General features: G+C 38.3%; 2 protein-coding genes across 2 annotated transcripts; one reads left to right on the forward strand and one right to left on the reverse strand.

Annotated features, from left to right (window-relative positions):
• Window positions 1-6: 6 nt before the first annotated feature.
• On the reverse strand, window positions 7-2497 carry LOC119773593 (transmembrane protein 138-like). The gene is made up of 3 exons (XM_038270643.1): window positions 1970-2497; window positions 1632-1803; window positions 7-1210 (listed from the first exon to the last, which is right to left on the reverse strand). The coding sequence occupies exons 1-3, from the start codon at window positions 2095-2097 to the stop codon at window positions 1103-1105; spliced, it is 408 nt and encodes a 135-aa protein (XP_038126571.1). The 5' UTR covers window positions 2098-2497; the 3' UTR covers window positions 7-1102.
• A 4240-nt stretch (window positions 2498-6737) lies between these two features.
• Window positions 6738-32551, forward strand: cd151l (CD151 antigen, like). Its single transcript, XM_038270635.1, has 8 exons — window positions 6738-6920; window positions 11159-11243; window positions 14924-15115; window positions 26493-26567; window positions 30731-30838; window positions 31951-32109; window positions 32309-32395; window positions 32473-32551. The coding sequence occupies exons 2-8, from the start codon at window positions 11160-11162 to the stop codon at window positions 32530-32532; spliced, it is 765 nt and encodes a 254-aa protein (XP_038126563.1). The 5' UTR covers window positions 6738-6920; window position 11159; the 3' UTR covers window positions 32533-32551.
• Window positions 32552-69582: the final 37031 nt, after the last annotated feature.

Here is a 69582-nt window from a genome sequence, read left to right on the forward strand (position 1 = left end):
GTGTATTTTGGGGAGGATATAAAATAAAAGCTGAAAAGCAACATATAATGTTGAAGTTTAAACAATTCTTAAAAAGTAAAGTGTGGTGTACAGTTGGCTGCCTGGGTTAGATCATTGTCTACTGATAGTGCCTGGTTTCATCTTCATCTTCCTGGTTGATGACAGCAGATTTTATCGATAATTTCTTAGTATATTTTTCAAATCATCTGTCCCTCAATGAGCCTTCAAACCGCATACCATGATGGTTTCCCCTCTGAATGTCTGTGTTGGTATGGTGTTTTTGCGCTTTTTTCAAAACCCAGACTGGGTTGTCTAAGCACTTTGGTGTGCCAAAATGTTGTAATCAGGCTTCAACAATTTTTTTTCTACAGAGAGTGTCTTGCAGGCTTTGAGCACAATCAGGAAATGCAGGTAAGCACATCATTTTCAGAGACATGTCTGATGTCACGGCTCTTAGATCCTCTGGGAAACATCTAGTCCTGTAGATTTATGGCTTCAATGGTTTTAGAAAATTATCCTTTTTGGTTTTGCCCATCATGTCATTGTCTCTTGTGTGACACCTTGATTATGACTAAAATTTCTCTGGGCCTTTCAATACAGTTTTTCAGTCTGAATTGCAGATTAGTGTTTGAAGTACTGATGGATTTGAACTGATTTCACCTCTTACAGTACCTCTCTGAACCTGTGATGTGTTCAGTGATTCTGCCTCCTCTACTTCTATTTTATGAAACATATTTTTTAATTAATGAACTTCTACGACTTGTCCTATATGCATTTGTAGAGTTAATGGTCCAGCTGTCTAATATTTATTTTACCAGGCACAATTAGTGACTTTGGCACCATCTGGTTGCATTTGATGCTATCTAGAGGTTTTACACCTGAGGAACTTTTTAAATGTCTAATTTTAAATGAAATTAAAGATTTAATTTCTTCTTTTCTACCCTATTCATAGATATTATTTTGTCTTGGTCTACCACATGAAATATTAATAAAATACTTTAAATATGACAAAATTTCAAAAGCTTCATGCAGCACAAGTACTTTTTATTGGGACAGCATTACTCTTGTAATGCTGTCCCAATAAATGGATAAAATCTATACTCTACAGAAGGTTAAATGAAATTGGCATCTCACCAGATCTTTGAAACACAAACAGCACCTGGAGACCATCTGTCCAAATGAATCTTTTTGTGTTTAGCCAGCGCTGATTCTGAAAATAATGTGGGAAAAAAAAGTTTATTACTGAAAAAAGCTGATTGTTGGAAAAACTTTAAATCATGTCACAATCTCTGCATCAAACTGTCCATATCAATGCATTTTTTTGCACCATGTTTTTTTTCTCTCCCAATGTTTACATTTGATCACTGCTGCACTTTAAGAAATGCAATTGTCATTAGAGCTGTACAAAACGAAAATTCTTTTTTTTACAATAAAGTTTTGTCTAAGTCTAGGTCTAAGTCTTATTAATAATAATAACAATAATAATAATACTTTCAGGTTAAGCTTTCAAGCTCATCTTTTAGTTTCCATCTCTTTAAATCAAAGATAATGTTTCTGCTAATTTGTTTTTCATTCCAAAGAGTCCCTACTAAAAGGTCCCTTTTGTTGTTTCCATTCATTTATGTGTTTACCATAAGCCAGGAATGAAGTATGATACTGAAGGTCAAGTAGAGAGTAGAGAGCAATAGCAGGGCTCTGAACCGCTCCAGCAGGATAGCGACCAGGCCAACCTGGAACACGTACGTGTTGAACAGCATCAACAGAATGATGATCATGTTAAACAGGATACAAATGTCCTGCATGCTGTGGAAGAAAAAATATACAACGAGCAGACATGAAGAAAACAAGGACAGATAACTACCCCAGTGCCATTAAAAGCATGCTATTTAAATTATTATTATTTTTTTCACCTCATATTAGTTTCACCCCTACTGCTACTCGGCTAAATCCCAGAGAAAGTTTGACTCACATAAAAAGCACCAACTGGACAGCCGGTTCAGTTCTCAGCAGTTCGCTGAAGGAGTTGACAAATAGGTCAAAAGAGAGCAGACTAAGCTGAATCAACAACACAAGGGAGTAGTTGCTGGCATGAAGCATCTCCGACCCATAGGCAGGGTGCCCACGCGGATTGTGGTTCCACTGCGGATCCAATACTGCAGCACTCTTTCAATCCCACTACAGAGAAACATCCACCTGGACTCTGCAGATGTGACTGTCTGGATGCCTCAGGGAGACCTTCGGGTTGTCCTGCTCTGTAGAATGCAGATAAAGTCTGTTTTATGTGACATTAGTGCTTCATTCCATGATTCTTTAATCAGCTCAGTTTACTTTGGAAGAACTGAAGCACTCTCAGAGAGGAAGGCAAGCCTTGGTTTGGAAATGAGCAACATGTTAGTTTTGATCACTGTAGATCCTGCAGATGCAGCTGAGAGCAACTTGTAGACTTGCATATCAGAACTGGCCAGACATCAGATTCCTGAGGAGTAAATTGCTGATATCCTGTGGAGGGAAACAAAACGTTAATAATCTACTGCAAGTAGAGATTTAATGTTGGCATTTCTTTATATAGAAAGTTCTTTTTTTATTTCCTATGACTTTAAATAGAACAAATGTGAATTGGCTGTAGTTTGTTATTTTGACTTCATACAGTAGAAAGAAAGTAGAGAAAAAATATTGACATTTAAATTACTCAGATATATATTTAGCATTTAAAACTCCAAAAAATAAACTTTAACAGTTACTGCCAGATCTCTAAATATTTATTTTCCTGCTAAAATATTTAGCAGGAAGCTGTCCTTTGGAGAACGTATTTCTTCCAGGAGTAGAAAGAATAAAGATTTCTTGATGCAGAAGAAAATGGAAACATTTTTTCTGCAATTTTCCTTTCCTATGAAGGTGCTTTCAAGCCGGATCTGTAACACTGACACCTGGTGGATCCTCTCCCTAATGATCCCAGTATTTATAGCTCAGTACAAGCAAGACAGGTGTGAGAAAGATTAGGGCTGCTTCCAAACACTCAGCCACAGAAGTGAAGGCTAATTACTCTTGAAAGCTGGCCCAGTCAGATATTAGGTTAGTGGCTTATTTGCATTCAAAACTGCACATAAAACATGCATCCAAATAAAGGCATCCAATGTTTCTGACCACTATTACTGCTTTTAGAGATTTCTTTTAAAAAGGAGATGTTATCTCACGCTTTAATTTGCCTAAACCTTTTAATAGAAAAACAAAAAAACTGTTCTGACAATAAATTCCATCTGAAAAACACTTGTGTAACTTTGTAGTCCATTGCTGTTGTCATTGCGTTTTCTGCCTACAGTTTTAAGAACTGTTCTTCCACATCTTCCATAAATGTTAATTTTCTTATTCCATTGCATACACAGATAATGTAATACTTTACAGCTAAAAATTATACTCACCTGTTTTCCCTAAAGCAAAAAAAAACAAAACAAACAAACAAACAAACAAACCTGTGATTGAAGATTAAATTGTGCTGCTGAAGGCTTCTGTCTCGCTGAGGGATGCATGTGTGCAGAAACAGCAAAGTGTGCTGCAGACTGACAGCTTGTGTCCTTGTAGCAGCTTTTATCCCTTCACCCCTCTAATAAACACGCAGGAGATTTGTGCCACGATGTGCTCCAGAGCACTGTTTGTAACAACAAATGATGTTGAAATGGTATTTATTTTATGCTCACAATTAAAAAAAAATGTTGAATTAGTTTTAGTTCTCATTAGATGATAGAGAGAAGTGTAACAACCCTCTAAAGTCTCATGCATGGTTGGATATCCTACTTGTGCCTTTTGTGAGTCATTACTGTTATAGCTGTTGTTTCAATGTTTCCAAAAACTTGTGATTCATTTTTGTTAATTTCCATTTATTTGTGTTACACAGACATCATTCCCAAACCTAACTGTTGCTTTACACCCAGCACTATGCTCTGCAGCATGCAGCTTATCTAAACATAGGGTTAAACATCTTTCAGAACATATCAATCACATTTCTCTTCAAGATTATGGTAATGATTCCAAGAAAGTGGAGACAGGCTTCAAAGCAACTGCTGCCATCTAGTGGTAAATTGTTATTACTACACATAAAGTTAATAAAATGTACAGTGTGTAATAATTACAGGGATATACAGTCAGAAATTTAATATATTATACATAACTATGTTATTTTATCATCATCTACGAGCTCAGCCTCTTAACCTTAATATTTGCGTTCCCTTAGAATTCGTTATTTATAATTACATAGGAGCGGGTCTCGCAGCCATGGAGGCAGACATCTTTGCGCTACGGCAGCGCAGAGCCAACAAACTAGCGATTGCGAGATCGCCAAAACGTCACAACGATGTAGAAAAAATAACGGGCATATTTATTATCCTAAGTCTACATGAAATCTATACCCTACACAGACTAATGAAATACTATCTGTAAAATTATCTATGTAAACAAACCTCATCACTTGAGAAGGTAGGTGATGCGGACGTCGTGGAAGACATTTTGTCCCGTAACGCTCGCCGTACTGTTGGGGGGAGAAGCGGTGGGGGGGAGATGTTCATGTTGCTGCAGTCTGCAGTCTGACCGCTAGATGTCGCTAAAAGTTACACACTGTAGCTTTAAAGCTTTCTTTTCCCCATGGTTTAGTTCTTTATTAATTGTTATAAAAGTACTTTTGTCTGCTCACTTAATTGTTGTTTTGGTTAATTTGAAAGATTTTCAACAGTATCTGTGAAACTGAGCAGAACTTGTATGTATTTAGAAGAATTCAGCTTAAAAGTTTCACTGCAGTTAGATAATGTGTACAGCTGCATGTTGTCAGCACTGAAACTGTTTATGAAATCTCCTAGTATGATAACATAGACACTAAAACCCCTGCAGATTGTTTTGATTGAAGATGGTAAACATTTTTCAACCAGGGATAACTAGTAGGAACTAGGAAATGTGATTGCAGGCACCAGGCTGTGGCATCTGTCTGAATACGAAATAGATTAAATAAACTCGTTTCTTTTTTTAGTCTTAAACAAAATGTATGGCAATCTAAATTTGGTTAGCTTTTTCCAGTCCTAAAGAAATTTAAGGCATTAAATTAAAAATGTTTTAGTTTTTCCTAGAGAGGAAATCACTGTGACCATTGCTTGAAAAATTGCCTGGAGATAAAATATTAAATTCTACTAAAAGTCTTGATCTGGATACTTCTCTGATATAATTATAAAATAAAAATAAAAACCAAAACAATAACAAAAAGATCACCATTTCCCAAACTTAGATTTGTCAAAAACATTGATACTTTGAAAAGTAACCATACTGACACGCTGTATCCAGATGCAGTACTAATTTGCAGCAGTATCAATATCAAAGACAAATGTTGTTTGGACATTTTTGCTGTTGCTATTTGTTTTATTTCTAGGCTATTTCCACAGAATATTACCTCAAACAACCTTAAAATATTGTGAAATATTTTATATTTTGGTAAATGTATTTGCGCAATTATTCCAAGAATAGAATCTGATTAATCTTATGTTGAGAAGCATGTTCCATTTTCATATTGATAAAGTTAAGCTTTTCATGGTACTTTCAGTCACTTTTTTGCCAATGTAAGTAATCTTAATTTTTTAAGCCAAAAAGCAAACTTTCAATAGGAACCACACAAAATTTAAACTAAAAATGAAATGTCATTTCATTCTGTGGCTCTTTGGTTCAGATGCTCTCTTGATTTATTTTAAATGATAAAATATTACCCTGATCTCTGTTTCATTCTTCTCTGTGTCCTCATGAAATCACCATTTTTTTTACCTGACAATGTGAGTGAGATGAGAATTTGATTATAAAACAGTTTTTATAGTATCCTTTTAGTCATTTGCAGATGTTACAGCAACTTCATTTTTGCTGAACTGAGCCTGAGAACCACAAACGTAGACTGGAAAACTGTGAATCTGGCTCTGCCATCCTAAAAAAAAATTGCAGCTCTGACTTAAAATATATACTTCTATTGCTAACAAGAAATGTAACTATGTTTGCCCAACTTTGTTTAAGTTTTCAATTTATAACTTAATAAATTAAGTTGGTCCAACTCGATTCAATCCCTTATTACCAATTTAACCAATTAATTTAAGGTGGGGCTTCATTTTCTATATAAAGTGTATCCCAAACCAAGTAGGAATAGGAAGGAAGGAATAGGAATTTATTCAATTTTCAGACAATTTCACAAACAACAATAAATGAATCAACCAAATACAGACTAGTTAAGATCAACCAAACATGGACACCGATTTCCAAACTAAATTCATCTGAACGTAAATACAAAACAAAACCCTCCATCACTGAAAAAAAAACAAAAAAGCAGAAAAATGTTTTTTATTTTTTTTATTTTATTTCAGTTTAATATGGGGGAAAAGTCAGAATTCTGAGAAAAAAGTAAGTATTCTGAGAAAAAAGTCTGAATTCTGAGAGAATTCTGACTTTTTTCTCATATTATACTGAAATAAAATCTAAAAGTCAGTTAACTTGTTTTTTTTTTGTTTTTTTTCCATTGGCCCTGACATCAATTAAAGTAAATTGTCTGTAAAGGAGCATAAACTTCTGTTTTTTTTTATGAGTGGGCATCCTTTAAATACGTTTCTGTACTTTTAATCGCTCTCATGCAGCATTTTTTCTTATTTAATGGATTGTATTCAACTGTAAAGCATGATAAAGTAAACGTCTCCTCAGGACATAAAAACCAAGAATCCAGGTGGCATGAAGGGGGAGGAGCCTCCTGAAGCCTTCCTCAGCTTGGATTTCTCTCTCCTGTTATGCATGAGCCTTGTCCCCTGCACGTCGTGTCTTCCGCTAGCTAAACATAGAATGGTAACCGTCACCATTTAGTTCCAATAACTTTATATCCATCTCTCTGTATCAGCAGAAACCAGAAGAAGCAGCAGGTGAGTGAAACCAGGAAGTAGTCGGTGACCACCGTTAGCTCTGACCTTGGTTTGGCAGCTGAAACGTTTCGCAGCTTAGCACAAATACCCTTTTTATTAATTTTTTCGGAGATTTTTTTTAATTAATTTTCGTTCACTTAAAACGGAGTTTTTTTTTGTTTTTCTACAAGTTAATGGCTTTTAGCGTTAGCTTTGTTCCCAGACAGGGATTGGTTTTAACAGCGCAGGGAAAAAAAAAAATCCAACATCTTTTTCTTTGAGTACCGTCATAAATTAAAGCATGGGAGACATATAACTATTACATTATTACTGTCGTAGACACTCCATGGGTTTTAAGTATATTGAGCGACTAGAACTTTCTGTTCCATCCAGTGGTTTTCCAGGTTAGCTGCTGGTTTATTAAAGAAAGTTGCTAATGGAGCGGGTTAAGCAGTGGGCCTTATTGACTCATTCCTGAATGCACTGCCTGTCCTTTATTTGTATTTTGGAAAAGTAAAATGCATTGTGTTTGAGTATTGTATAAAACAATTATTTATTAACCATGAAAGTTTCATGTATTTGTAGTTAAGGCAGTTTTAATTGCGTTATTACTGCATATAACTCAGCTATAACCTCTTATTGTTAAACTTATAACAAAAAGCACTGCTTCCATTTAGCATTTTTATCAATTAATATTTATTAACATAAAAAATTATAGTAAAACACAAATTGTAAGAGCATAAACTAACTTTACTGTGACTGTTACATATTTTACAGCTCTTCATCTAATACATGGGCAAGTATGAGGCTTCAAAAATGTGTTACTTCAATAAGAGTGAGAGCCAGTGTTGGTTTAATTAAGACTTGTTGTTTTTCTCATATCTCCTTCCTAACAGCTTCATTGTTTTTTCTCTTAGTTTGGTGTGATAGAAACAGTCTGGTTTTAGCCAGCTGACTGGCAGTGTGGGCAAAAAGTGGGGGTGGGGTTGTGTTGCATTCCTAGAATGTTTGATACAGCTAGAGAAATGTAAAGATGCATGTTTGCTCTGATGCGACGGCTGACTGAATTTCAACCGACTGAATCAAACATGTTTGATTTTTTTCCCGACCTTACGATTCCTGTTGAGGAGGTGGGGAGAGGCTGATCGCCCCTCATTACCCCCCTTTACACTACACTAAATTCTCGCACGACTGGAGAATGGGCCCGAAAAAGGAAAAAAAAAATCGTAAAGTGTATTCCCAGCAATGCTTAGGATTAGGTGATGATAAAACCATGTCCATACTTAGAAATAACTTTGAATCTGTAAACATTTAAATTCGTCATCAGTGACTGCTGGAGATGGGTGTTGCTTGTTCTGGATTTTGAAACATTATAGCAAATTCAGCTTTTAATATTCAATTTCAAAGAACTGATATCACATAAAATGGCAGTAAAGTTGTTAGTTAATATGTTTGACCTTTTGGGTTAACTTTGACTGACCATAACCTAGCCTTCAGCTTGGTTTTTAGTGGCTGAGAAAAAAAAAAGTGTTAGAGAAATTGCAGTAAAATGAGAAAATAAAAAACGTGATTAATTAGGGGTGTGCAAAATAATCGTCATGACGATGCATCGTGATTCTAATTTTCGTGATCTACTGCATCGATTCTTGACGCCAAGTATCGATTATTCATTTAAGAAAATTAAGAAATAAAATTGCATGATTGTTTTTAGAACATCAGCCAAAAAAAAGTGTAATACAACTTCCAGTCCAGTAGATGTCGTTGCGGATGTGTTGACGCACGCTGCCTTGTGTCACAAGCATTTCTGGCTGAGGGATATTGCGCCGAGTCATTCAAAAACAAGACATGGAGGAGATTGAGAAACTTTCGTCCGGCTCCATCACATTTCAAATCCAATGTTTGGAAGCATTTTGGTTTTAAAAACAAAGGTAAAAATGAAGTTGATATGATGCGCACAATTTGCAAACACTGCTACACCAGAATTAAATACTGTGGGAATACAAATATTGCAATGCATCACAATAATTCAAGTATCGTGATGCATCATGATAGAATCGCATCGTGGCCTGTGAATCGTGATTCGAATCGAATCGTGACTTCTTTGGCAATACCCACCCCTATGATTAATCATAATCCACCTTATTGTGATCATTTGTAGAAATTACACATATTCTTTCTGTTAGGGAACCTTAGAGTTATGAAAGCGAGATAAAAATAAGTACAAAAACCCTGAATTTCTCTTTCCCACATCAAATCCGTGATTGTCTGGTGACATTGAGGTAAAGACTGAGATTAAATTAAGTGCATCTATGTGAAAGCAAACTAATCATGCACTAAATGGTGTCAAAAATCCGTATATATTTTGACCTCATCCATTGTATGCCTTATTGACAAAAAATAAGGCTAGAATGTCAGAAGAATGACAAAAACCTCTTTGGGCTAAATCAGTGATACATTTAACAACTTATTTCAACAAAATTGACATCATTGTTTGGCTTTTTAACTAGGCTTTATCAGTTTAAAAAAAATGATATTCTTAACTAGGACTTCAAAAAAGCTGCCTAATGCATTTTTTATGCATTTAGTTTAATTTGTTTTTTTGTTTGTTTTTTTGTTTAATATTATATATTTCAGGGTTAGCCATATATCATGAGTTAGATATATCCATGGCATTTTACTGTTACAGCCTAAAACAAACAAATTCAGTTTTACAGAATGGCTCAGAGTTGAAATGATTGGTCAGTTTGTGTTATTATTGGATTAATTAATTTGATGAAGGACAAGTTTTGTTGTGAAAAAAAAAGCTTGTCCAAGGTTGTCCTAAGCATTTTAAGACCTAAAATAATACCTGAGAGCTGACATGACTACTCTTGTTACAGCTCTGTCTGTCAGACAGACGACACACATTGACTTAATTTACCAGAGAAAATTCTTGCCTAACATTTATCTGAGTGAAGGAAAAAAACCAAAACATTATTAGATCCAAAAGCCATCCAGATTAATTTAAGAATGACGCTCACAGGCCTTCAAACAGATAGCCGTACTCAGCGTTTTGGTGTTGTGGACTGGAAAGCAAAAAGACAACGCTGGCAGTTATGTCTTGTTTGAATTTAATTAACAGGAGCATACTAAAAGGGCCCACTGTACCAGATGGAGAGCAGACAGGGAGCAGCCGCTCTCCCTCACTCTTGACACACAGGAGACACTGCACTGTAAACGTGGGGGTGGGGAGGGAGCCGGGATGAGACGATGAAGTATGGAAAGGCAGCGCGAGTTTGGGCTTGACTGGGAAATTATCCAAGAAAACTGTGGGATTGAAAAGGGAAAAAAAAGTGGGTGTGAAGAGCAGAGTTACCATAAAGGTAGCTGGTGTCATTATTATACATTTTGTTTTTCATTATTCATCCCCTTTTGGCAAAAGTGTGAAACTAAGCCATTCAGGTTAGTTATGCTTTAAAACTTTCCATTAATTTATTTATGTAAGCGCTTTGAAATATTCATGTAAGGCTGAAGGTGGCACTAAGCAATTAAACAACTTCAATCATTTATAGAAACATAAAATGTCAGTAAAGATGACAAAAGTGGCACATCGCCCAAAAGGCGCTACCTAGGTTCACAGTTATCTAAGTGTTTCTATAGGTGGGAGAAGAGATTAGAGTCATTAGAGTGAACTGCATTTGCAGTACTGTCTGAAAACATTTACGGTTTTAACAATTTCAAAAATTTTAAACAGTTTCAAAATTATATCTAAGTTGTTGTTAATTTCATGTGACATATAACATTGAATCGGATACCATGGGCGTTACCCTTTACCATCTTCGATCTTTAACTTGATGATTAGTAAAACCATTCAAATAAATAAAATCAAAACTGATTTTACTCATAACACCCAGATCCAACTAAATAGTTTGTTTTTTGTCCAGGGAAACCTTGGTGGCCAATGGCTGAGAAGGAGCTGATTGTTCATTTCTTCCAGCCTGCGCCAACCTTTAGCTCTTACTCACCTCTTAGTCACAGTCCTGTCTACATTCAGATGTAATAACTCAGTTAACTTTCTTTGCCCACGCCTCTAACTAGTGCTTTTTACTCCACTGTTTTATTTAGCACCGTCACAAACTGTTCACCTAAAGGAGTGCACATTAACTGTAAAGGCTGTTGTCAAATCAAGGCAAAAGTGTTTTATTCTGTTAAAAACCAAATCACAAATTTCTTTCAAGGTTTATGTTGATCGCAGTTGTCTGTCTGCTCTTTCTCTCCAGCATGGGGGCCGTTGAGGAGAAACAGGAAAAATGTGGGACTGTCTGCCTGAAATACCTGCTGTTTACTTTCAACTTTCTTTTTTGGGTAAGTTTTCATTTGGGTACACAGAGCCCAAGTCAGTAGTTCCCAACCCACCCTGAACTAATAATAGCAGTAAAAGGCCAGGTTTAAACTACAAAACTGTCACCTTTGAAGTGTAATTATTGAAGACGAACTGATTATTTTACTGTGTAACAGAATTAAACTTTGCCTTCAAAATTTACAAAAAACAGAACAAAGACCAAAAGAATCCTGCATCTCCCCCATGACGTTCCGGCTTTTCAGGGGGTTTGCGTCTATCTACCAGTACGGTAACAATGCTGATTTTTATTGGGTAGAAAAACAAAACACGGACCAGCTGATTGGGAATCCTTCTCAACCTGAACCCTCAACCCCTGCCTACAAAGGTTACTCTATCCGTCGGACAAGACAACAGCTAATGAATCTGAATAACTTCGTATGAAGCTCATGAATGGTCTATGTTTCCAGAGCGCTGACTTGAGGTCCTCAAACAGAAAGGTTTCTTATTTATATGTAAAAACAATGTGGTAAATGACTTTCCATTGCAGCCTAATTGGAGCATAATTCTAACGGCTTTCAGCATAACCAGTTGTTACACTAGAATGGGCCGGGCAGAACCCTGGGAACGGGAGCCCATGGGTCAGTTAAAGAATTGATCGTGACAAACTTCCGCCTGCTGCACTAAAATAGCACTAGCAAGAACCCTAACTTGAAAGCAATTGGCAAGACTGCACCGTCGTAAAAATGAAAGTCTCCCATGTTTTGTAAGTTGATAGCAGACCACTTTAAACGGGTGTAGAGTCCATGTATAGACATGGCCACATTCACCCTGCTAGATTAAATCCTTCATCAGAGAACCAAATGTCTCTGGTCAGTTAAGGGTCATCTCTGTTTTGTTGGCCAACAACAACTGCAGCTTAGTTAGCTGTGGTGTTTAGTTGGAGCTCAGATTGCTGTAGGGCATCACTTTGGGTCACATGACTCATTCAGTGACGGCTCCAACCATCTAAAATTACATAACATAGAGGAATAGCCCACTCAGAGTATTGAAATATGTTAACCTGAAAATAATTTAAATATCTCAAATTAGGCTATAACTTGGGTCAAAAGTTAAAGTGGTTCTTTAACAAGTGGGAACATTTTCTATAAGCTTTGTATTTCATTGAAATAGCTTTTTGTAAAGCAGGCGTCCTGTAGCTCGACAGCCATAAGTGGCTCTCTCGACACTCAACAATGGCTCTCAGAATTTTGGCTAGAAATGATAAACAGACAGCTATTTTTTTTAAATAATTTTTATTTCATTGCATAAAATTTCCAATGAATTTCATTTTAAAAACTCAGATTGACATAAAATGATGGTTATTTATAATGCACAGATCTACCGTGGTAAAAATAAAAAAACAAAACAAAAAAAACAAACCATGCAGTGTTAGTGGCTCTAAACAAGATTTTTTTCAACCCCTGATTTAAAGTGATGATGATAAATCTAAAATCCCATTTGTTTCGCCAATGAGGCAGTCAGCATTAGAAACACATTTTTCTGTTTTTGCCTCGTTTTAAGTGTGAATCAACACTCTCTGCTCTGCACATATGTGATAATGAATCAGTTGGCTTCTCTACTGGAAACAGAGCTGTAAATATTAGCTGCAGTAGCATGACCAGAGATGTCTGGAATCCTTTTTTGACCAAATTCTATTCAAAAAGTGACTTAACAGATTTAACAGGAAAAGTGTGAATCAGTGTATATGTCTCATCCACCTTTTTCTTTCTTTGACACCTTCTTCTTCTCCTTTGACTATTTAAGCTGATGCAACGAGTACATTTCTCCACTGTGAGATCAATACAGTCAATCAATCATAGGGGTGTGGAAAAAAATCGTTTTGGTAATATATTGTGATTTTTGGCTGCCTGATATAATATCTTTTAGTTCGTAGTATCCATGTTTTTTTACCTATAACTGAGGGAAAATGGGCTACCTTTGTAACGCCACTCTGGCAGATAGTGCTGTGGAGACCTTTTGCTGTGCAGCGCAGTGCTATACCTGTAGTTTAGGCGGTCACAATGGAAGACATGGACTGACTCAAACCCCAAGCAACATGGAAACAAAAATTACTGAACGATCATTATCATCTGATGAAGATATACAGAGGTTGCTTTTTATCTATGCATTCAATTTTGATAGCAGGAAAAATATCGAAATATATGGTGATATTGCAATATAGTGATAACAGCGTGTCAGGACCCAAGTATTGTGACACATATCGCATCGTGACACTCATGCTAATTCTCACCCCTAATCAATCAATTAATAAAATTGTTAGAAATAAAAAAATTTTTTTGCAGGAACCGCATTTATATTTACGCTGCTAGTGTGCATGACGACACTGAACAGAAATCTAAATTGGCTGCATATCATTTTTGTTTTTTTTGTTTTTACCAGTACCTTGGATTTACTAACCTATTTTTATGAATAGACACATTTTCCCCTCAATCCCAGCAGATCCTAAGAAATTCTACTTGCTACCACTTGGTGTCGCCAAAGTTTAAGCTTCAGATGATTGAGGATCTGAAATCATTTATTTGCTATATTTTAGAGTGTGTAAGCATTAGAGGAAAAGATTAGTTGAATTGCTTTCATTCTGTTCCTTTTTACTTCTGTTTTAGTTTTGGTAAATTCAGGTGGATGTAACACACCTATTATAGGGTGAATAATCTACTGTTCTAATCTTTTTTTAAATTACTGTGTGGGATTATAACTCTCATGTATATAATGAAACCGCTTTAAGTTGAATTAATACGACTTTCCTTATTTATTATTATTTTCAAATCTTATATGCTCCAAATCTTTTAAACCACCTTTATGGTCGTAAGAGTTGTGGCAATTTACAGGACTACAGCTAAAGATTTAGATGAGCTTTTCTCTCTGAAGAAAGGATAAATTATGATGAAAAGCATTGTGTTTTATTGCTAACTTTACCTCAGAATGAATTAAAACCAAACTTTGGAAAGTACTTTAAACTGGCTTAAATACACTTTGTATATATTTTTTAACGCAGTTCTGAAAAGTATTGATAGATGAGTAACTTCTGGGAATGTAAATGTAAGTCCCTTTATTGTACCACAATGGGGAAATTTGCTCTCTGCATTTAACTCATCCCCTAACAATAACAAACAATAATAATAAACTTTATTTGAAACACCACTCAGAATGGATAACAATTCAAAGAGAAAACCTGGAGATAAGCATGGTGATAGGTAGGGGATGTGTAATCAGTTAATTTCACCCCTTATTATCAGTCAGGGTTGGCAGTAGATCAAGATCCTACATTTCATAGTGTTTTCTTTTTTGCAGTTTATCTTTTTGCCTGAAAGGTATTTTCTGGAAAACTTTACTCTGGTGAACTTGTCATGTTTCACACGTTGAACTAGATATGCACAGTTTTGATCCTGTTACTTGCTGCAAGAGAGGACAACAGTCAAGTATGTGATGCTCTGCTATGCTCAAACGTTTTTTGTTTTTTTTCCAATTATTAATATTGGAAAAAAATGTTTGACAAACCTATTTGGAATCAGAGTTCAGTCAGGGATATTCCTGACTACAGAAGAGTGGTTGAATACATAAATTCCAATATATGCAAATCACACAAACCGTTGCGGTCCATCAGGTGACAGTTACCATAATCCCATCCGTTCCTCTTTTCCAGCTGGCAGGAGGAGTTGTGATGGCAGTGGGTGTTTGGACCCTGGTGGAAAAGAGCGACTACATAAGCCTTCTCCCCTCCAAGACCTACGCTGCCTCTGCCTACATACTGGTCCTAGCTGGAGCCATCGTCATGGTAACAGGTGTTCTGGGATGCTGCGCCACTTTCAAGGAGCAGAAGAAGCTGCTGTTAGTGGTAAGAGATCACACCAAGGTAGAAATATAATGGAAGATGCCTGCAACTTCAGTGCTGTGAAGCCATTACAATGTGTGAAAAAGAATAGACAATTCTGGTGCACAGCATCAACAAAAAGACAAAACAGAAGAGCATGTGAGCTAAGGCCTGTATCACGAAAAGAGTTCAACGTAGCGGATTTACTCTCAGCCTTTCCAGTTTAAACAATCCACACCAACGGCAATCAGGTTCAGCAGTACCACGAAGCTGGTTATCAACTTGGTAACTCTATCCATTTGAACTGATCACAAATCTGTGAACATGCATGTGTAAAGGGGTGGGTTCAAGGTAGCAGACCAATCAGAATCATAAAGGGATTTAGAAAGAAGAGTACAGCATTTCTCCTGTGAGGATTGAAAGGTCAAACATGGCGGCTGACCGCGTAAATGCGCAGGTTAGACATCAGTAACATTTAACACACCCTTCATCCCAATCACTGTACTGCATATTCATCACGTGCCCCTCCAGAGTGAAGAGGACTTGGGAGCAGATCAAGATAAAAGACAAAAACATAATTTTATCTGGTTAGTTGGAATTTTTAACTCAATTATAATTGGGCTACAATAAAGCTGGGAGCTGATGCCACTACTCCTTGCATCGTATTAATACAAGAAGTGATCAGTCTGAGTGAAATCATCCTGCTTTCTGTGCTGAGTCAGAACTCAGCAGGACAATTGTTAAAAATCTGCTCTGCTTTTAAAATGGTAAAGAGATGCATTGGAGGACCAATGCATCTCTAAATGTGCAGAAATACCTTTATGTCTTGAGAGAGAGAGGAAATTAGACATAAGAAATTAAAAGGAGGAAAAATAAATTAATAAAGTTAACACTTCAATTTCTCAAGAACATATTTTGTTGTTGTGATGTTGTTTTAAGGTCTTTCTCCCTCTGAATTAAATCAGTGCTTCGCTCAAATGGCGTGTCATTATTTCCCGAACAGCTGATTGGCTGCTGGGTGAACCGTTTTCTAAGATCCAGATCAATCCTGAAAGCTAGCCTGACCTGAAGCGGGTTTGCTACTCAGAGTATGTTACCATGGTGACTAGCCTCGCTAAAAATGAATCCAACTTCATGGTACCGGTCTAGGTACCATGAAGTTGGTGCATGCCAGTGACGTCACGCTACATGATTGGCTGAACATTGCCACATGATGTAAACCTATACTTGCTTTAGGCATCCAAAAAAAGTAAATGAAGAAGTGCCGAGGTAGGGATACCATTGTGCTGTAACATTATCAGATCTAAGCTTACAACAACAGTATCTAAACATTATGTTACCCAGCGAGAAACCTGCGAAAAACCTCACAAAACAGTTTTCTTATACAGACATTTAGTAGTCACAGTAGTGATTTCATTCAGACGGTTGCAGACAGTGAGGTTAACCCTGTGGCCCTGCAGTAAGAGGTTCCTATGCTCTCTCTAAATGTAGTTTGCATTTTGTGAGAAATATGCATAAACTGCTTTCTCCCTGCAATCCAAAAACATAACCCTTAGATTAGGTCTCTCTGTATTTCCAATAAACATCCTGCAAATTATGATTTGGGATTGCTGATTACTAAATGATCTTCTCGGTTTGTGATATCTCCGTCCAGCAAAGTGCATGATTGCTGATTGTTGTATGCCCTGTTATGGGTATGCGTATGGATTACTATCTCATACCGGTATAAATACTCTCCATTTATTTAAATTAGGAGTGAATTACTGGTGATTTGAGGTTATGTGTTCATTTTTCCCTCCTTACAGTAACTTTTATCCTTTTTTTCCCTGGCTATTATAATACATTTGTTTTTGCTAAACACGCCCTTAAATCGAAATAATCATGTTTTTGTGACAATATATCCATCTGTATACTAACAATAAAAAATCCTGATTAATCTATTTAAATTCTATCTCAACAATTATTTACCATGTGACCTCTTCTTTTATGTTGTGATTTAAAATGCTTGATGCATCCCAAAGAGTTGCGATTACATCAATGAATCACTGTGAGAGAATGCACTTGCCAGCAAGGAGAGATGCTATCTGGATTGTTAATAGAAGTTGAACATAAGGACAGAAAGGAGGGGGAGAGTGGGGAGATAAGTGTGTTGTGTGGGTATGTCGGGCGTTCTTACCTGTTTCTTTATTATAGTACACAGACCCACACACATGCACACTCTGATTGGCACCTTTTTTGTGTAACCTGAAGGTCACAAGTTCTGATGTCTTTTCACTTCACAGTTTCACTGCAGTATATTACTGCTTTAAGACTTAAATAAACCAGCTGCTGTTGCCTTTTCTTAAAGCAAAAGACTTTTGGGAAGGATATGGATAATGCTTACAATACACAAAGTATGAAGGAGGTCAGAAGGAGCAAAAATCTAAAGAGCAATGAGCAAAGGAGGTGTGGTGAATTTTTGTAAATGCACACCTCATTTGTATTTATACTGGAAAAGAAACAATAGGGAGAGGATAACAACACAGTTTAATGGAGATCAGTTCTTTCTGTGGGTGAATCCTGCTGTAGAAAATGACAGCATGCAGTCTAACTTCTTTTTTTTTATATCTAGGTTACCCTGCTTTGGATGCAGTGAAAGAGAAAAGCACTTTTAGCAGATAACAGGAAGATTAGCTGAGTTAGGTTAGGTTGGTCTATTCCATTCTTTCAAACTTTAACTTAGTCTATCATTGATCATGCTGTATCTGAAGTGTTGGCATTAGGCCTGATTGATTTAAACCAAAAAATGATTTGCGATTAATTTTAACCAAAATTAATTGTGATTTTATTTTGATTTTTCTTTGCATGAACAGAGCTTGTATATGTTGCACCCCAGGTTTTCAGGTTTTAAAGGCATGCTTGCCCAGAGTCCATTGATGCAGGACTTAACTGTAATCTTTACGTAAAAAAATGCTAACTTGTACTTGTAAGCATTTATCTGCTTGCTAGCTACAACTCTCTTTACCTTTCTGTGTGATGACCAGCTCAATTTAAGGATTTTAACGCCACTTCTTTCTTTAGCCACTTAAAGGCCTGAATATGATCTCATAAAAATTTGATAATTTATAACATTCACATGGTTAGATTTTCAGGATACTAAATTTCATTGAGAATTTCAGGCTATTTCATCCAGACTTAAGTCCGGTTTTCCAGTTATTTCATATCATGTAAACTTTTATGATTATTTCCCTTAAAATAATCAGAACGGATAAAAACTGGAATCAAAACAAGGAATCGGGATCAGAACTGGAATCATTCAAACTCAAACAAAGCCCAATCCTAGTGAAGAGCAAGGTGAATTTTATTAGACACACATAAATAAACACACATGCTGAGGTGTCAGTATTTTGGTTTCACAATCTGCTTCTCAACATTCATGTTTTTCCTTAACAAATTTTTCTTATCTAAATGCACTTGTTGTCTCCCCTGCTTCCCATTGATTTTTTTTATCTAGAGCAGTAGGCTGGCAGAGCTGCAGACAGGTTAAAGAGATTGCTTCTTTGGACTTCATTTTATTCAGAGCGGCTGTTCAGAAACCTGATGGGGCTTTCATGACTAATATGTTCACCGGTCATGAACTACAAATGAAAGTGTTTACTGAGTCAGTCAGGGGCTTCAAAGGATATTTCAACCTTTAATAAGAACTAGATAAAAAGCTGTCGGGGTAGGGGTTGTCTCTGAGAATGGTATTCAAATAAATTTGTGAGTTAGAAAACACTTGGTCTAAGAAACCCTGATAGGACTTTACAGACTGTCAGCAAAAACAGTGTTGGTTTGGAATCTGGACGCATTCTGTTTGTACCCGTGCTTCTTAATGCACGTTACTGAGCGGTGATGAACGTCATGAATCACAGAGAAGTTCTGAAGTTGCAAAGGTGGAGTGATGGAAATGGGGTGACTGGGGTGCTGAAGCACCCCCTAGTGGCGAGAAGGAGATTTTAAAAAAATGAAAAATAATTTGCACAATTTATAAATTTGTGCAAAGTATTTTACCTTTTTTATTTTACTATTACATGTATTTGGATTTTAATTTAATTATTTTGAGGCCTAATCAACACAAGTCCATGGACAGGGTTCTCCACGGGTCATTAAAATCATTAAAAGTCATTAAATTATAATTTTTTCAAATTAAGGCCTTAATTGGCAATGAAATTAATTAAATGTGATTATTGTGGCATTTAAAATGCTTTATAAAAAAAAAAGAGTTTATAAAAACAATTTCGTCAGACATATTGCGATATATTTGCGCGGAACTGCTTCCGGTTGACCGTAAAGCCTTATGTTTGGAAAAAGAAGGTTGAGGCAGAGAAAAAGCTAGAGAATGGGAAAATGCAAATTTCAACAAAAGTGGCGGGAAAAAGAGGAATTTGGGACATGGCTGCAGCCTGTCGACAGGAAAGATGAAGGATTTTTGGCATTAAAGTTTTTTTCTATTAGCATTAAAAGAGCATTAAAAGGCATTAAATTAGAGTTTCTACATTCCTGTATAAACCCTGATGGAAGTTACATTGTCATGGCAACGTCAAGCAAGCGAGTGGTTGCAGCGGTATCCCGCTCGTGGCAGCAGACTAGTAAATGTACATAGTCTAATGACAGAAATGAGGAAAAAATATGGCACAGAAACGCATTTTGGATTTTTTTGGAAAACCACCTCCAGTGAAGAAGAACTTTAGAGACACGACAACAGAGAGCAGCCAGAGTGAGGACACTGTCCGCCCGCCTCTGATAGTAGTTGCACCGGCAGCCCAAGCACCTGCAGCCTAAGCTAGCGTGTAACCAGGACACATCGAGTGCTCTTAACTAGTTCAAAGTAAGAGCATGGTGCCGCCGAGCACTTTCATATCTATCCATGCAGTTTAAGATAGCTATAGTACTTTAGAGAGTGTTATTTTGATATTTGATCTATTTTGATCTTTTGTTCTTTGTGTAATTGGTGTGGAGAACTGTTCAGTCACGTTTACGTAGTAGAATAATATAATTAAAGCTGAAGTCTGTAAGTTTTTAAAAATCACTTTTTTGTCATATTGGCTAAAACTGTCCCTATGCCCAGACAGCAGTACATGTGATATGTAACCTGTGAAAAAAACTGCTTCAATTGGTACCGCCTACTGCCTGTATTGCAATCTGGAAATATTATTTCGGGACGAGACAAAACAACCAATCACAGCCAGAGGAGCGTCTGATGGAGTGTCAATCACAGCTCACACACGCTGAATCCCGCCCTCTCACCGCTGAACCTGCGGCTTTGTAACTTCGGTATAACCAGCATCTTATATCTAGCTGCTTGGAGGTGAGTGTTATCGCTCTTACCGGTTCACACTCCATGCCGCGTACGCTGCTTGGACGCTTCTGGTCGCATGCGGTAGCCGCGCAGATGCTGTGAGAGGGGTGGAGCTTGGAGGTGAGGCATGAGTGAAGCAGAGAGGGTGGGGGAGTGGCGTGAAACCTGTTTTTCTTCAAATTTTCAGTCGAAGTCTGCTCTCTTCTCAATGTAACAGACTACAGCTTTAAAGGAATAGTACACCCAAAACATGATTAGCCTTCATTTTCTACTCACCCCCATGCTGAACAACACTCTGGAGTACTTTTTTGATATCTCAAATGCATCTGGAGATCTGGGAGGCTTCTTGCTGTCTGCTGACATTCAAATAATGGAGGTCTATGGTGACCGAGACAGAAAGGTCCATAAAAGTCCACAAAAAACGTGTCAATATTCCTCCATACTGCTCGTCCAATGTATTCCAAGTGTCCTGAGTGGGTAGCATCCAGAATTTACTCGAAACGAAGTCATTTAGAATGTTTTTAGAGCATAAACAATAGTGTATAGGATTTCCTGAAAGCGCGCACATGCGCGTTCACGACGCTACGGAAGCCGGCAGACCAAACCAGATGAAAGTGCGCATTCAGCGTCTGCTCTGCCAATAATGCAAGCGTAGAAGAAGAAATGTGCTGTTTACCTGTGCAAAGAAAGAAACAACGAAAGAAAAATGTCTGAGGACTTCAGTGTTGAGGAAGAGCATGAGTTCTTTGCCGAGCTGAATGCGCTGGTTTGGTCTGCCGGCTTCCGTAGCGTCGGGATCGCGCATGTGCGCGCTTTCAGGAAATCCTATACACTACTGTTTATGCTCTAAAAACATTCTAAATGACTTCGTTTCGAGTAAATTCTGGATGCTACCCACTCAGGACACTTGGAATACATTGGACGAGCAGTATGGAGGAATATTGGCACGTTTTTTGTGGACTTTTATGGACCTTTCTGCCTCGGGTGCCATAGACCTCCATTATTTGAATGTCAGCAGACAGCAAGAAGCCTCCCAGATCTCCAGATGCATTTGAGATATCAAAAAAGTACTCCAGAGTGTTGTTCAGCATGAGGGTGAGTAGAAATGAAGGCTAATCATGTTTTGGGTGTACTATTCCTTTAAGGCCTTATGGTTTGTGTAAATGGATTTTAGAGTTTAAAAAGTCCCATGTGACATAAACAGAGTGACTGAGGTTGACGGGAGCTGACCAAATCTAGGTTGTTATAGTGCAGGGGTCGGGAACCTTTTTGACTCAGAGAGCCATGACAGCAAAATATCTGGAAATTTATTTCAGTGAGAGCCATATAACATATTTTAAGACTGAATTCAACTAAATGCGAGTATAATAAGCCTCTCAACTTATTTTTTAAATAATGTCGTTATAATACTCACCATTAATGCGACTTCTGGTGCTGCATGGATTTGCTGATGGCTTTGTAGTCTGGTTGGTACTTGGTAAGGTTAAGCTTCATGCAAGCATTGAGGCTTTCATCCGTTAAACGTGATCGTAGGCTGGACTTGATGTTGTTAAGATGTGAGAATGATTGCTCACATGCATACGTAGATCCAAACATGGTCAATACAGCAATACTCACACGCTGCAGTGTGTGGTATGTGACAGGAAGCGCGTTCCAAGTTTTGATTATCAGCTGGTCTTCGGGTTGAAGTTTTTTCATTTCTGCCCACATGTGCTTGCTCGCCAACTCTGCTTTTTGTCGTGCAATTCTTTCCAAATCTTCATTCAGTGACTTGAACTTATTCACCCACATGTCTGAGGCCTTTAAGTCAGCCACTTCTGCTTCAAAATCTCTGACGGAAACACCAGGAATGTAACTCAGGTCGGCTGTGTTCAGTGAAGACTCGTTTGGATGGGTGATGAATTTGAAAAGACGAGTGTGCTCACGAAATTCTCCAAAGCGTGTTTTGAACGACTGTAGGAGACTGGATGTGAAGCCAGCTAGCTGGCGGAGATCAAAGTTTTGAGTGGGCTCACTTGCTGTGCATGCATCTTTAAAATTTCTCAATTTTTCAAAATGTAGTAAACGACCTGTTTCAAGATCCATGATAAAGAGCTCCAGCTTGTTTTCAAAAGCAAACACGGCTTGTTGAAGGGATAAGACTGTATTTCCAGTTCCTTGCATTTTCACGTTGAGCTGGTTCAGATGTTCAGTCATATCCACGAGATAGTAAAACTTGAGGAGCCACTCAGTTTCGGCTAGCTCAGGATGCTCAATGCCTTTCATCGCAAGAAAAGTCCGGATTTCGTCCAGGCAAGCCGCAAAACGGCAAAGCACCTTCCCTCTTGACAACCAACGCACATTGCTGTGCAAAAGCAGACGATGATAGTTATTTCCAACTTCATCCAGCAGTGTTTTAAACTGGCGATCATTTAGGGCTCGGGCAACAATAAAGTTGATCACACGAATGACCAGCGACATCACTTCGCCAAGCTGCCCGTCACACATCTGAGCACAAAGTGCCTCCTGGTGTAGAATGTAATGGAAACTTAGGATGGGTCTATTTTCATGTTAACGGAGAAGCGCCACAAATCCTTTGTTTTTTCCCACCATACACGGCGCACCATCAGTACACACTGAGAGAAGTTTATCCATAGGTAGATTTTTTCTTTGAGCGAACTCTATGAAAGACGGGAATAAATCCTCACCTCTCGTGGATCCTTTTATTGGTAGAACAGCAAGACTTTCTTCGCGCAGTGTGTCACCAGCAGGATATCTTGCAATCACACTGAACTGTGACAAATGGCTTGCGTCTGTTGACTCGTCCAAAGCCAGGGAAAAAAACAGCGCTGCATTTATGTCCTTCACCTGCATTTCCTCCACTTGGTTTGCCATCATGATGGTGCGATCATGAACAGTTCTTGCCGACAGAGGCATGTCTTTTATCCGTTTGATTATCTTGTCTTTGTTCGGAAGATCATCAAAAAGTTCATTGGCTACATCCAGCATGAACGTTTTAGCATACTCGCCATCTGTGAATGGTTTTCCGTTCCTCACTATTGCTAAAGATCCAGCAAAGTTAGCGGAATTATAGTCACCTTGTCGGGTCCATACGCGGAGCTGCTGCTGGCTAGCCTGCACGCTGCTCAGTAGCTCTTGGCACGCTTTCTTCCGGCTGTCCCCCACCGGGTACTTTGACGCAAAGGTAGCATGGCGTGTGTCGAAGTGCCGCTTTACATTCGACCGTTTCATCGATGCAATTTTGTCATTGCAAATAAGACACACCGCAGAACCTGCTCTCTCCACAAAGGCAAATTCTTCGGTCCATTCGTCCTGAAATGTACGATACTCCTCGTCTTTTTTTCTTTTTGCCATCTTCTTCGTTGAAAGGTTAGCTGTGAGCTACTGCCCGAGCAGACTGATTCAAAAGGGGGTTTACCCAGCAACGGCAAACGTAGGCTATTATTATCCAATTAAAATAATGGACTGCTCCTGCAGCCAATAGCAACCCTGAACAGGACATGAGCAGCGGAATACCGATGCATGGATTAAAACAGATTTTATTCTATCCAAATTAAATATTTTGTTTTGTCTGCGAGCCAGATGATATCATCAAAAGAGCCACTAGTGGCTCGCGAGCCATACGTTCCCGACCCCTGTTATAGTGTTATGGTGAAGTTTAATTAATAGCACGTATATTCACCTGAGAACTGATTATGTCTGTGTTACAGACCCTGGTAGCGTGCATTTAAGTGTATATGAAAATAAAGTAGTAGATCTCAATCTATTTACTTATTTTTATTTTAAATGGGCCTAGAGTCTCATAATTATTTTGTCTAAAAAAAAATAAATCCTTTTTAATAGCACCCCCTGTTCCAAATGACTTCCAGAAGCCCTGGGTGGCGGAGCTAAAGATGGAGCTCATCATGGTTTCTGTTTGTTTCTGCTCTCTGTGCGTCTTTTGTGTCGTAATTAAAAAGAAGCTCAATGCCAAAACCATTAAAAATTTTAACCTGCTACAGTATCTTAATATGTAATGTTTTATTTATGAGTTGCCTTCTGCTATTTGTTTTATATTGATCAGTATTAATAGTCAACATAGTTTTCTCTATGTAGCCTATTTCCCTGAATTTACTTCTGGTTTGCTGTTCTGCCGATAGCAACCTAGCAAGTAATCGAAGCGTTATATTGAAGATAGATTGTGGATACTCAGAAGTGACTTGTATCCGGCTTAACTAAGACACCAATGGCAACTCCATGTGAGGTGAAAAAAGTACAAAAAAAACAGCAGAAGAATGCTGCAGTTCTGTTTTTGGCCAGAGGTGGCAGCATTATAACAAAACAATTATGCATTTTTAAGACTAAAAGGAAGCCTATTATACCACAATAATATTTCATCTGAAAGGATTCAACTAAGCAGATACTGCATGCTTAATAAAGAATATCATCAAAAAGTTATTGAAGAGCAATAAAAAAAATTACTTAAAAAAACAAGTTGTTTCATAGCCACAGTTTGTTTCTGCTCAGACAGCAGAACTGATGAGGATTTCTCAGATATTCTTGATCAACTGGAATGTCTTTGTGCATAATCTTAAGAAGGAATAGCATTTTAAAATAGTTGAAGGCTCAAATTAGTTTTTTTCATGATGTATGTCCTATAAATAATTAAATTAACAATAAAATATTAGCTGTCTGCAAAGAAAATGTGTTGTTCCACCATACAGCCTTTACTTGGTGCAGCACCACAGGAAAAAAAAACCCTTCAAATGGGTTTTTACTATGAGTTACTTTGTGGCCGGATGTATTGAGAGAAGGGTGGCTCAGTTAATTCTCTTTTAATTCTCTTTGTTACCATTGAGTCTCTACAGGTGACAACAAGTTCATTCTCACATCTTGCACATATTTTATTTACTTTAAGAAAAACGGACTAGTGAATTGTCAGATATAAATAACTTTGCTGTGTGATTGCACTTAATCATATTAGCTAAAACAAATAAAGAATGCTTTGTATTTCAAATCTGAAAAATAATGAGTAACCAGATTTATACTTTGTTTTATTATAAAGGTATTGATTTGAAAAACTAAAACAAAAGATGAAAATATGGTAGAAAAAAAAACCCCTTAAAAATAGTTATTAAATCTCACATCCTGTCTTAAACACCTAATTTTTCTGCAGGTGTCCTCAATTTACTATTCATGATACTTTTCCTTTCAGAATAAATTATTACACTGAATATTTATTTCTTACTGGACTGTCTTAACATTCAGTCTAAGAAGTGTTCAAAGATTTAATCTGGCTGAGCCATTAAAGAGTAAGTCCACCTCATGAGGCTGAATTTCTCTCTGTGATCGAGGCAAACAAAGAGGAATCTAGGCCAGTCAGATAGTATCGCTTCGTTTCTACCATTCTGAAGAAGGACGGTCTGCTTTTTCTTCTTGCCAGAAATGAGAGCCTCACTTTTTTAAGCAAGTTTGTGAATCAGGAAAATGAAAAAGATAAATGCTGAAGAGCAAACCTTTCTCAATAAGCAATCTCAATAATAATGAGATTATAACCTTGATAAATTTATTGCTCAAAGCTCTATAATCTTTTTTTGGTAAAATGCTGAAAATTCAAATAGTTAAAAAAAGAAAAAGGATTGATTGTTTTTATAATTTACTTTAGATTTAATCATCTTTCATGAGGATTTATTGCCTGCAGTCAGTTAAATGTACAGGGTTAAGATGCTGTTTCCTAAGTTTGTTTTATTTTACTTCTACATCCGTTTTACAGAAATAATAATATTATAATAGTGTTACTCAATAGGAATATAGATTTGGGACGCTTTTTTCATAAAACCATGATATCCAACAGTGGTATTTCTAACTTTAGAATAAGAGGGCTGCCTGCTTTTCTGTTACTACAGTTTTACTAGTTGTTGGAGCAGGGCTGCAGCTTAAGCAGGAATACCATAACGGTTCTGTAACAGAAAACTGAGATAAATAAAAGGAAACAGGGTTAGACTCAGCCACTATCATATCTAATTTCTAAATAAATTGTCTGTTCATCTGATAACTGTCCAATGACTGTATGTTCCTTCTCTGCTTGTTCTGTGTCCTCAGTACTTTGTTCTGCTTCTGTGTATCTTCCTGTTGGAGATCGTGGCTGGTGTCTTGGCGTACATCAACTATCAGCAGGTAAGCCACATTTTCATTAAAATACCAACTGTTTTTATATTTGAATCATGTTATTGTGCAAAAAGATATTCAGATGATGCACAGCATAAAATAAAATCACTAAAGGTCATAAATCTTTACTTTCTTTGGGTTTTCATAAATTTTATCATTAGTATTAATTTTATTCTTCTTCCATCTGTTTTGTGATGACTTTAATGTGTGTTACAAACGGTGTGTGATGGTATAAAATCAAAAGAGCGTGCTGGCAGGGTTTAGTGCCTCCTAATCCAAGCACGAAATCAGAAGCCTTGTAACAGAACGTAGACAACTGTTTCTGCTCCCACATGGCATGTGCTGTGCTGTAATCCTAGCCGCAACAAAACCAGCATGATAAATGAGATTGCTGGAAGGAAACACGGGACAGCCTATTAAAAATACAAATATCTGACTTCCCATATTACTGTCGGTACATTTAATCCAAACAAAATGAAAAGCGCCTCCAGTTGTGCGCGCATCAAGGCTGAATGCCCTGTCATAGCTTTGTGAAACCCTTTTTTGAGAACTTTTCTCACTTGTGTCTGCAACTGGTATAAGCCTCATTCTTCCACAGCTGAATGAATCAAAATTAGGTTTATCTCATGCTTTACTGATTTAAAATCTAAAACCCTAAACTGACATCCACCTTACTGTTAATAGGAGGAATTGATCTGATGTTAGTCTACCTCTGAAGCTGCTGTCTGGTTTCTTGTAGCACAGCAGCATACGCCTCTAGAAGTGTACTGCAATAAGTGGAGCTACTTTAGTTATTGAAAATATCCAATTTATCACAAGCCTACAGAGGTACTAGCTTTGTTTGACCTAAGCTTAATATATTCAAGGTTTTAGGGGCTAATTTCTCTCATGTAGTTCGCTACCAGCTTTTCATGACGGCCCAATTTAATTTATTTCATTTCTGACTCAAGAAAATAACCTATTGAAGTTCCCCTGTTTTAGGTGTTTATTATTATTTTGCCCCTCTGCACATTTGAATGTTTTTATTATTATCATTTTACCTTGGTTTTATAAAAATGGGTTACAATGAAAACGAATACCTGTTATTTCTACAGGTTTCTTAAATGTCTTTCAGAGTAATTATAATGCTAGAATAGAAGCTATGTTATTTTTTGTTACCGCTGTTAGACATTATGGTATTTAGAATAAAAACAATGACTTCAGCTGTTCATGGATATACAGCAGGAGGTTTTGAATCATTGCTCAGTTTTAGCCACCTGTCAGAGAGGTGCCATTACAGTACATTAAATTAGTGTTTATAATTTAAAGGGCCTCTGGTCTTAAAAAACAAGCACTTATCATCACTCCTCCATTGACATGCATTCCAGTCAGAATAACGGTTGATTGCTATAAACTTGGAGTGCTGGAGACATGTTATCTTTGTTTTCATCTGTTTAAAGGTCGAATAGAAAGGAGTGTGTCGAGAGCAGTTTTATCGTGTTTGATGGTAGATTATTCTTTCCTTTCTCTATTTGGCGGGTCTAAATCACGCTAAAAATGCTCCAAGTAAAACAAATCGAGAGAATTTTACAGTATGCTGGGCGCCTCTAGCGATCCCCAGCTATGAGTGTAATCAAACATCCTCCGGCGGGTGTAAATTTTTAATTATCCAAACGACCCAGTTTTGCGTCAAATTTCGATCTGGAAAGGAAATAGATTAGACTGGCAACTGGACAATCTGTGGCGTCCAAGCCGATACAGCACACTATGTTCGGATTATTTCACGGCAGATTATTTTATCATCAATCTTGCTCCCACAGCATCGGTTGGATTCAATATACCAAAGTTGCAATGGTTTGTTTTCTCTGGTTTAATAAAGTTCCTGATGGCAGTAAAGGCGATTCAAAGCATTGTTTATTTTTTTTATGAATTTTTTTATTTCATAAAACAAAGAACCCTGGCTAGTTGCACAGTTTATTAGAGCGGCAGCTCCAGACGGCTTTCCATATCATTATGGTCCAGGCTCCAGAACAACAAGAACTGCGATGGATAACAGTCAGTTACCGCAGGCGGAGACCCAGAGCTCGAACCCCACCGGCCCGAAGCCATGAGGCGAACCAAATAAAAACCACATCTGAAGAGCAATGTTTCCCATCCGCACAGCAGAAATGACCCGGTGCTTCGACCGCTCGCTGCGATCGGATTGTTGAGGGACTGCCTTCCCTGTCCAGGCACAGCAGCTACGCACCGCACTAGCACCAGCATGAAGGGCTCCAACACTGACCGCCAGCCTTCACGCCATGGCCGCAGCAGCACGCTGCTAACAAAACCGAACCCACCCACCAAAGAACCAGTCCGAATCCCATGATTCCCTCTTCAAACAAAAGGTTACACTCTGGTTTAAACTAAGTAAACACAGAACCATATGGAAAATGCTCTGAAAGATAATGAACTTCCACCGGCTCTGCATAAGATCAAAGAACATTTAGCAGCAGTGATTAAACCAGTGAGCATTAATAAAACAACTAAGACTCTGATTGCTTCGTATTTGTCCTCGTTAAAGGCTAAAAACTCCTTCACAAAGGTGAATAAATATTGAATCGGTATGTAAAATGACGAAACTGACATCACGGCATCCCTCAGTGGGTCACGTGACAGAATGAGGAATTTTGGGTTGTCTGCTATCTTAGTGAATTATTTTAAGCTATAAAAACCAAAATGCTGGACCTTTTTTCACTCGAATGTATTTAATTTTGTACACACTATTAAATTAAAATCTATAATTATGTGCTCTGTATTTGAACTTTAAAAAGACTTGATCTCTGTTTGGTGACTCTCTTACTTTCAGAAGCCAAAATTAATTAAATCTGGGAAAGACAGATTTTTTTTCTTTAAGAAAACATTGACACTGGTGGATGCTTTAAAACTTCTCTTTTGCTGAGTGGATTTGGTGTTTAAGGCTTTGAATATTGTTAATGTAGTCTAAAATCTTAACATGCTGGGTGTCCTCTAGACAGAAGACTTAATATTTTTGTACACCTGTGACTGCTCCTTTTTTAACCTTGATGGGCAGAAATGAAGGCAACAAACATCACATTATTGCAGCATCAGTGTGTGAAGAACTTTTAGATGTGCAGATTTATTAGTTTTTGCATTTCAAGGGTTTTTTGTTTTCCATTGAGAGATGCAGTCTGTTAGAAAGAGTCTCACTGCAGTAGATCATCAGGCCAGGCACAGATGATGCTGAGCGACATGCTGAAGGTCACCGAGGGCTGGGAGGAAAGTGAGGAAATATGGATTTATTGAAGCTTAGGTCTTTATGGAATAACTCATCAGATATATAATTATAGTATTGTGATATGTTTTTGACTGTTTTGTGTTGTGTTGTTAACTGTTTACTTATTTAGGGAACATTCCTAATGTTTTTCTGTCTCCGTGATAAGAAGCTGAATGTTTAGTGCAACAGCTGGCTATGAAACCTGCTTCTATGAAGAATCAGCTGCATCTGGTTGCTACCATCTCTCTTAAATCCAATGAAAGCAGTAAAGCTGAACTGTTTTCCAAATACCAATGTTAACATTCTCTCATAATGAGGCAAACTGCTTAATTAATCTATAGAAAACATTTCTAAGTTTAATAGTTTAGTGGAACAACATTTGCTTTGCTGCAGTAACTGTGTGTTGATTGAAGGGTCACATCTTTTCTCTGTTTCCTAAACTGTCAACAGGTAACCTTGGAGACCTTAACACCTTCGTTTCTCCTCCTCATCATGTCCTCCATTCCCTCCTATCTTTGTCTTTAGCTCTCTGTCTTGTATCTCTCCATGTCTTCCATTCATCTTTTCATCATTCATTCCCTTGATATCCCCTTCATGCTTTGATTTCCAGTAGTTCCCCAGCTGGCTTGTTGCCATAGAAACTGAGCCCCACAGACCTCCTGCTCCTCCAGTGAGCATTTTTCTGCCACTGCTTAAAGCACGGAGAAAAATACAGACTTTACTCTCCTTTATCCCGGCTTTACCGTCTGCGCCGCTGCCATCCATGGCATGTATGGCACAATAGAGGGCTTTATCCCCATCGTCCTGAGGTGCTATATTTAGAAAACTTTGTGGTTGCTGCTAATTCATCACTTATGTTATTGCTTTGATGGTAGTGGTTGCTACAACATTTTTATGTGTGTGTCTGTGTGAACAGCTAAATGATGAGCTAAAGCAGAACCTGAAGGCCACTATGACCAACAAGTACAGACTGGGCAAGGACAATGAGCACATCACTCAAGCTGTGGACAAGCTGCAGGAAGAGGTAAGTAGACGGATGGACAAATTGATGGTCTAACAAAGATTGTTTCTTTAACACTTAAAAATCTGTCAAACTCAGTGCATTTATTTCTTCTGATCTAGTAATTGTATTTATAACCTAAATTTGCACATAGTTTTTGATTGAGCCATATCTAGTATACGTATCATTTCAGCCTACTACTGTAGATATATTGATGGTAGAATTGGACTAAACAAATAACTATTTTCCTCACTATCTCTTCATCTTATGCAGAATGTCTTTTCCCCAATATCTGCAGGTTTCCTTCCCTTACCTCTAAATAAATGTACGACGCAGATGAGAATCAGTTTATAACTCGCTGGATTTTTATCAAGCCCTTCATTATTGTTTGGATTATTTGAGCTCTCAATCTCTAAAATACAAAACAACTAATCTTTTATCCTTGGTGATTATTGGTGTTTTACATTTGGTCTCTCATATTCTGCATTCTTGTAACTTTTGGACCCAGGTATTCTCCATTGCCTTTCAGAAGTATTGTTTTGTGATGCATATCTGTGTAGAGAGAGGAAAAACAGGTTATTGGAAACGTGATTTATGAAGGTTGGCATGCTTTAATTCTCTGCCTCCTCTTGTCATTACGTCTTGTAACCAGCTTTTGTCTCTACCAGCTTTGCACATCTATAGACCCTTAGTAAGATTAGATGAAGAGAGTCCTAAAGTATTAGGTCCAAAGTTTCCATTTACACATAAATATGCTGAATTTCTATCATAGTTCAGGCTGGATATTTTCAGTGGTTCTCCTGCTGGGAGTTAAACCTCTGCCAGGTTTGTTAAGTCCCTGCTGAAAAAAAAGCTTCCTTATATTATTGCTGCCATCGTCATGTCTTTCCATGAGGATGTAGTGTTTAAAGTTTAGCATGTATGCTTCATGTGATGTAAGCCACTGGGTCCACATGTTTCCTGTTCAATCTGAAGACAGATCTTCTATAAAGCTTGCATTTCTAGATAGCTTTATGAGCTCTGTAAGAATTGTCCATTTTTAAAATAAAACGTTCATTGTCTTTATATGATATTTCTGGTTCAGATTTCTCAAATCCAAAGTTCAAACCTCGTTTCTTCTCCGTTCTCTTCATCAGTTCAAATGCTGCGGCAGCCACAACTCAACTGACTGGGAGGAGAATGGATGGATCCGCAGCTCAGCCTCTGAGGGCCGGAAGGTTCCTGACAGCTGCTGTAAAACTCAAATTCCATTTTGCGGGACAAGGGATCACCCCTCCAACATCTACAAGGCGGAGGTGAGAAGAACATGTTGCCTTCTGAAGAGCAGGTCATCTGTTTTATGTTGTGCACTTAAGTACAGGCAGTGAGTGCTGCAGAACTTATATATATATATATATATATTTATATATATGTGTTTGTTTTTGAAGTGAAGCTTGAGCTACACTCCCACATCAACTGATTCAACCTGAATCCACTGTTTGTTTCTTCATTTAGGGTGGTTGCATCAGCAAACTGGAGAGATTCATTCTGGACCATCTACAGATTATTGGAGCTGTGGGTGTTGGGATTGCTTGTGTACAGGTGAGCACGTAACTCCTCGGCATAAGGAGGTATTAAGTAAACATAATATCTTATCTTTTCTTTCTTCCGATCCACAGCTCATTGGAATGGTGTTTACATGCTGCCTATACCGAAGCCTTACAGAGTCGTACTACTGAGAATCTCAAATGGTTGGGGAAAAAAACAAACCTTTTTTTTATACAATTAGGCACTCAGATTGCAATCTCAGCCTCATATTGAAGATCCCAGCATGGAGAGAAAGAGTCTCTGAAAGGAACCAAGGGGAATTTGATCACAGGTGGTTTAAATTAGTTGGAAATGGCCAAATGATGATTTTCTGTTTTCTGCCACACTGATTCCCATAATCTACTTTTAATACACACAGGACGGTTTGTCCATGGCAGAGTGGCGTAAATATCTGTAGATTAAAACCGACACTTTGTGGAAAGTGTTAATCCTAAACGTAACAGCTTTTCTCTACCAGCATCATGGGCTTGGATTAGTGTAAATCTCTAAACTCAACAGGAAATTGTGTCGATAATAAGTAGAAAATTATACATTTCAGTGGCCTTTAAGATATTGATTATTCTTTGCAAATCATTTTTCTTCAGGGTTTCACTCTTTGTCTCTTACTGGTCGAGGTATTTTATAGTAAAAACATGTTTTAATAATTTCTGGATCAGTTAGTGACCCACTCAGAACTCAAAAACTAACTCTAATGTGCCAAAGCTCATTTTAATGAAATAGTATGAACTATATGAGCATTATGTTGCCTGTTAGAAAAAGCCTACTGTTTTTATTTTATTTTATATATGTTCCTGATTTTATACAGCTATGCCAAAATTATAAACAGTAAAAAATAAACCTGCTGTATCACATCTGTAGATTCTTAAATTAATGCTTTGTTTACTTTTTTAAGTACATCTTGACTACAGTTTTATATTTAACACACACTAGTAGGAAATTAATTTCCTCTCTGTTAGTAGTGATGACATTATGTGTGCCTTTAAGGATAGCACTGAATTAACCTGCTGTATTTCTGTTTTTGTTTTAATAAACACTGGCCCGTGCTACTATTTGCTTTTGTTTTTCTCTTTTTGCTCTTACTTAAATCTGGGTGGTAGTTTAATTCCAGGTATATTTAAAGAATTTCCGTTAGAGGATTTGTACATTTTACCTTTACTTGGGTTCAGAAATAGATTTCTAAATGAACAAAAAGCCTATAAGTGTGTCTTGTCGTTAATTAGCCCTTTTTACTCTAATAGCCCTAAAAAAAAAAGTAAATTGAACACTAATCAGGTCAACTAATTAGTAAATACAATCTGTTTTGAAAGAACAAAAAACAAGCTTTGAATTAAACACAGACCACTCCATCTGATCAAGTTTAAGATGTATGATATGTTTGTAGTTACGCAGCACTGATGCTTTCACACACAGTTTATGGGTCACATCATTTCAGAAATCACCTTATTTCTACAAAGACATAACCAGTGGCCCGTACACAACTGCTACCAGCTTTCAGGCACATTAGGATATTAACTAAAAGGCAATTCCCTAATGTTCCTGCTCTGTTGTTCTGATGGGGATGTGGAATGGGAGCCATCTTTCCAACAGCTACTCCGGCAGTGTATAATGGAGTGTAATGAGAGTTCCTCTGTTGTCGGGTGATAGGCCAAGTTGTTAAGAGCCGAGGTGACTGCATCAGTGTCGTTACAGCGAGCAGCTGCAGTTACTGAGTGCAAACGCAGTGGGGCAGCACTCTCCTGGCTTTCACTGCCACAAATGGCACATTGGTTAAAACAGGCATTTAGTGTGTGTGGAAAAACAGCCAGAGGTTGTTGTAGATTACTGCCTTCCTCACTCAATTACTCAGCTCTGTATCCTAAAGTGTGTCGAAGGAAATATTTAGAATGTGTTTTAGAAGATGAGAAATGGAAATTAGGACATTTTTATCTGATTTGCAATGACAAATAATATCCAGGGGGAATTCTGTTTGCATTTGAAACCATGTCTTTACCCTCAAAGCTGTGTCCCAGTTATCTGTGATGAATAGAAAAGAGTTTAGATGGTCAGCTCGCTTTTCAGCGTGTCTAATTTCCACTGAGACCACTAACAATCTAAATACAGCTGTTTTCCAGTTAGTGTGGCCGACAGTGTAACAACATTTCCCCTCTGTGTAGCAGGGACACGTGTTGAAGCCAACCCACAGGAATCACTGGTCACACTCCCCTTCAGGGTGCTCTCACAGCGATCCTTGTAAAAGCTGAGTCATCCTGGGCAGATTGAGCAAATGACTGGGTTATTCCACCCTCCCCATCTTTCATGAGGGAATTTCATTCACGTTTACAGTTTTCATTTGAGTATAAGTAGCTGAACACGTGGCGGTTTGAACAAGAAACCTTTCCAAAGAGCAGATATCTGTGGAATGCTCCTGAAAGAGTTGCTGCTTTTCTTTCTCCATTTTATCTCAGTGAGGATAGATGGCAGAAATGATGACGACCCTTTCACAAATGTGTCCTGCTAAAACAGAAATATCATAAATCTCAGTGGCTCTGCAGGAGAGCCGACGTCCTTGCCCGTTATGCTTGCAGACTGTGACAGCCTGCATCCAAGCTCACACAAGGGGTATGCTAATAAAACCGGTGCATGACATTTTCAAAAATATCTTCTCCACTTCTCTCTCTGAGCAGCTGTCCATTCTGTGCATGTCACCTGCTGCTTCTTGGTTGTATTCAGTAGAAAATCAGGCTATTTTTAGTCAATATAGCCCCCCCACAGATCCTTTACCTTCCACCTTTTACCTTGGAGGTGATGTGGGGACCAAGCTGGGATCTTTAATGCAGTTTGCCTGCAGCTGGTGCCAAGAAAATGAAATGCAGGCGTTAGTTTCCAGGGTTACCTGAGAGCAGGGGACCCCAAGGGTATAGAGGCTGTCTACTCCCGTGTTACACTAAAATTTTCATATCTTTTCTCTTGAATACGGGGAATTTACTTAGGTAACTATATATTTTTCTTTTAACATTACCTAGATTCACTACATATTTATAATAAACAAACCCTGTATGTGCAGTCTTTGATTTTATGCTAAGTGTATGGTTAAAATAAACAAGCAAACAAAAAAGGCATACATCTTCCTACAGGTCTGGCATTCAAAGTATTGTGTTAATAAAAGTATTCGTTTGGAATAACACTATCTGACCACCTAATCGAAAAGCATCAGCTGTAACATACAGGTGTGTGTTAACACTATAACAAGGTAGAAATTGATGCTTTTGCCTCTAAAGAGATATGAACTTTTATGTTTCCAGGATTAGGAGAAGACTTAACAGGTGGATTGTTTTTTTTTTTTATCTTTTTTGGACTGACTGAACAAGTGCACTTTTAAAGATGTGCCAGGAGAAAAACTTTCCCGTCTTTAAAAAAAAAATGTATATGGTAGTATGATTTTAGGGCAGGGCTGTACAATGACACAATGGGTAGCACTGCTGCCTTGCTGCAAGGTTCCGGGTTGATTCCCGACCTGGGGTCTTTCTACATGGAGTTTGCATGTTCTCCCTGAGCATGCCTGGGTTCTCTCCTGGTACTCTGGCTTCCTCCCACAGTCCAAAAACATGACTGTTAGGTTAATTGGCTTCCCTGAATTCTTCTTAGGTGTGAGTGTGTGCGTGAATGGTTTTTGTCCTGTTTGTCTCTGTGTTGCCCTGCGATCGACTGGCGACCTGTCCAGGGTGGACCCCGCCTCTCGCCCGTAGACAGCTAGAGATAGGCACCAGCAACTCTCGCGACCTCAACAGGGATAAATGTCACAGAAAATGGATGGATGGATTTTTAGGGCAGAAAAAATGGGTTTGCTTCTTTATGTATTTGCTGTTGCACTGACAACTGCAGCTGACATTGCATCCCTGGGAATCATAGTTAAATGTAAAAAAACAGCATCTCAGTGGGAGATGCAACATCAGTGGTAGCATCAATCGTTATATTTGTCTGATGCTAACATTTATTTCATTATCTAAAGTGTGTTACCATGCAAAAACATATTTTCTCAAAAATTCAATTGACTTATTTTAGACTGATAGGGAACGAGTTAAGTTGCATGGCCTCTATACACAGCACCATATTTGGAGAGAAGTAACCACACCACATACAAAGGATAAAAGTGGAGGGGGGGGGATGATCGGGTCTGTTGTTTAGTTACACGACCTGAATACCTTACTGTTATTGAGCTGGGTTATTAACAATCAACTCTACTAAAGTCAAACTGGCTCATACCCAAACAAAACTGTTGCTTAAAGGTGAGTGGTTGAAAATTGGTCTGCAGACTTTAGTAATAAAGAACATTGTTACTTCAACTTCCCAAAAGTAGTCACAGGTAATTAATCATAATGGTGTTAATGTTAATTAAAATTTGACATTGTCAAATCTATGTTTTTTTATTATTTTTACTCTGTTTTTTTACATTATAGTTAAACATGGCTAAGTCCACATCATTATTTTGATGTTTTCTTAAAACTGCATTTGACCATTACTTCTGAGCTGTGCACACTGGTGACCCTGTAAGGTCTAAAACTAGTTTTCTTTGATGTATGTCTGCATGCATGCTCTGTAGCCCAGCATCTCTGCTTATTCCTTTTTTGTTAAAACCCCTGGTTGTTTATCTTGTGTGTGTCTGTGTGAGCGAGAACAAGAGGAAGTGTGTATATGGGGGTAACAAATGGAAAGCTGGGTCTGTAGATGGCAGCAGCACTCTGGTGCCATTCCACAATTTGGAAATTGTGTTGGTTTTTTACTCTGCTCTCAAAAGCTGCCAACTGGAATTGAAATTAATCTGAAAATGAGGCATTAGGTCCATCATAAGGTGTAATATGAGAAAAGAAGGATGAATTCAGTGTCTCTTGTATGGTAGTTAAAATGCATAGCCAAGTATTTGTTTCTCTCTATATAAATACTTAATCTGAATAATAATCATTAAAAATTAACAAGATTGCACAAATTTTAAAGAAATAAACATGAGCCCCCACCTTTGTGTTGATCAGGACAGTGTAAGCCTTAGATAATGTCCTGCCTTGCCTGATTATTTTTGACTACTTTTCTTCAGTAAAAGTGATTTAAAGTGCTGACTTACGTTTTTTGGGGTGGTGAAAGAAAGGAGGAGGGCTCATTATATAAGTCATTTACATTTCCCACATTTTGGAAGTGATTGGCTGAGCGAAATGAGCCGCTGAGCCTCGGCAGCTTTCAAGCACCCTCCGGACTAAAACCTTGGAGCTGCAGGGAATAAAACCTCACACTGAGCTGCCTCTCAGCTTCTAGGAGTTTTCAGTGGTGCAGCTGTTGCAACTCGGAAGAACGCGGCTGGGGTAAAATCTGCTGTGGCTTTCATCCCACAGCATGCTGATACTGTAGTGCACACACCGCATCCATCACGCGCACTGTCACTCACAGGCTCACTCAGGCTCAGTGCAACCCACCCCTGAAGCATGGCATTTCAACATCTGGCCTCTACAGCTTCAATCTCTTCTGGGTCATACTTCCATCAGGAAAAGGAGATTCTGGGTTCTGATGTCTTGGACATCCTTCTAGGGGGTTTCACCAGCTTGATCCTGATCTTACTCTGGTGGAGTGGTTGCAAAAGATAAAATATATCAGTGATCATACAAAGAAACTAGGCTTTAAACTCAAATAAAGCTAAGGTTGATAAAAATCCTCCAATGTTTTTGTTAAATTTGTAGGTGAAAGAATTTTGGACCAATGTTCTAAGAAAATTAGTTGTTGGATGTCTGCATCTGTAGATCTGGTTAGAAGACTGAAGCAACGTCTTATTGGAATACACCATAAAAAATGTCTTTGACATTTTCTGACCACATTTACCTGAGGAACAGGAAGCATATTTTAGGTTGTTTTTAAAAAAAAATCCGGTTTTAGTGTTGCAACCACCTTTCAGGTCTCTGTCAAACAGAGTTCAATTCCTATTTTTCTTTTCCATACTCATTTTCTATTTGTCACAGCTCTGCATATATCTTGTGCATATAGTTTGCATTAGGTTTTATATTTTACTTAGTTTTTATCACATAAAAAATAACAAATTTTTACACAAGCACAATGTAGTACATCGCTGGGAAGGTAAATAAAAATGATGCAGGGCTTGTAGATTTATTTTTTCACAATGAATAATAAAATCAGCATGTATTTATATTCAGCCTCCGGTGCTCAGATACCAATACATAAAATTGTCTTATTAGGGAACAGCTTCCATCTTTCTACAGTTGGAGCTCAGCTACAAAGGTTTCAAAGAGAACAGAGCAAGCATCAGAAAGACCAGCCAACACAAGCAGCTCTGTGAAAAGTTTGTGGGGAGTTTTAATGTGAAGTCAATAAACAATAAACTCAAAGATCGAAGAATTATAGGGTGACTTAGAACCTTCCAGGGCATGACCATCCACCTAAACGGCAAACTGTGCCAGGGGAGCATTATTCAGAGGGAAGATGCCAAAAAGTCCATGTTGACTCTGGAGCTGCATATAATTGGTCATCCTAAAAACAGAGCAACTCCTCCAATCTGTCCTTTTTAACAGGAAGATCAAAGCAACAGGACAGGTAAGGGAGAAAAGAAACGTGGAAGAAAGTCATCTTGTTCAATAAGATGGACATAAATTTGTTGGCCTACCTGCAAAATGTTACAGTTGACAGAAAACTAACAATGCATCCATCTGAACACAGCAGTGTCACTGCGAAACATAGTTGTAATGGTGTCATGCTGTGGGGATACTTTCCGAAATAAAGGGTAACCCTGGAGGAGAACCCGCTAGATGCTGTAAAAAATTATAAATGTGGTGAGTGTTCACATCGCAGCCTGCAATGAGTTAACTGTACAGCCAGAGCTGGATAAAATGAAAAGTTCAAAGCATGTTCACTTTGTTCAAAGCCGAGCCAAATATATACATAAAATCTGTGCAAAGACATGAAAATTACTGTTCTCCGAAGCTCTCCATGCAACGTTAGCCTTAATGTTCTTGTGAAGAAGTTTGGGATAAATATTCAGACTTTTTGTGCAAAGTTCCCCTAAATACAGACTGAATCTTCATCAGGCAAAGCATTTTAGATATATTACAAATCTATAATGCAAAGATTTTTTTAACTCTGTATCACTTTATGTCTCCTTCACCATTATGCTCCGCTTTAATGTTTGTCTATTATATCCAAGTTCAGTCTAATTGTAACCTGACAAAATGTGAACTTTAAAGCTCGCTGTTGTTTTTGCGTGACATAGGAAGGCATAACGATTGAAATTGTTGTACGGTTTAGTTCTAAATGTTAATTAAATGAATTCCATAGTTAACAAAAGAGAATAAAGTTTTGTTAGTTGACTTCAGGTACTTTTGTCTAAATGAGTAGAGTTTTAACCACATCAAATTCAGGGATCAAACTCTGCTGAGGGAAAATGTCTTTACACACAAAAATGGAAGGATTGAGAAAAGTACAGATCCACCAACAGACATTTGAGTTCTTTTTGAGGGTTAAGCACTGGGTGCATCTGCAGAACAGAAACTCAATATCAGCAGCTCATGGGAATCTAAGGGAGATCACATTTATAGGTTTGTTGGACATCTTTGATTTCCTGGAAGTTATCCAGTCTTCAGCAAAGAAGTGATATTTTACAAAAAGAAAAAAACCTTGATAAGCCAGATAAAGTTTACTGGAAGTCAGCTAAAATATTCCTTTGAATCCCTACATAAATTATTCCACTGAAATAAAACTGGTGTGAATAACATCTGCAGCACTTGCTCTTTCTAGTTGACCATTTATTGCTGAGCAGCAGATCCAATATTAGATCCAAAGCCCCCCTCACGGTGACGGAATGCACCATAATATTGACACAGTTATAAAGTAAGCATCAGTTTGTTTGTTTTTTGGGTAAACAAATTTTCTTGTCTTTCTTTGTTTTGCTTTTAGGCCATAAACACTTTAAAATAACTTAATTTTTTTATATCATATTCATAGTTTTTAAGTAAAAAGTAAAAAACACTATATTATTTCCCCCAAAAAACAGTTCAAAAACAAATAGCTGCCTACTTAATCCTAACAAGCTGAAAAGTAAAAAGTAAAGTAAAGTAGTCTGATAATTGTTTAAACCTCTAAAGGATGCAGGTTAATTTGATCAACTTTTCCTGACTACAGCAAAAAAATGAAACACCATCTCAGTCTAATTTACAAATTCGATTTGTAAATTAGACTGATTATTCAAAGATTTTTTGAAAAGTGCACAATGCATTTGCTTTTAGCTGCTTGATTTATTATGTTGCAGAACTCTTTTGGGGTCTGCTCTGTAATGTTGTGCCAAAATGTCTGAAGTATGTTTAGGTCTGTGCCCTTCATCATTTAAATGTTTAACTTGGAGTAATTTCATCGTAGCTCTGGATGTGTGTTTAAAATCCTTGCGCTGCTGGAAGGTCAACCTCAGCCCAGGTTGTGATTCTAACAGATTTTTGGCCACAGTTTCCCCTTATTTATGCCAATCCATCTTCTCTTCAAATCGGATCAGGTTTTCGATCCAGCTGAAGAAAATTCTGAACTCACTATGATGCCTTTATCATTTTCTGTGTTGAGGATGGTGCATTGTCATATACACATAGAACACCAAAAAATTCTCTTTTACTCTCATCAGTTTAAAATCCTTTTACATGTTTGCTCTGTCTCCAATTTGACTTAAAGGTAACTGCAGCTAATGTGGAGAGCTCGGCTAACTGTTGCCTAGTAAACATGTTCTCCAAACTGAGCTGTAGGACTCTGCAGCTCCTCCAGAGTTGCATAAAAAAGTTAATAGTTTAAGGGGCATTAATCGTTTTGCAAGGTTCTGGGTTTTAAGAGAATACTATGGTAAGTCAAACATCTGTAACGGCATCACAAAATGTTTAACATAGACTTTAGACAAATTAATTATTTCCTTCAGGTGGTATATTCATCCTTACAAAAAATTTGTGTAAACAACAATATCACAAGCCGCGTTCTTAAGTTAGTAATAAGTAAGTGCTTTAGTTTGACATAAAATGGATTGGGCTACTTAAATAAAAGGAAAGTAAAAGAGTTTCATGACTTCAATGATTAAACAATAGTGCTTCTTGGTACTTAATGGTTAAAATAAACCTTGAGGCGAAGCTAGTTGGGTTTGGCCTCTGATATCTGAGCTACAGGCTGAAAAGGATGTTTGTTTTGCACCACAACTCAACGTTAGTTCCATCACTGAAACTGAAGCAGAGGAGACAGATGATGGTACAACTCATGGCGATTATGGACAACACCTTCCACAGTCTTAATGAAACCCTTAGAGAGTTTGCCAGCTTCTGCAGTGACAGCCTGCTCCTCCTGTGACGCGTGATGAAACACAATTGCAATCTTCAGTCAGCAAAGCTGCCAATTTATAATTCAATCATTCAGCTCAGCTCTTCAACTCTGCTTTGTATCTGTGTTTCACTCTGAGTGTTGGGTGTAGTTAGTGTTCTTGACACTGCTGACTGCAGGCATATTGTTTGAGGGGTTTTAAAAAAGACAAAAAATCTGTTACAACAATTACTTATATAAAAATTATCAGAATATGTGAAGGACGTAGTTGTGGACACAACAAAATGTAGTTTCACTTACCTAAATTTTAAAGATATATTGCAGTCACTATGTTTAAATGCTACTTTTGCATCTCTTTTCCTACCCTGCATGAAATCAATTGTACATGTATGAATAATAGGGCCTTCGAAGCCGCAGCTCCCACGTCTGTGGAATGCCCTCCCAGACCACCTTAGGGCCCCACAGACGGTGGATTGTTTTAAGAATGGACTAAAAACTTTCCTTTTTAGAAATGCCTACAATTGTTGATTTTAGATTTTTTTAATAGGCCTTTGAATGTATTGATTTTAATGATTGTCTTTTTACTCTGTTTTGAATGTTATGGTCTTTTAAACTTGTTTTAATTTTCCCTTTTTTTAAATGTAGCACTTTGTAGCACATTGAGATTTGAAGTCAAATGTAAAGTGCATTACAAATAAAATTCATTATTATTATTATTATTATATTAAAATGAATAGTCACAAAAATTTTTATTGTCTGAAATATTTTCATTAAAAGGACCTTTTCCATTAATAAACATGTATTTTCTAAATCATAAATTCCTTTTTACATATTTCATTTTAGAAAAATTACAATCATTACAGAGTTTGGTATGTAATGCTAACAGTTGATAGGTTAAATAATAGGGGTGTGCATTGGCAATGCCCTCACGATTCAATTCGATTCTACGATGCATTGCGATGCATCAAAATCCCATTGACTTCCTAAAATCCGAAATGTGCCCAGATATCCGCTTTCCAAGCTTTTGGTGCATTTTTAATTGGGCCTACCAGTCTATCGCGGTAATCTCCCTCCGCCTCAGCCATCTTGATTGTTGTTGGTATGCCCCCGGAAGTAATTGAAACTTCACAACTTGACCATTTGAGGCCAGAAAATAAACAGTGACATAATCGATTATGGCACGTTGCCGCATCGATGCTGAGTCGTGCATGCCCTGCATTGCAATGCATCGCTGAATCGATTATTGTTGACACCCCTATTAAATAATAATAACTGCTAGGTTTGAATTTAGTCATTCTATGTTGATTTTTTGTCTGATGCAGTAATTAACATTTGGAAAATCAGATCCTACAGATGATTACTTTAAAATGATAATCAATAAAAAAAATAACTTATTAATCCCAAAGGGAAATAAAATGTTGCAGTCACTCATGTTTTTTCTTTATTTGTTTTTTTTTTTTTTTTACCAGTGATTGAAGGTGTTGATAGCTGTAGGCAAGAGGAATCTTCTGTAGAGGTCTCCTTTGCAGTCTCTATCTCTATCTAGAGAAGCCTCTGACTAAAGACCATGTTGTTCTTCTCACAAAGAAGAAGCTCACTGTTGTCCATAATGTTATTCACTTGATGATGAATTCTTCTTTATGAAATAGGTTCTAGAGAGGTTTCTAGGACAATGCTGGCCTTTTTATCAACAGAATTTTGCTGCTAACCCTAAAGCACCTAGCTTCTTGAGGGAGTACAGTCTGCTCCATCCCTTATTGTAGACAGTGTCACAGTTGTGTCTCCAGTTTAGTTAGTTGTCCAGGTGAACACCAAGGTATTGGTGTTTTCAACTTCAACTTGTTCCTGCTTCTTCTGAAATCTACAATCATCTTCACAGATCACAATCTTTTTTTAACCCACTTCATAAGAGGCAACCCTCATTGAGGAAAACTGTAACAAGATAGGCATAGGAAGCTGAAGAAGCCCTGCAAGGTTGTCTGGAGCCTGCGGCCTGGGATGCACCTGGTCAGCCACGTAAGTGTAATAAATGAGAGCGTGACTGACGATACAAACTTCTATAGAGACAATAGTATACAGACCAGGACAGTGAGATGCTGCCCCAATAGCAATCCATGGATTAACAGTGATCTGAAGGAACTGATGAACAAGAAAAAGGAGTCTTTAGGAAGGGAAACAGGAAATTATTGAGGATTGTACAAAAGCAACTCAAAATCAAAATAAGAGAAATGAAAGGCATACAGGAAGAAGCTGGAGATCAAGATCTTGCAGAACTTTGACTAGGACATGTGGTCAGGGATGAAGACGATCACAGAGCTGAACTTATACTTCGAGAGGTTCAGTTCAGAAACAGGTTCAGCATCCTTCTCTCCTGGTCCCTGTGGTACCCTATTGCTGTAACACCTCAAATATTTTATCTTCCACCTCAGATATAAACCTTGTTCTATGCATTTATTCTCAACAAAATCAGAAAATCCAAACCACCCTATATATATATATATATATATATATATATATATATATATATATATATATATATATATATATATATATATATATATATATATATATATATATACATATATGTATATATATATATATACATATATGTGTTGATTGACAAACAGCAGATGAGGCAGTAGTAATAGATGTGGCAATCCCAAGCGACAGCAACATCAAGAAGAAAGAACACGAGAAGCTTGAGAAATACCAAGGACTGAAGGAGGAGCTAGAAAAGATGTGGAAAGTAAGACCAGCAGTGGTGCCAGTGGTAATTGGAGCACTGGGGGCTGTGACCCCCAAACTGGGAGAGTGGCTACAGCAGATTCCAGGTAAAACATCAGAGGTTTAAGAGATTTAATCCAAAGCAAAAAACTTGAATTACAAACTATGTCAGAGCACAGTTTTACATCCATTACATACATACAAAATCAAAACATTAGATCACATTGAATGTGAAAACAATTGTATGTTTTTATAATAACAAAATAACAGAATCTTTAAAAATCTCAGTTTCTAAAGCCATTTATAGTGCATAAATTATCATATGTTGCCACTTAATGTGTTTTACAGTTTTTTTTTCTTTCAACACTAATCCATGAGCTGTTGATCCGCTGCAGTTCCAATTTTTTACTTGTCATCTGCAGGGAAGAACGAGATGGAGGAAGGGGAAAAAGGAGGGTGCCAAGGGGAAGAGTGTCAAAGTTGGTGACGTTGTGGTGGGGGGCTGAGAGTAGCTGGGGCATAAAAAGTCCACTACTATTTGTCACCATCCATTTCAGCGCCTGGCTGTCAGCGGTGCCTGCCTGGAAACGGTAGTGAAGGCCTCTGGGAGCATCTCGCTGTTTGCATCTGCCAGGCAGGAACGTTAATGCCTGTTGCTTGATTTGCATGTGAATGCCAGCTGTAAAGTGGAACTGAGGTTGAGTAGGAAGAAAAGAATTAACCAACCATTATTGTACCTGTTACAAGCAGGCAAATGAACCATACATGAAATGACACCAACAGTAGTACTAACCATGGTAGTTTTATCTAATGTAATGCAATACACTAAAATATACCTACTGTAGTTTTTCTCTTACATTTTGCCTTACATGTGGCTATTCTCCACATATGTATCAGGTTAAAGCATTGCCGATTGTGTTATGTTAAATAAACAAGCTTTCATAAGTCCCTTAGTTACACACCCAACCATACAAGTACACATTGTCACTGAGAATAGCTTTTTAAGCCTTCAGCTGTATCTGTCACTGACATGGCTTAAATGACTTCATTTAGTCAAAAGTCGCTGATGTCAACACCCTGGACTGCCACATGTGATGCTTATACAACTACTAAAAAGTATAAATTAAGTAAAGTGCATTTTATTAATGAGGAGGAGAATGGAACTAATTAATGAGAGACAGCAGATAAGAATGGACACGGGCGGCGGTATCTCCCGTCCACAGACACACACACAGAATGAACACTGGTCATCCCGGAGGCCTGTGCTTCCCTGCGTGATTCATTTTTCTTGACACTCAGGTCATCAGCTCCACATTGTAATGAATGAATGAATTCTCCAGTAGGCCGAAGTAAATGGAGATAGGGCTCAGCGTGTCTTAGTCAAGCTGTCTCTTGCATTATGGTTGCGTAACTGGAGGAGTGGAAAATGACATGTATGTTTGTGGCTTGGGATGCACACATATAAATATACTGTATTTGTGTGGGTGCAAGTTCAGCTTGTTTTATACACAATTGTATTCTGACTTTGCCATGTTGTGGATTATGGAGGTGGTAAATAACTTCAAAGAGTTTTTTCATCCCTCGCTGTTTAGTGATCGAGCATGAAACACAGCTTTCTCTTTTGTTTTATATTTCTGCTGTCCACTCAGGTTTTAAATAAAATTGGTGATTTTGATGCCTATCCATATTGGTCAAAATTGGTCATTTAAACCATTTATGTTTAATCTACACCCCTGAAGGAGTGATTAGGAATTGTATGCTGGCATTCTTAAAGAGCCAGCCCTGCACACCTTTGAAGAATAAGCACCATGAGGTTCGCTACGTTATACAAAAATTTATCAAATAAATGATAAAATTTTAAGTTAAAATACTTAATAGACTCTTTAAAAGGTTACTAGCATTCAACTTAACAAGCAAGTAAAAAAAGGATAAATAATAAACAAGAGGAAAAAAAATACAAGAAGGACAAATAAAGAATAAACTGAATTAGTCACTGTTTGCTACCATTGTCACTTTCCTTCCCGGGGGGTTGTTGTTTCAGCTTTGACTACATGTGGCAGCAGTGAGAGACAACTGTGAGTGAGAGTAATTTCCAGGGGAGAAATATAACACATGCATGTGTGTGAGTGTTTATATTTGGATCATGTGCTAGACGTTGTGTTTGAAAGCTCTAAAGACACCTGGTCACAGATTCCTCTTGTTTTATCTCATTTTTAGGGTTTGAAATTGTCCCTTGGCTTGGAACTGAAGGTGCCCCTTAAAACAACAGCAGCTCTTTAATGACACACCGTCCATTTCGGGTGTGGATAAAACCAGGGAAGAAAGGGCCTTTTGAAAAGGACATGGAGATAATGCCTGTTTTTCTGTCACATTTTAAAATGTATTACTCTAACTCACACAAAAAATACATAAAATGATTTCATATTACCTCCTGGTATTGAAGTGCTTTTCAAACTTTTAATGAAGATTATGAACAAATACTCAAAATCTGCCTTTATGACACTTTGCTTCTGTAAAATTAAACTTCTGGCTGTATAACAGACAGCAGCTGTTAAAGCTTTCTCTCAAGTATATAGATAATATATATCTCCTAAATGTATTCACTTCATTTTAATGAGGGGCTCTGTTCTGTAATTTGTCCAGTTTATTTTTAATAACGTCAATAAATCTCAGTATACTGAGATTTATTGACGTTATAACGTTATTATATTTAAACTGCATACATCCAGTACCTCCCAAACCTTTATATTAACAAAAAACACAAAGGTACAGTTATAGAAAGGCAGTATGAAATATAACCAACTTCTTAGGAGATTTTAAAGTGTGTACTTTAAAGCTACAGTGTGTAATTTTTACAGGAATATAAAGTCAGAAATGTAATATATTATACATAACTATGTTATTTATCATCACCTTTGAGCTCAGCCTTTTAACCATAATATTTGCGTTGCCTTAGAATTCATTATTTATAATTACATAGGAGCGGGTCGCGCAGCCATGGGGGCTGACATCTTTGCTCTACGGCAAGTGCAGAGGCAATAAACTAGCGATTGCGAGATCTCCCATTACGCTCGAAAATAACTACGGCAAGTTGAGAGAGATGAACTGAGATGGTACTGAACAGTAGATGGCAGTATTATGCCTGAGAAGCGTTTAGTCTGCCTGAAACCAAAGAAGAAGAAGAAGCAGGTATACGGCGCTTCAGTAACAACAAAGGTGAACAAGGCGGCAGGCGTGAGTGACTTGGCAAACTGTTTGGCACTGTGTGGCCAAACATCAGACGAATGGAGGATCATGCCTACTCTGTATCACAACGAAAAGCGGCGGACACCGAACCCCCGTCATCTAAGAAGCGGAAACACGACGAGAATAAACTCAAGCGTGACAAGAAACGGCAAAAAACACGGATCAACATTGGCACGGCATTTCCATGATGGAAGTCACTGATGGAGGAAAAAGGTTTTCAAAGTGACGCTCAAGTTGCCAGTTTTCTCTTGGACAGGTAATTAATCCTACACACACAATTGTCTAATATCACTGCAGTTTTTGGAGTACAGGATGCTCAGACCTGTCTAAAACAATAACATGCTGCGTGATGATGCTGTTACTCTCCAGTATACTTATTCAGCAACGTCCCTGACGTTTCACAGGTAATGATTCAGTAATTTTCTGTAAAATAATTTTCTGGATATATACCTCGGTTACTTCTCTCCGGCTCCTTTGGAGATCTTCAAGCCTTTCCTCCTCTGCTCTAGTCACCCCGCTGGCACCCCTCTCTCGCCTGGCCCTAGCTGCACGCCCTCGCCCTCTTCCTCTCCCTCTTCCTCGCGTTGTAACCCCCGTGCCACAAACAAGACTTGGACTCTGTAAACGGGGAATATATATTCTTCTAGCGAACACAATCTCGCTGTTAAACTAATGACTACAATTCCTTCGTCTGTTTATATCACCATGCAAAGCAGCTCACCAAAACGTCACAACGACGTAGAAAAAATAACGGGTATATTTATTATCTAAAGTCTACATGAAATCTATACCCTACACAGACTAATGAAATACTATCTGTAAAATTATCTATGTAAACAAACCTCATCACTTGAGAAGGTAGGTGATTCCGACGTCGTGGAAGACATTTTGTCCCGTAACGCTCGCCGTACTGTTGGGGGGGAGAAGCGGTGGGGGGGAGATGTTCATGTTGCTGCGGTCTGCAGTCTGGACGTTAGATGTCGCTGAAAATTACACACTGTAGCTTTAAAGAATACTGTAAGTAACAGCATGATAAACAAGCATGGATGTTCCCAATCAGGCTTCTTTTTGATTAATTTGTCATTTAAGGGGGAAGTTTTCCAAAACTATGTCAGCAGCCAACATTGTTCCTAATCTCTTGAACTTTATGCATTGAATATATTTAAAAACCCAATAGTTTTACCTACATCACACCCACTGATGATGTTCAACGTGTGGCATTACACTGCTCCATCACAGGACTAGCTAGGTTGTTCAGCCCATCACTATATTTCCTGACAACACATTACTGTTATATCAGAGATCTAATTGTTCCTTATGTTCCTAACAGAGCACTTCACTCTCAATCTGCAGGTTTACTAGTGGTTCCTAGAATTTCTAAAAGTAAAATGGGAGGCAGATCTTTTAGTTGCCGTATTTTCACGACCATAAGGCGCACCGTACTAAAAGGCGCAGTCTCAGTTATGTGTCCCATTTCTGTATTTAACACACACATAAGGCGCACCGGACTATAGGGCGCGTTTTTTATACACAGGTACATGTCCTCTACTACCTTTAAATACCTTTACTGCGTATTTAAAAATACAGCGGGCCCAAAACTGAGTATGACTGTGCTTTATTCATGTATTTATTACAAAGTATTAATCAAACCTGGGAGCTGGCCGTGAGAGATGACAGGGCGCTGTGGTCACTCCTAAATTAACTTAACATGCTGAAACCTGCCGACGGAATATGTCCGCTTTTCCTGGTGCCTGCAGTTTAAATTATTTAGATGAAAAACACCTGCCAGCCACCGCGGTGAACCCGAGGCGACCAGGCCCAGAGGCTGCTGATGAAGGGATTTCTACTGTCGGTGCACCGCTGGTATGTGGGGGTCTGAGCGCCTCCGACAGAAATAGATAATCTGGATGAACTGACTGCAATTATTAAGTTTTCAGGTGGACTTTCTCACTTAAAAACATATTAAAACTGCTTTATTCCCCCTGATCACAGCAAATATAGCTGCAAGATTTAGATTATTTAGATGAAAAAACACCTGCCAGACGCCGCGGTGAAGAGGAGGAGACGCGCCCAGAGGCTGCTGTTGAATTAAGTTTTCAGGTAGAAAAATAGAGCGGGAGCGAAACTGAGTATGATTGTGCTTTATTCATGTATTTATTACTAAGTATTAATCAAACCCATCAAAGTCATCATCCTCTGTTTCTGAATTAAACAGCTGCGCTAAATCAGACATGCCAATTTCCCCTTCTTCGCTGTCAGAGTCACTTTCCATGCAGCGCGGCTCCTCAGAAATGATGCCGGCTTTTGTGAAAGCTCGAACAACAGAGCCAGCAGACACGTTAGTCCAAGCATCTACAATCCATCCGCAAACGGTGGCGTTAATTGCCCGGCGCTGCCTTCCACTTATCGTGAAACTGTGATCTCCGTCGGTCATCCATCGCTCCCACGCCGCTCGCAGCCTTACTTTGAACAGCCGCTTCACACCGATGTCGAGCGGTTGAAGTTCCTTTGTCAGACCCCCGAGATAACGTCGAGCACAGCGTTTATTTTTTTTCACCATGTTTTTCACATCAGCTGTGAGATGGGCACGCATGGAGTCACATATTAAAAGCGATGGTGATGCGTGGAAAAAACCACCTGGTCTCCTCACATACTCCTGCCTCAGCCACGCTTTCATCATCTCCTCATCCATCCAGCCCTTTTCATTTGCTTTTAATATCATATGTCATCAGAGCGATGTGTCGTCTCACAGCCAGCTCCCAGATCAGCTTCTCTCATTGGTTGATGCGGCGCTTCCAGCAGCAAAACTTAAATTTTTCCATCTCGAGCAGCAGCAGCGCGTTGGCCGCGCGCTCCCGACGCGCTGCACCTGCTGCTCAAAACACGCTGCGGGACCTTTTGCTGCGTTTATACGCTCGTCAACCGTTGACTTTGCATGTAAACTCGCTGCTTCTGCTGCACCTGCTGCGTCCGGTTCACAGCGAGCACAGCATTAATTTGTTTCACCATATTTTTCACATCAGCTGTGAGATGGGCACGCATGGAGTCAGATTAACAGCGATGTTGATGAGTGGAAAAAAAACCACCTGGTCTCCTTACATTCACCTCCCTCAGCCACTCTTTCATCATCTCCTCAATGAGGTGGTCTCAAAAGTCGCAGTTGCAACACACATAGGGCGCACCGCACATTTTGAGGGAAAAAAAAGACCTTTATGTGCGCCTTATAGTCGTGAAAATACGGTATCAGGCTCCTCTCCTGTGGAACCAACTACCAGTTTTAGTCTGTGAGGCAGACACCCTGTCTACTTTAAAGGGTAGGCTTAAAACTTTCCTGTTTGATAAAGCTTATAGTTAGAGAGGTTCAGGTTATCCTGAGCTATCTCTATACAGTAGTTATGCTGCTATAGGCTTAGACTTATGGAGGACATAGAGACCCCTATTTTATAATTTTGCTTCATTCTATCTCTATTCTCCCACTCTGCAGAATCTGTTAGTTCAATCTCTTATGTTCTGCTCTCTCTGCTTTTTCTCATAGTAGCTTCACCTAATCTGTTCTTCTTTGGCTGTGACACCATCCTGGAAAGAAATATCAGCTGTGCTGCTGCCATCAACACCTTTGATTATAGATGTTGGAGATCTGCCTGTTTTTCCAGTGCCCTGTTCCTCTGACTGTGACTGGCTGGATGTGCTCTCTTCATCCACTGACATGGGAGCTGGCTTGGAGCTTGTCTGCCTGGCTGTGTGTTTCCTGGATGGGGCCGTCTTTTACAGCTGCATTTTGTATCTCTGCTTCTGTCTCCTTGAACCCAGTCAGCCTTGGCAGATGGTCGCCCAGACTGAGCCTGGTTCTGCTGGAGGTTTCTTTTTCTATTAAAAGGGAGTTTTTCCTCTCCACTATCGCTACAAGCATGCCTAGTATTAGGGATTGCATCTGAGTCATTGAGTCAATGCAAGCAACGGGTTTTCCTTAGATAGAAAACTTTGAATCAATTTGACTGTATGATCTGGTTTAACTGTAAAGCGCCTTGAGATGACATGTGTTGTGAATTGGCGCTATATAAATAAACTGAATTGAATTACTCAGAAGAGTTTTCCATGTAAAAGTGGAATGCTAATATACACAGAATTCTTGATCCAATGATGCAATACCTCTGTTTTTGTTTTATGACACTGCATGATAACAGTCTTTCAGAAATTCAAAAAGGTGCAATATGTCAAGATAGTTAATGGAAAATAGGGACTTTATTTTAGATCATAGAATTAGTAAAAGGTTTAACAGCCACTAGACTGAATATCTTTTCAATATTTGAGGACTTTTATTTTGAAGGCTTGTTTTCTTTCTTGCATTTGTATTTTGAAGCATAAAAACAAAAGGGGATGCATTCAAATACACACTTTAGATATACTTTTTTTTTATTAGTTAACGAAAAGGAATGGTTTTCAGGGCTATTACATTTCAAGGTTATTAGAATGTCATTATTTCTTACTGTCTAACTTCAACTGCAGTTGAAATGTGGCAGCTCCAAGAAAAATACCCCGACCCTTCCAAAATTTTGACAGTTTTAAACGGAACACAATTTTTACAGTCCATTTGTTGGATCCTTGAATTTTTACCCTGCCTCATGAGGTAAAAAGGCTTTCCAGGAGTCCACACCAGACCAAATTAGTCACTGAACAGTAGAGTGGTATTACTGGAAGAAACCATCTGTGTGTGTGTGTGTCTAAAGGACCTCAGGGAAGCTTGCAGCGGCGTGTTTGTCATACATTTGACATCAACAAACATCTCATTATGATAATTTATTGGCCCTTAAACTAGAATGAGCTGTTCAGATCTACAGAGTTAAACATAGTGTGCATCACTTAGATAAGAAGGGCTGCCTGGTTATCTTCAAAACATTTTTAACTGAGTTCTGTTAGGTCAGTCTCCAGTGACTCTGTACAATTAGCTTTTTTCTTGGTTTGCCCTCAAATGTTTAAAAATGCATCAAAATGCATTTTATTGTTGAAGTCCTTTTAGATCGGCAAAAAGGGATGAATATACTGTAGTCTTTTCACATTATTTACAAGTTGTGCAACAACAAAATGAATGGATTTTACAGTGAAGACTTGTATATCCTTGGAAAATAATCATAAAATGAAAGAAAAGCTATCTTAAATAGAAACCCATCCTGAGGCACTCACACACTAATAATCAGATAGATACCTTAAATTAGTTAACAGCAAAGCATTACCCTCCTTCAGACGTCTCTTGCTATCAAAGCATTATGATATGACAGAACGAGATTTGAGGAACTGTCTAATATCTATTAAAAGCTCTTATTAGAGCTTGATTTATGTCACAAGGCAATTTGTCCTGGAATCACTTTTCTCAAAAACAAGACACAAAAGGTGAAGATCTTCTTATTGGGTCCCTTTCTATGCATCTGAGTCTGAGTCCCCCAGCCATTTCCATTCTGTTTGCAGCTCAGCACCTTCACCCTTTGTCCGCAGAACTCTGCCATCATCCTATCTGCTTTGACGGGGAGGGTCTCGCCAGACACTCATTTGGAAATGGGCTGGACTTGCATCAGTGACTCAATTGAGATGCATCTGAGGATGTTAATCTTGCTCTGGGCTGCTAAAGTTGTTGGTGATATGGGTGCAGCTCCAATCAGAATGGATGCTGTTTGTCTGCTATGCTCCAGCTTGCTCATTAAAGTCAACATGACGTGACAGTAAGGACAATTTGCGGTGCTGTTTTCTACATACTCCTTGTGCTGCAATGCCAAACAAGTATTTATATTTAAAATAGCTTTGACAGCTGAATTTGACCAAACAATAATCTGTTAATGTTCAAATATGATGCACATTTGTATATACAGAGAGGTGTACACATTAAATTACCAGATCATTTCCTTTAACAAAAGCATTTAAAGAGTAAAACCTCTAAGTTATATGACCTTAAGGTACTCATGTGTTGTCCCAGTCCACAGGACCAACATGCTCCTACTGCTGTTTTATTGGGCTGAGTGCCCAGCAATGATATAACCATGAGCTGACCCCTCTAGCTTTCATTGTCAGGAAGGACAGCCTACACAAAAACTCAGTGACCTCCATGGATTATGCTACACAGAACTGTCAATGCGGTGCAATTTTGATGTGATAAAATGCTTAATTTAAGAGAATCAGTTAATGTGATTAAGAAAGTTTAGTTTAAGGGATTCAATAAAATAAAATATTTTGGAAGTAAAAACACAAATTGGTTATAAATGAAAACAAAAAGAATAGAAATTGAGGAAACAAGTATTTTAAATTGCTTCAACTGGATTTTGGCAGAATTAATCTTTAAAACCTACCGGTATTCTGTAAGGGCAGAGATCTGTTAAGTAACAAATTTGGCCCCATACTGTGACTTACACTTATAGCTGAAACTTGCTCATGATCTGGATCACTACCAAATTTAAAAATATCATTCTGAGATGCCAAATTGACTGTTGGAAAATCCTTTGTAGTCAGTACCAGTTCCAGAAAGCTTTCATGGGGATGATCAGGCAGGGACCAATGTCCACTGAGGGCATGGTTGAAAACTAATTGGTGCAAAAACCAGTTCAGGGTCCATTTATAGTGATTACATAATAGGAATCATGAAAATGAAGACACACAACATCTATAATTTCCAAATAAAATCAGGAAAGACAAACCAGCCTTTTATAAGGCCCTTGGGAAAAACGCTACACACACATTTTCATGTGTGTGTTGGCCTAGTACAGAAATTATTACCTGGGTTAGAGCAGTGCTCTTGTGCTCTGAGAAGGTTGCGAGTACCCGGTTCGAATCCTCACAGCCACCACTCTGGGTTCCTGAGCAAAACCCTTAACCCCTGATTGCTCCCTAGGCACCACACAATGGCAGCCCACTGCTCCCTAAGGGGCCCATAACCACAAAGATTATTATCTGGAAGAATCAAATTATTTTGAGGTTTTTTATTTTCTTTAAATATCAACAGGCCATAACGAAGATTGGCTTAAGTCTCTAACCCTAACCCTTATAAAAACAAACCGTTAGACTTTTTTTTTCCAAGTTTGAAAACATTTTGCTTCCCATGCAGGATGCTCTTTAAATTAAAAATGTCTGGATTAGCATTGGGTTTCAGGCTGTATAGAGTAGCCCAACTCTATAAAACAAAGTTCGGTTCATTTTACATGTTTGGTTTTGTTGGGCTACTCTATGCTAATCCAGACATTTTGAAATGAGAAGGCTTCCTGGATGGGAAGCAAAACGTCTTCAATTTTGGAAAACAAAGTCCAGTGGTTTTTAAAAAAAATTTGTTTTTAACTTTTTTAACTTTTTTGGAAGAATAACGGGTCTATGTTTCAAATCAAAGGGCTAGAAAGTAGAGATAATTGCAAAAAGAAATATAAGGAGCAAACGTAATTTCTTTTCTAAAATATAATTACTCAAGTAAAGCATAGATGGCCAAAATATATACTTAAGTTAGATAATTAAATATTTGTACTTTATTACTTGACACCGCTGCACCTTGAGAATGTGGCAAAGCGTAGGGGCAGATTGTTATCATGGCAGAAAGCTCAAGGGAGAAAAAAGGTAGATTTTGGGGCACAAAACAAACAAAAAAAAGAAGAAAAAAAAAAGAAATGGAAGACTGACCAGCTGCTGCAACTGTCTCTCTTCATGACATCAACAAGATCATCTAGTTAAACTAGGTGATCATGTTGGTGTCATTTCATTGCGAAGATGGAGACATAGAAGAGAAGAGACAGATAGGGGAAGGCAACAGTTGGTCGCATGTTACGTGGAAAATTAGGAAAATACCGTTAATACTAAAATTATTAATTTATTATTATTTACATTGAAAAAGTGCATTAGCAAGATGTTTCATTTATTTAAAGTCATCAAACAACAATCATGTGACTTAGAGGAGAAGAAGACAATAAAGGGTTGAAGGATATAGAAATGAGAACAGTGTTGGTATCTGCCATACAGGACAGCAATAATAACCATTCTGTGATGTATATGCATGTTGCGAAATAAAAATATTTTAATCTTACCTCAGACATTTTTATTGCTCAATTATCACGTAGGCCTGCACTTCTTACAAGATTCAAGTAAACCCTTTGGGTTTAGGATAACCTGGAAGAATTTTATGCCATTTTGATGTAATGATATATATGTGAAAAGTCAAAAGTGAAAAGCAATGATTTTCTGTTGGACTAAAACAAATGTTTGTGATATTAAACAAAAAATATGGAAAATTCCAATTTGAAAAACAAAAATATGCAGCAATGTTTTTTTAGGTTACATCTGCAAGTTAATATGTTCTGTGTTATTTTTCAGTAGCTGGATCAATATTTTTTTTATCACATTTGGTCCAGATTAATCTCACTGAGAAAGGGAGGTCTAATGTCCCAGAGTAACCTTAGACCTAATATCATTGAACATTGCTGCCATTTTGTTATCCACAGAGGATGTTTACAGACTATTACAGATGATGTGCTTCCATATGTTCATAATGAGACTAAACCTATAGGTATTACAGTGTTTCAAATTTATGTTCATTATATATTGTCTGTTAATGCTTACAAATTGTTCATGGGATATTGTCTGAACATTCAATAATAGCTTTGCTTTTAACTTGACCTAACATCTGACATATTAACGAAAAGAGTCGTCATTTTTAATTCAATATTGGTGGACACTGTAATCCAGTTTCGATTAACTAAACTAAGATTCATTTCTTGCTTTTTTTACTCTTGTGACCCCTATTTTTAAAACTAGGCTTACAGATATAGGGTTGAGAGAGAAGGGGAAAGATATGTAGCAAAGGTCAACAGACCAGTTTGATTTTTATTGTATTACAAACTTAGCATATATGTGTAGTTATATAGAAGGTTTTGTTTTGTTTTTTTACTGCAAGATTCGGCTGCTTCCCAAAGTATAAAAACGGCCTTATATCTCTTCTGTAAGCTGTGCTGGTCGTCTTTCTATTTCTGGGGTTGGAACAGAATGTCAAAGGCGACATTAAACCTACTTTACAGCTTGATTGATCATTATTATCCTGCTATGCTCAAGTTAATCTGGATGGGCCTGAAACAATGAACGATGATATAACAAGCTGGTTGCCAGCCAATTGTCTTTGCAAAAAGAAAATCAATTTGGTATTTGTCCAGAACAAACGCCTGCACAGGGAATCCAACATGTTGTGACAAGGCGTTTTGAAGGTAACTGACAGTTAGCTCTGGAGAAGCTGTGGCTTAATCTTAAACTATTAAAGAAATATTGTTCATTTCTTCAAACATTGTAAGCTATACCAATCATTTTATATTTGTTTTGAAGGTATGTTTTAAAATCAAATATCTAGATACACTCCCTTTTACAATGTTATGCAAAATAAAGACTATTTTGTCCTCTTATGTATTTCTAGATTATCTGTTACACTGCTTCGTTATTTTCTTATCGAAAAATATACTTCCTTAAAACTTGCTTTGTGTTTAATATAGTAAAAAAATTATATAAATAAAAAATCAAGCTTAAACAAATCTCATCTGTAAAAGTGTGATCTGCACCAGACAAGTGTTGGGCTGGGATCATGAGCCCTCCTTGACCTTTTTAAAAAGAGATGGTTACGGCCCAGATCCGATCCTAAACCATAGCCTGCCTCCTCTTGTTATTACCAGCTGACCAGAGTACAATTTAAACATCAATCACTTTACATCACTGGTACATTGTGCTTAGTATAAATTACAATTTAAAGGACTATTTGTCCCAGGGTTTAAATAAATATGAGCTAAAATATGACTTGCATTCATTTTAAAAACATTATCTTTATTTAATCTGTGTTAAGATAACACCAGGCATGTGTTAGTTTATGCTAATTTGTTTGTCTGTGACATATATTAGAAGGTAAGATAAAACCAATAAATCAGGCTTCCTTAATTCTATCCTTTGGGGTCTGGTTTTTCCACTTCTTTTAGACGTGCCTCTGATCAAAACAGGCTAAATATCACTCATTAGCAGGACACCAGAGAATTTGACTGCTTAATTTAGCAATTTCATTCAAGTGTGTGAAATCAGAGACACATCTAAAAGGTACAGAAAACAGCGGTACTGCATGGAGAGATCGGATCTGAAGTTAAGAAATCTGAAATTTTCTATGAAATCACGGTGTGGCAACCACTCAGGGACTGGTTGTGGTTATTACATAGGTTAAACAAGTGCAGCCGAGACAAAGAAACAATGTTTGTAAAGGATGAAATACGGAATGCTCTAAGGAGGTTTTGAGGAGGCTTTACAAAAAGCAGTTTAATTTAGTCCAATAAGGACTGTCATCATCCTCCCTTACCTCCAGCTCAAACCTTGGTCTGTCCCTGCCCAGCACAGGTGCTTTATGTGTGGTAAGAGCTACAAGGAGATGCCGCCGACTCTGATCGTCATCAAAACGCAATTTAGCTGAGCCAAAGTTATTGTCATACTCCGGACCCTGGGTGCAGGCCAGTCTTTCTTTCTCTCTCTCTCCTCAGCAGGGATGGATGGGCAGGTGCACTATATCTGAGCTGATTATCACCCTTCTTAAGGAGCTGGAACCAGGAGGAGGGCGTCAATTCGTTAACGCCTCAGCGTTGGTACAGACCAAACCTTGTCCTGTTCCTGCGACTCAAACCTTTGTCTAACTCTGCTCTTGTGCCTTCTTTGCAGAACCCTGGACTCAGACCCTGAAACCCTGCCTGGAACCACAGACCTTGGATCCCCATCAGAACGCAACCAGGAACCCGAGAGGGATCTCGGACCGATCCACCGCTTAGCCCTCCTGCCTGCGCTCACCTGCCTGTCCATCCTTTAACCATCAATAAGGGAGAGAGTACTGGACCAGCACTTGGATCACTGGAGACACTCCAGTAGGGTAATCTACCCATTGCAGTCCAATAAATCTCAGATTTCCTGCCCTAGGAGTGAAAAAAGAGAAACTGATATATACTGTAAACTAAAGGTAAACTTGACTTCCTAAAATCAGAAATAAACAAAATTGACAATCAAGGCTCCGTAAAATACTAGGTTATAGTCTTTAATTTGCTTTTGCTTGTGTGTTTCCCCTCATCTAAGTAATAGATAATAGGATCTTTAAGATCAATGGAAACCGCTTGTTAGGAGATGCCTTTGACTGCATTGCATATTAGCATTAACATAACAAAAAAATAAAGCAAAAGCTATTTTTTTTAAATCAACTGTTGCCATGACCTGGATTCTAAGAGCTAACGCAGAAATTGTTTTCATCTGTAGTCCAACCATTTATTTTCTTCCTTTAGTTTGTTACTGCGATTTAACTTGTTTCATACTTTCATAAAGAAACATCACTTTGAATTCTCTTGTTGCCGAAATGTGCTAGGCAAATAAACCTGCTAGGGCCCAGTGTAAGTCTTTGATTTATGGACCGCTGTAAGGATTGATCACCCTCACAGTGCTTTCTTTTAGAGAGAGGGCCAAAAATAAACAGCTGAAACACCCAATGACCACACTGAGTTCTACTAAAGATGTTCCTATAAAGCAACTTATGGAAAAAGGACATTTGCCTTTGTTAAGTGAAACGTAATCGTTGGTATATCTTTGAGCAAAAGATTTTACATCCTGTTCTGTATTTACGGCATAGCATACCATACTGTACCAAGTTTATTTATAAGGTGCTTTTAAAACAACCACCAATAAAACAAACTGCTGCTGCAGATAGCTGCAAACAATAAACATTCATTCATTAATTGAAGCAACAAAAAAGATTTAAGGTATAAGAACCATAAACAATTAAACACAATAAACCTAACTCCAGCAAACGAGGTATGCTAAAAGATTATTTGAATTTCAATTCCTCATGTACTATTTGTCATACTGAATATATATATATATATATAGCTGATAACATTAAGGAGCTTCAGCAGCAGCACCATCGTCTCAGATATCAGATTTATAGTCCCCACGCTGCAGATATATTGGAATCTGTACTTAAATGTCAGCCAAACCTATTTGCACAGGGACAGATAAAACCTTTCAATAAACCAACTATTTTCATTAATTTTAGTCGGAGCTATTCACATACATGTACTATATTAAATTGCACTTATAATATTCATCAATGTTTGTTGCCATTTTCCTTTTTCCTCTGAGGACCGAGCAGCTGGCTTGCTTGGGGTCGCAATGAGTCATGGGATACCCAAGGCTACATAGGAAACACTGGACCTGTCCTTGCGACGAATCTGGCCTTCTTTGGACGCAGTCTCTGAATTCGAACTCATTAATTATGTCTATCTCTTACTTTTTTTTAGTAAAAGATATTTATAATACTTTGTTTACTAAAAAGTGTTTATCTTGTGTATACTACATATTAATTATGAAGCTGTGTACGGAAAAAAATATACAAATTTGCATCTCCTATTTTATCCTGAAAATATTATGACGGTGCAGCAGTCATAAGTGCTTTAGCTTCTGCAGCCTGTCACTTGCAGCCCTGTTCTGTATCTCAGAGATATGTGCATGTCCGTAAGTTACCAGTGCTGAGGCTGCCAAGTATCTCCAATGAATGATACAAGTGGTGAGGTGTTCCTGAATGTCAATCATGAGCTTTTTCCACTGAGGTTGTTTCAGTTACATCATCATCAGGTGCATGAGTCAGCGGGTCTTAACTGTGAAGTTAAGTGTTAAGACATAGAGAGCCATTCAGTCAGAGAGCTGGAGGTGTTCGTGTGACTTAGCTATAAAAGATGTTCATCTCACTTTTACTACTTTTCAACAATATTCTCCGAGGCCCGTGCTAACGGTGGTTTTATGGCTTCTTTTACAACAAATAGCAAATTACCAGAGTGCTAAGCTATTTGCAGGATTAATCAATTCTTCTTCAGAACTAAAGAGGCCTTTTGCCTGAAAAGTAAAATGTTTTCGACAAGCAATAAAAAAGTACGGATTTCTTTGACCAGAACGCTTGTATGTAGGTATGTACATCTGTGCCCTTTGTTCTTCTATGGGGCTATACTTATTTTCCCAGAAAGTTTTATCTATTGATCTGTATCTATATTAAGAGATATCTATATTCATATTACTTAGGGAAAATGTCTCAAACATTTTAATGACTTGTGCATAAATAATGTAATAAATGTACTCACACATTTTGCATAACATCTTTTATTTTTTACTCTAAACATGTGCACAACTAAAGCAAAATACTGTCAAATGGTGGACATTTGTGACATTGCTCTGTTTCAACAGTTTTTGTCAGCCATCCCAGAGCTGGACAGCAAGCCAGGCAGCATCATATTGAGTGGAAGAGGCAGGTCCATTCATCACTGGCTTGTGTAGTTCCACACAGAAAATAATAAATTGGCAGCAGACAGATGTGGGTCGCTTTACCAGCCAGAATTTTAAAGGTTCTATATGCAAGCATCAGTATATTAGTCAAATAATTAGGTAAACGGCCAATAGGTACTTAACTTAAACTAAAACTAAATTATTTGGTGTAATAACAATTTCATTATAATGAGTTTGTTAAGACCGTTTTGTAATAAAACGGGACAGATGGACCCAGTATTTAAGGTCAGTCGGACAATGGGAAGTTTCAAAATGTTTAATAACAGCAAAATAATAAAACAGAACAGAACAGAAACGCAGGCTGCTGAGGATAAGTGGACTGCAGCGGCTGCAGGGGGTGAGGCGCAACCCATCACTGGCACTCTGGAAGTGGGAGAAAGACAGGTAAGTGATCAAGATCATCTGACAGGAGATTATTATCAGAGTGAGTCACTTACCTGGTTTAACAGTTCAGTATATCCTCTCTGAGGAAGGCAGGATCAAGCTGATGGACTGCCAAACAAGATGCGGCCAAGAGCTGTCCAGTGTGCCCCCAATGCTGCAACCCCAGTACGCAGGCAGGAGGCCGATCCAGGTCAGAACCGGACAGTTCCGAGATCCAAGAGCGTAGCCCGACTAGGGGTTCCGATCTAAACAGGATAAGACAGATCCAGGATAAGACAGATCCTCAGAGTGTGAAGGCAGGTTCAGGGTTCCAAGAGTCCAGCAGCATGCTCAGACAGACACGCGCATGTGTAGACAGGCAGGCTCAGTGGTAGAGGGGAATATAGACAAGTCTTGGTACCAGTATAAATGCCAAACTTTAAACTGGTCTCCATCTTGGATTCAGGCTTACGGTAATAAAAACTGACCTCCACCCCATTTCAAGTCAAAACCCTGAGGGCTCAGCGGAGAAGAGCTGGTACACGACCAGCAGACAGGAGACAAACACCAAGCCCTCTCAATCCACTGGCCTCCAAGACTCAGGACATGAAGGAGGAACTTCACTAAAATTCAAAAACAGACATCAAACAGCTGACACAAATACAGAACAAAAGTAAACGAAGATCACACGAATAATGATCTGGCCCCGATAGCTGGGCTGAACTGTAAATATAGCAGAGGAAGCAGGTGAATAAGATCCATGATAATTAGAGAACAGGGAGGCAACGGCAGGTAAATGAAGTGTGTAATTATATCAGCTACAGGGGCTACGATCATGACACTTTCCTTTTGAACGTTTTTGAAACAAGGGTAGTGGTGCAAGTGTAAACTATAAATAGCTGTAAATGATCTAAAAGTTAATTACTGTAGCTGTCTTCCACTTATCAAATCAGTTAGCTTTATTTTACAACCCTTAATCTACAATTCAAGCAAAGAGCTGACAAACAATCAAAGGTACAAAGTTATTGCTTCATCTTGAGAACATGCTCAGTGCACCTGTAGTGTAAGATGTTTTGAGCAGCTTTATAGCAGAATTATTTGAGTCTGCTTGTTTTAAACATTGTGGATGAGGCTGTCCAAGGATTGACATGATTATGGAAGATTATGCTGAATTCAGACTTTAATATTTGCTTCAGAAGAAATTCTATCTAAAGTGGGTCTGGATAATGACCTATTTATTTGATTATATTTTCTTTTTTAACCTTCCCAAACATTAGAATCTAGTTTGTAGAACACTCACAATGGTTAAATGGTTTTGCTCTTATCCGCTTTAATAGCGCTTTAATAGCGCTTTCAATTTTTTATACAGAATATCAATACATAAGTAAGACACATAAGTTCCAATTACATCCTTTTTTAAAAGAAAAAATCAACAGGATTCATTTGAGACATTCTTGGCTTTACATAAAACATTTAAATCTCTTAAAACTTTCTTTTTTATAATACGATGAATGTACAACCCCAATTAATTTTAAAGATAAAATTAGGTGTCATACAGTTCCCAGTCTGTTCTGCCATTCACTCTCTTTCACCCTCCTTATTTCTATTCTCTCATTACATCTCACCTGCTTCCAATCTACCCGTTAGTTTCAGCTGTTTCTTGTTCCAATCATCGGTTCTCTTTACATATGTATTGCTGTCACTGTTATGTCTGTTCAATTCTAGCTAATCCATGGTTGTCTTCACCATGTAATTCTTCCCCCGTTGTTTCTCCTCCACTTTCCTGTTTTTCTTGAGGATTTGTTCGGTTTCGTGATTATCATTTCATGTTTTAGAATTTTTGGACCTTAGATTAGACTAGACTAGACTCTGAGAGGAGAAGCACACAACAAGTCTCTAATGTACTGTAGGAGGCAGCCTGACAGTGAAAGGCCCTGAAGGTCAGCACCAGGATTTTAAAGTCGAACCGTAAGAGACTGGGGGCCAATGAAGAGCTTTCAGAATCGGTGTAATATGAGTTCTTCTGTTTGTACGAGTCAGTAACGTTGCTGCAGAGTTCTGAACCTGCTGAAGACAAGACAACTCCTTTTTTTTGTAATTAGTATAGACTGTTACAGTCTATACTAATTACTAATATACTATGCTAAACGGGGAGACACAAAGGCGTCGATAATCATTTCAAGATCATCTCTAAACACAGTTGTTCTAATTTTAGAGATTTTCCTCAGTTGATAAAAACAGTTGTCAGAAGTTTTGAGTGGTGCTCTAAGGACAATGTTTAACAAAGATAATGCCTTGGTTTCTAAGGCTTGGTTTAGCAGACAAACTCAAGTCGCCCAGATACTGGTGAATACCTGGAATAGCGACATCAGGGGCAATCACCAGATCCTCTGTTTTATCCGAGTTTAGTTGTAGGGAATTTGCACTGAGCCATTGTTTAATGTGTGCAAGACAATTCAACAGAGAGCTTAACTTCTGGATCTCTGAGGACTTAAAAGAGCAGTAAAGCTGAAAATCATCAGCAAACAGAGGATAGGAAACATCATCAAATCCCTGAATGATTTTTCCTAATGGAAGGACATAACAAAATAAAAACAAACAGTAAAAACAAATTTGGGCCAAAAACAGAGCTCTGAGGAAGCCCGCACAACAATTCGGCATAGTCAGTTTGCAGGTGGCACAGTGGTTAGTGCGCACAACCCGTGTACGGAGGCCTTAGTCCTCGACGTGGCTCGCACGGCTTCGAATTTGACCTGTGGTCCTTTGTCACATGTCTCTCTGCCTCTCTTATACCCCCTTTCTTGTCAGCCTACTGTCAGAAAAACGAGTCACAAGTGCCATAAAAACGAGTCAGAGTCAGACAGGATCCGGTTTGCAGAGACACAAAAGCTCCTAACCGATAAGTAAGAGGAGAACCATGCTGGAACCAAGCCTGGTCCCGACATTCCGACCAGGTCACATAATCTTGTTGTGGTTGATTGAGTTGATGAGAGATTTAATAACACTGCAACAGTTCATTTTCCAGAGTCTGCAGACATCATAATATTACTGGACACTTTAAGCAGGGCGGTTTCCTTGGAGTGATGGTTGCAGAAGCCAGACTGAAAAGTGTCAAAAACTTTGTATTTTTCTAGGAAGGGTACCAACTGCTCAGATACCACCTTCTCCACAACTTTAGATAAAAACTGAAGTTTTGAAATGGGGTTTGAAATGAAATTTGAAATTAAATTTTTTAAATCGTGAGGGTCCAGATTAGGTTTTTTTGAGAAGTGGTTCCACAATGGCATGTTTAAGAGAACTGGTGAATAAAATAGTGGAAAGTGAAAGATTGAACAGATTGGTAACCCAGGGGCCAATGACATCAAATATTTTTTACAAAAAGCTTACAGTGCAGAACATCAGATGCGCAGAAGGCTTCATTCTGGTTACCAGAGCTAAGACATCGGCCTGTGTTACAGGATTAAAAGAGGACCATTCGTGAGGTACATGCTGGATTTTATCAATAAAAATCTTTAGAAAATCATTGCTGTCAGCTGTACAAAAAACAGCTGTAAGGGGACAGTTTCAAACAATTCTTGAGTTTTTTTCCTCAAGTAGGCTGTGACAGGATAACTGGAATCTCAGTTTTTTTTAAGTTGAGTCTGAACCCAGAGGAAGGAGTGGAATCCAGCCGGGATGATTTCTCTACAGCATGTGGCGGGAGCCACCAAGGAGTACCAGGAGTGATGCTGGCCAGAAGCCAGCATACGTGGAAGAGCAGAAGTATCCGGAGGGAAAATCCAAAGTCTGTGATGATGCAGGAGTAGATTTCCAGGCCAGAAAATCAGAGATCCGAAGAGGTACCGAAGGGAAATCCTTGCCGAGGTCAGGAGACAGATGCATTGTTGTATCAGGCAGAACCCAGATAGCAGTCCGAAGACAGGTCAGGCAAAACAGGTCAGAACAGGGGCAAGCAAATCTCAGAAGTCTAGAGGCAGAAACTAGTCATGATCACTTAATCAGAAACACACGGGGTCTGCTAGAGAACCTCCACACACGGCCCAAATAATCTGGGACTGATGGCTGGGAACAAGCAGTTTAAATAGGAACTGGAACAGGAGGATCTGATGAGATAGAATGAGAACTGGGTGGAGTTAGGAAGGAGGGGGGGAATTAACCAAAAACCCAGTCATCAGAACCAAGATCATGGTAAAATGGGTGTTTCCCCATTCTTAAATCTGTTTGGCTGAGCAGTGTTCCATGCTGTTGTAAAATCCAGTGTAACTCACAGTTAGATCCAGTAATACCACAGCACAAAACATCCCTGCATTAATGTCAACCGTTGTAGATCCAAATGAACCTCCAACGACAAGATAATCTCCAGCAGCCAAATACCACAGTATGTTATTTCTGTGAAGGGACAGTAGTGTAAGACATCTCACTATAGCACAATTTAGTTATTCATATACACAAAAATACAGTTGTTGCCAAAAGCACTCCACCGTTCCTCAACACTTTAACATTAAGTAAAAAATGTTTTGTTATTATTCTGTATGTCTGTTTCTGTCTCCTTGAACCCCAGTCCGCCTCGGCAAATAGCTGCTCACACTGAGCCTGGTTCTGCTGGAGGTTTCTTCCTGTTAAAAGGGAGTATTTCCTTTCTACTGTTGCTAAAAGCATGCTTGGTGTGAGAGATTGCCTTTGAGTCAATGAGTCGATGCAATCAACTTGTTTTCATTAGATAGAAAACTTTGAATCAATTTGACTGTATGATCTGGTTGAATTGTATCTTTAAAGTACCTTTTAAAGATACCGTACAATTCACGACCTGTGTTGTGAATTGGCACTACAAGACATAACAACAGAAGCTTAGCCTCTTAAGCCCCACGAGCCCTGTACCGGGCCAAACTGACAACTGATCATGTTTATCTATCTATAGAAATGGCCAAAAACACAGTCCCATGGTGTTTCAAAATGTGGCTTTAAATTTTCTAAAACATGTTTCAATATTATTTCTAACAAATACTTTTTGTTTTATAGCTGTGTAAACAAATAAAATGAGATTTAAAATTTCACCTGACATGTCTGACTCATGTATTAATTTTTAGCCACACCTCCTAATGGCCGGCATATTTGGAAACATGAGGCTCAGACCTTTCCAGCGAGATGTCGGACATAATCGAGCAACTATTTCAGGTGATGTAAAAGGCATGCGTCACATATGCTTGCTGTGTGTGTAAAAGATATCATTTTACGCACGGCAGCTTCGAGGTTGCTCTGCTTCATGAATCCCGTTTCGGTTTCTCTTTTCTCTCTATCATTTTATTTCAATAAACCGTGATGGCACAGAAGAAGAAAATGAGCGATTTGGAAGCTTAGAGGAAATGTTGCGGACTAGTGATGGTGAAACTGAGAAATCATCAGACAGTAGAAGCCTGGATTATGAGGAGGAAGAAGATGCTTGCTGCTTCATGATCTGGTTTATGAGTAAGTTGCATGGGATTTGTTTTTAATTTGTTGTATCTCTGTCTATACAGCATGTCTATGCTGTTTTTGAAGAGGAGCTCAAATAAAATGAAACGGTAGGAAAAATAACACCGAAGCTGTATTCGGAAAACTTGTACAACTTTCATAATACTCACATTCCGCCAATAAATTTTTTATTGTGTAGCATAAACTCCTTTTTAACTACTTTTACTTTTTTTTTTATATAGTCCGGAGGATGTCACGGGACCATCACGAAAATAGCAGGCCAGGTCCCCTGCCATGACTGAGACATTATTTTTATAAATCAAATCACATATAAAGCCTTAAATGGCCAAGCTCCATCTGATATCAGAGATCTGATTGTTCCTTATGTTCCTAACAGAGCACTTCGCTCTCAATCTGCAGGTTTACTAGTGGTTCCTAGAATTTCTAAAAATGGAATGGGAGGCAGATCTTTTAGTTATCAGGCTCCTCTCCTTTGGAACCAACTACCAGTTTTAGTCCGTGAGGCAGACACCCTGTCTACTTTTAAGGGTAGGCTTAAAACTTTCCTTTTTGATAAAGCTTATAGTTAGAGCTGCTCAGGTTATCCTGAGCTATCTCTATAGTTATGCTGCTATAGGCTTAGACTTCTGGAGGACATAGGGACCCCTTTTTTTAATTATGTTGCTTCATTCTATCTCTATTCTTCAACTCTGCAGAATCTGTTAGTTCAAACTCTAACGTTATGCTCTCTCTGCTTTTTCTCATAGTAGCTTCGCCTCGTCTGTTTCTGTTTGGCTGTGACACCATCCTGGAGAGAAAATTCAGCTGTGCTGCTGCCATCAACACCGTTGTTTATAGATATTGGACATCAGCCTGTTTTTCCAGTGTAGTCCTGTTTCTCTGACTGTGACTGGCTGGATTTGCACTCTTCATCCTCTGACATGGGAGCTGGCTCAGAGCTCATATGCCTGGCTGTGTGTTTCGTGAACGGGGTCGCTTTTAAAATTGTTTTTTGTATCTCTGCTTCTGTCTCCTTGAACCCCAGTCAGCCTCAGCAGATGGCCACTCACACTCACCCTGGTTCTGCTGGAGGTTTCTTCCTGTTAAAATGGAATTTTTCCTCTCCACTGTTGCTACAAACATGCTTACAGGTGCTGGTCATAAAATTAGAATATCATGAAAAAGTAGATTGATTTCAGTAATTCCATTTAAAAAGTGAAACTTGTATATTATATTCATACATTACATACAAACTCATATATTTCAGATGTTTATTTTGTTTAATTTTGATGATTACAAATGACAACAAATGAAAATCTCAAATTCATCATATCAGAAAATTAGAATATTGTGAAAAGGTTCAAAATTGATGGCCCCTGGTGCCACACTCTAATCAGCTAATTAACTCAAACCACCTGCAAAAGCCTTTAAATGGTCTTTCAGTCTAGTTCTATAGGCTACACAATCATGGGGAAGACTGCTGACTTGACAGTTGTCCAAAAGACGACCATCGACACCTTGCACAAGGAGGGCAAGACACAAAAGGTCATCGCTAAAGAGGCTGGCTGTTCACAGAGCTCAGTGTCCAAGCACATTAATAGAGAGGCGAAGGGAAGGAAAAGATGTGGTCGAAAAAAGTGTACAAGCAAGAGAGATAACCGCACCCTGGAGAGGATTGTGAAACAAAACCCATTCAAAAATGTGGGGGAGATTCACAAAGAGTGGACTGCAGCTGGAGTGAGTGCATCAAGAACCACCACACACAGACGTATGAAAGACATGGGTTTCTGCTGTCGCATTCCTTGTGTCAAGCCACTCTTGAACCACAGACAGCGTCAGAAGCGTCTTGCCTGGGCTAAAGAGAAACAGGACTGGACTGCTGGTGAGTGGTCCAAAGTCATGTTCTCTGATGAAAGTAAATTTTGCATTTCCTTTGGAAATCAAGGTCCCAGAGTCTGGAGGAAAAGAAGAGAGGCACTTCATCCACGTTGCTTGAAGTCCAGTGTAAAGTTTCCACAGTCAGTGATGGTTTGGGGTGCCATGTCATCTGCTGGTGTTGGTCCATTGTGTTTTCTGAGGTCCAGGGTCAACGCAGCCACATACCAGGAAGTTTTAGAGCACTTCATGCTTCCTGCAGCTGACCAACTTTTTGGAGATGCAGATTTCATTTGTGCCTTTTGTTCACAGTGCCAAAGCTACCAGTACCTGGTTGAAGGACCATGGTATCCCTGTTCTTAATTGGCCAGCAAACTCTCCTGACCTTAACCCCATAGAAAATCTATGGGGTATTGTGAAGAAGAAGATGCAATACACCAGACCCAACAATTCAGAAGAGCTAAAAGCCACTATTAGAGCAACCTGGGCTATCATAACACCTGAGCAGTGCCACAGACTGATCGACTCCATGCCACGCCGCATTGCTGCAGTAATACAGGCCAAAGGAGGCCCAACTAAATACTGAGTGCTGTACATGCTCATACTTTTCATGTTCATACTTTTCAGTTGGCCAACATTTCTATAAATCCTTTGTTTTTATTGGTCTTCAGTAATATTCTAATTTTCTGATATGATGAATTTGAGATTTTCATTTGTTGTCATTTGTAATCATCAAAATTAAACAAAATAAACATCTGAAATATATGAGTTTGTATGTAATGTATGAATATAATATACAAGTTTCATTTTTTAAATGGAATTACTGAAATCAATCTACTTTTTCATGATATTCTAATTTTATGACCAGC

The sequence above is a fragment of the Cyprinodon tularosa genome, unplaced genomic scaffold, assembly GCF_016077235.1.
Source record: "Cyprinodon tularosa strain WSP-4 unplaced genomic scaffold, ASM1607723v1 ctg77, whole genome shotgun sequence".
NCBI lineage: Eukaryota > Metazoa > Chordata > Actinopteri > Cyprinodontiformes > Cyprinodontidae > Cyprinodon > Cyprinodon tularosa.

What these genes read in the sequence shown, in the direction of transcription:
- LOC119773593 (XM_038270643.1), bottom strand. Translation starts at nt 2,097, where the DNA reads ATGCTTCATGCCAGCAACTACTCCCTTGTGTTGTTGATTCAGCTTAGT. An exon ending in GTCCAGTTGGTGCTTTTTAT is followed by an intron (nt 1,804 to 1,969) that starts GTGAGTCAAACT and finishes TTTCTTCCACAG; the next exon opens with CATGCAGGACATTTGTATCC. An exon ending in TACTTCATTCCTGGCTTATG is followed by an intron (nt 1,211 to 1,631) that starts GTAAACACATAA and finishes CATTATTTTCAG; the next exon opens with AATCAGCGCTGGCTAAACAC.
- cd151l (XM_038270635.1), top strand. Translation starts at nt 11,160, where the DNA reads ATGGGGGCCGTTGAGGAGAAACAGGAAAAATGTGGGACTGTCTGCCTG. An exon ending in CTTTCAACTTTCTTTTTTGG is followed by an intron (nt 11,244 to 14,923) that starts GTAAGTTTTCAT and finishes CCTCTTTTCCAG; the next exon opens with CTGGCAGGAGGAGTTGTGAT. An exon ending in CGTACATCAACTATCAGCAG is followed by an intron (nt 26,568 to 30,730) that starts GTAAGCCACATT and finishes CTGTGTGAACAG; the next exon opens with CTAAATGATGAGCTAAAGCA.